Below are 70,002 nucleotides of genomic sequence, written 5' to 3'. Positions count from 1 at the left end.
GCTAGGCGGAGATCACATGACATCAGGAAACTGATTGGTTCAGCCAGCCCCTATAGGCACTGTTAATGGGAGGTCATTCACACACATTAATTCTTTCTGCCCTGTTCAGAGCAGGCAGGCGCTCCAGATCCCTGAAGGCACGCTTGACACGTTGGTCTCTCACAAGCATTCATCCATTCATTCCGTAGTGTAAACAGGAGGCAGGTGAAACAGCCCCCTTCAGGCGCTATTTATTAGATTCATTAGGCACTGTGAGTAAGGTGAACAGGCACAGCTGCCCATTCATTCTATACCACACACAGCAGGCAGCTGTCATTAACAGTGCCTTCTGGGGTCTGTAATGCCTGCCTGTATATAAAGCGCAGTTACCTCACTCCTGCCTGCTATGTACAGTACAGTTAGGTCACAACTGCCTGCTATGTACAGTGCAGTTAGGTCACAACTGCCTGCTATGTACAGTGCAGTTAGTTCACCTCTGCCTGCTATGAATAGTACAGTTAGTATACATCTGCCTGCTATGTACAGTACTGTTAAGTAACACCTGCTTGCTATGTGTAGTACAGTTAGTCACACCTGAATATGTACAGTACAGTTTAGTCACACCTGCCTGCTGTGTATAGTATAGTTAGTTGACACCTGCCTTCTATGTTAGTACAGTTAGTCACACCTGCCTGCTATGTATAGTACAGTTAGTTCACATCTGCCTGCTATGTGTAGTACAGTAAGTCAGACCTGCCTGCTATGTACAGTAGTTAGCTCACACCTGTTGGCTATGTTTGGTACAGCTAAGTCACACCTGCCTGTTATGTATAGTACAGTCACACCTGTCTGCTCTGTATAGTACAGTTAGTTCACATCTGCCTGCTATGTACAGTATAGATAGGTCACATCTGCCTGCTATGTACAGTAGCCTTACGTCACACCTGCCTGCTATGTATAGTACACCTAGTTCACACCTGCCTGCTATTTACAGTAGTTAGTTCACACCTGCCTGCTATGTATAGTACTGTTAGGTCACATCTGCCTGCTATGTGCAGTAGTTAGTTCACACCTGCCTGCTATGTATAGTACAGTTAGTACACACCTGCCTTCTATGTACAGTACAGTCAAGTCACACCTGCATGCTATGTTTAGTGCAGTTAGTCACACATGCCTGCTATGTACAGTAGTTAGTTCACACATGCCTGCCATGTACTGTAGTTACTTCACACCTGCCTGCTATGTACAGTACAGTCAAGTCACACCTGCCTGCTATGTACAGTAGTTAGTTCACACCTTCCTCCTATGTATAGTACAGTTAGTACACACCTGCGTGCTATGTACAGTACAGTTCACACCTGCATGCTATGTTTAATACAGTTAGTCACACCTGCCTGCTATGTACAGTACAGTTAGTTCACACCTGCCTGCTGTGTATAGTACAGTTAATTAACATCTGCCTGTTATGTACAGTAGTAAGCATCTGCCTTCTATGTATAGTACAGTTAAATCAGATCTGCCTGCTATGTATAGTACAGTTAGTCACATCTGCCTGCTATGTACTGTACAGTTAGTTCACACCTGCCTGCTACATACAGTACAGTTAGACACTGTAGGAGGCTGGCCTGGTTTGTAGTGGGTACCAAAGGTACTTACACCTTATACCAGGTCCAGTTATCCCTTATTAGTGAAATGTAGTCAGTGTCTAGAAGCCAGGCTGTCTAGAGGTATCTGTAGGCAGAGCAGCCAAGGCTGAACATTGTAACTTCAGCTCCTGCCAGGAACTGCAACAGTTTCCAAGGTGTGCATCCTCTGAGGACTGCCTGTCTTCAGCCTGCACCAGAAGAACTGAAGTAATCTCCTGAGGAGTGACAGAGTAATTTCCTTGCTTCAACAGTCACCTCTCTACAGCAATGACCAGTGGCGTGGGTCCCCTCTCCAGACGACGAACGTGGATCCAGCAACAAGGGTGGTGGACTAAAGTGACCCTGACAGTCCCAATGTCCAGCTGTCCAACTTTGGTGGAGGTAAGAGCTTGCTTCCCCACGCAAGGCAGTACCCCCGTGCACAGTGTGACTTGCAGTTGCCAAGGCTTGTGTGCGACCTTACAAGACGTTCTTCATGCACAGCACAGGTTAGTCCCCCAGCACTCTATCCTGCGACGCACAGCTTCCTGAGTGATTCTCTGGTAGCGTGGGATCCCTTTGTGTCATGCTGCATGGGCCTCCATTTGCACCTTCTTGTCCCCATGGTGTGGGACTCCTGTGTGCGCTGCCCGGTCTTCTGAGGGCTCTCTGAGTTTCTGAGAGCCTCCCTCTGTCTCCACCTCCTGGGTAGAGGCCACCAGGTCCCTCCTGGTCCCAGGCAGCCCCATTTTCCGCTAACTGCGATCTTTGCGTGTGCCAAGACTTCTTGGCAAAATCCAGCGACACAAACCAAACTGCATTCATCCATCCGGTGTGGGACATCATCTGCACCAACCAGAACCTGCATCTCTATTCTTTGGTGCAATACTGACTTTGTCTTCTCACCGGTGGTTCTTCTTTTGTACCTTCTTCCGGGTTAGCAGTGGCTCCTCTCCTCCCTGCACTCTTCAGTGCTTCTTGGACTTGGTCCCTTTCTTCCACAGGTCTTCAGGTCCAGGAATCCATCATTGGTGTCTTGCACCCAGAGGAGAGACCCTAAATAGCCCTGAGAGGGGGAATGGTCACCTAACCAGATAAGCACCTATCAGGAGAGGTCTCTGACGTCACCTGTTGGCACTGGCCACTCAGATGCTCCCTGAGTGCCCCACCACCTTGGAATCCAAGATCGCAAAACCCAGGGGCACTCTGGAGGAGCTGTGGGCACCACCCCTGGGGTGGAGACAGACAGGGGAGTGGTCACTCCCCTTTCCTTTGTCCAATTTCACACCAGAGCAGGGACTGGGGGTCCCTCAACCGGTGTAGACTGGATTATGCAAGGAGGACACCATCTGCATTTCTAGAGGCTCTGGGAGGATACCCCTCCCATGCCTGTAACACCTACTTCCAAAGGGACAGGGTGTAACACCCCTCTCCCAAAGGAAGTGCTGTGTTCTGCCTTCCTGGGATTGACCTGCTCAAGCCCCAGGAGGGCAGAAGCCTGTCTGTGAGGTGGCAGCAGCTGTAGCTGCCTGATAAACCGCAGAAGGCTGGTATGGCAGAACTGGGGGGTCCACTGTGGAGCCCCCAGAGTGCATGGTATTGGGCAGGGTACAATTCCCAGTTGTTGGACACCTTACATGGCCATATTCGGAGTTACCATTGTGAAGCTGGACATGGGTATTGACCTACATCCAGTGCACACTTAAAATGGCGTCCCTGCACTCACGAAGTCCGGCAAAATGGGCCTGGACGACGTGGGGACACCTGTGCTAGTGCAGGGGTGCTTTCACACACAGGTACTTTTGGCCCAGCCTTCATGGTCCAAAGGCTTGACATATAGGTGTCTTATAAGTGACCTGGTGCAGTGAAAATAGCTGTGAAATAGTGCATGCACTATTTCACACAGGCTGCAATGGCAGTCTTGTGGAAGCCTTTGCATGGGCTCCCTATGGGTGGCAAAAGAAATGCAGCAGCCCATAGGGATCCCCTGGAACCCCAACGCCCTGGGTGCCTTGGTACCATATACTAGGGACTTATAAGGGGTGGGTCCAGTATGCCAATTTGGAGTGAACTACTGAGTTACCAGTATGTAAAGACAAATCTGTGCAATCGTTATTGCACACCTACCTGCTATGTATAGTACAGTTAGTTCACACCTGCCTGCTATGTATAGTACAGTTAGTTCACACCTGCCTGCTATGTACTGTAGTTAGTCACACCTATCTGCCATGTATAGTACAGTTAGTTCACACCTGCCTGCTATGTATAGTACAGTTAGTTCACACCTGCCTGCTATGCACAGTAGTTAGTCACACCTGCCTGCCATGTATAGTACAGTTAGTTCACACCTGCCTGCTATGTATAGTACAGTTAGTTCACACCTGCCTTCTGTTAGTTCACACCTGCCTGCTATGTATAGTACAGTTAGTTCACACCTGCCTGCTATGTACTGTAGTTAGTCACACCTATCTGCCATGTATAGTACAGTTAGTTCACACCTGCCTGCTACGTATAGTACAGTTAGTTCACACCTGCCTGCTATGTACTGTAGTTAGTCACACCTATCTGCCATGTATAGTACAGTTAGTTCACACCTGCCTGCTATGTATAGTACAGTTAGTTCACACCTGCCTGCTATGCACAGTAGTTAGTCACACCTGCCTGCCATGTATAGTACAGTTAGTTCACACCTGCCTGCTATGTATAGTACAGTTAGTTCACACCTGCCTGCTATGTACTGTAGTTAGTCACACCTATCTGCCATCTGCCATGTATAGTACAGTTAGTTCACACCTGCCTGCTATGTATAGTACAGTTAGTTCACACCTGCCTGCTATGTACTGTAGTTAGTCACACCTATCTGCCATGTATAGTACAGTTAGTTCACACCTGCCTGCTATGTATAGTACAGTTAGTTCACACCTGCCTGCTATGTACTGTAGTTAGTCACACCTATGTGCTATGTATAGTACAGTTAGTTCACACCTGCCTGCTATATATAGTAGTTAGTTCACACTTGTCTGCTATGTACAGTAGTAAGTTCACACCTGTCTGCTGTGTACAGTAGACTTAGGTCACACCTGCCTGCTGTGTACAGTACAGTTATGTCACACCTGCCTGCTATGTACATTACACTTGTCACACCTGCCTGCTACGTACGGTACAGTTAAGTCACACCGGCCTGATATGTACAGTAGTTAGTCACACCTGCCTGCTATGTACAGTAGTTAGTCACACATGTCTGCTATGTACAGTACAGGTAGTTTACACTTGCCTGCTATGTATAGTAGTTAGTTCATATGCCTGTTATGTACAGTAGTTAGTTGACACCTGCCTGCTATGTATAGTACAGTTGGTTCACACCTGCCTGCTATGTACAGTAGTTAGTTGACACCTGCCTGCTATGTATAGTACAGTTGGTTCACACCTGCCTGCTATGTACAGTAGTTAGCTTACACCTGTCTTCTATGTATGGTAAAGTTAGTTCACTGCTGTTTGTTATGTAAAGTGGTAAGTTCACACCTACCTGCTATGTGCACTTTAAAACTGGTGAATAGGTGTGAATGACCGCCCACAGACAGCGCCCCCAGGCCCTTGAACACCTGTATACCTGGTGTCACCACACACAGAATGACTCCTTGGGTCGTTTATGGCTGACACGTCTCAACCCAAAGGTTGTAACAAAAAAATAATAGGATTGACAACAGGCTGGAGACATGAGGGCTGAGGCGAAAGCGGGGTGTCCAGAGGGTACAGTACATGCTGAGGCAGAAGGTGTGATGTGGTGTGCTTTGTGTCAGCTCCACACCTGAGCCCACCTCAGTTGTGACGAGTACACTTTTTTGTCAGTTCCACAGGTCACCCACCGCAGGTGTGTGCCTTGCTGTCAGTTTCACACCCGAGCACCTAATGTGTAATGTGCTGTGCCCTGGTGTCCCCTCCACACCTGAACATCCACTGTGTGATGTGGTGTGCTCTGATGTCATTTCCGCGTCTCAGCCCACCTCGGGTGTGATGTGGTGTGCAGTGATGTCAGTTCCACACCTGAGCATCTTATGCGTGATGTGGTGAGCAGTGATGTCAGTTCCACACCTGAGCATCTTATGTGTGATGTGGTGTGCTTTGATGTCAGTTCCACACCTGAGCACCTTATGCGTGATGTGCTCTGATGTCAGTTCCGCTCCTCACACCTCCCTCTCCTCTGGACATGGTTTCTCGGTTGTTGAAGTCTGCGCTGACCTCTCGTGCCCCCAGTAGTGTAACCCAAAATAATGCCCCCCGCAGAATGTCACGAGAGATCCATGAATACCGCATATCTCACAGATATCCATTGGCCTTCGGCTGAACGGAGCCCCCTTGACCGGTTGAGGGCCCCTCGAAGGGGTGGGTGTCCCCTGTACTGAAGGGGGCTCAGTTACGCCCGTTTGCCCCGTGACAGGTGTGCTGTGAACATCCACCCACTTGGTCCAGATTCTGTGACTGCTCTGAAACAGGACAAGGGGCCACACAACTCAAAATGCAAATAATAAACTAGGACTCGATTAGGTGACCATGACTTGGGTGAGTGGTTTGGACCTGGGATCTGGCCAGGCTCGCGCCCCATGTAACAACACAGACCGACATCACGAGGGGACGCCCCTCGTTTTACAGACAATAATCGGGGCTCTTTACAGGTTTCTTTCACCTTTAATGTTCTGACAAACCCCATCTGCACAAAGCGCCGATGGAAAGGCGGAACACTGAGCGCCAGGCTCTGGGCGTCTTGGCGCTAGGGTACGACAGCCCCCATTGGTGGGTCCCGCTGCCGGCGCCCCCGGAGAGCGGCGCTGTTTACGTTCCAGAGGCGGCATCGCTGATGCAACCCCCGGCTCTGGTTACGTGATGGGCCCCAGCTGTGGGTCCCCGGGGCACGGCGCTGTGTGAGCTTTGGCATCACCAGCGCAGCCCTATAGCGCTTTACATCATAAGCAGGGCCACAGGAATTTAGCGGCAAGTGAGGGCCAAATTATGCGGCAGGATTGAGAAAGTTATGCGGCAAGAAAAGGCAAATTATGGGGCATAATGAGGTACATTTTGTGATAGTATTACTTCCTTATTTGGTCATTTTAAACTTGGTAACACTGTCTGAACCTCGGTTGCACCTCATTAGAACCAGTTTAGCACTCAAATTTAGCAATAAGCAACAGAAAGGTGAACAGTCAACCTTTGCAAAGGACCTTCCACTCGGGACAACCATGTCTCTGCGTTTTTAATAACTTTTGTACCCTTTGAGCTAGAAACAATTTTTTTGTTAAAATCTGTAGATTATGCAGCAGGTGGTGGATTACGTAGCAAATGCAGCAAATATATATTTATGCGAAAATTGCCACAGCTGCAAATTTGCATAATTCCAGCGGCCCTGATTATAAAATATGTCCATGCTCAGCCACTTCCTAGACATGACCGTGGCGGCAAGGTGGTCTAGTGGTTCCTTTGTGGGCCCTGGAAGCTGGAGCTCTAACCAGGGACTTCCGGGGTCACCAATGACAGCATCTCCCTCTAGTTCATTCTGGACAAAAAACTCAAAATAAGAAGCCTAGAAAGAACTTAATTACTCCTATTCAAAATGAGATAAAATGGCCTTTCCTTGTCAGATCAGGCAGGGGTGGGACTGGTTTTGTTAAATCTTTATATTTTTTGCATTGCAGTTTTAATATAAAAAGTTATTACAGTAATAACGTAAACAATAGCTAGCAGCAAAAATAGGATTAACAAACGCCTATTAAATATATTATGTAACTAAAGACATAGCCGACAACCACCCCCATAGAAAGTCGGGGGATTAGAGTGTCCTTGGTGAAATCTATGGATGTACAATCTATACATTAAGGTTCCTTACTAAAACCTTTAATAAAAATGTGTTGTTTTGTGTCCATTGCTGGTGAAATGGAAGAGATGCACACACTTGTGCGTTTTCGTGTTGCATCCATGCGTCTCCTGCAGCGGAGGGCCTTGTGAAATTGGAAGGACTGAAGGGAAAAGACTTAGGGAACTGAAGTCTAATTATCGATTTGTGAGTTTATTCCCCATTCCAGAGAGAACAACTTGTATTAGATATGCAATATTGAATTATAATTCAAAATTAGCGCACCCCTGATGCTGGTAATTCCAGGGGTGGTATTGGAGATGTGGTTTCCGCTCGTCGTACGTCAGGATTGCCCTAGCCTTAACGTTTCACAGCTGGTTTACGCTAACTCCGCCTGAGGGCCTGTCCCCTCTTCATAGCTCCCACACGCAGACAGCGTCTGTTCAGAAAAGCCTTACAAGGGTGTGAGTACCGGCTCTGGGTCGGCACTTACTCAGCACGTGAATATGATGTAAAGGAGGCGAGACATACCACTGTGCCTGGAAGAGGCTACTCTGCTAGAGATACGCAGGGCTGTCCTACTCTAGCTACACTGGGGGCTATTCACATACTGCACTCTGTCTGTCTGGCTACTCGAACGCACTCCAGACAACCACACGGCCCTCAAGGATGCCACACGCAAACACCACCAACTCATCAGGCTAGCAAAAAGATCCTCCTTCAAGACCCGCCTAGAAAACAACGCCCACGACTGCAAAGAACTCTTCAGCATCGTAAAAGAACTCTCCAACCCAAACACCACCGTCAACGACATCACCCCCTCCCAAGAACTATGTGACGCTCTAGCAACCGCCTTCCACCGAAAAATCACAGACATCCACGACAGCTTCAACTCCCCTCACACTCCGGACGCTCCTACCCACCACGAACTCCACCCGCTGCAGCCGACTGACCTCCTGGACCACCATCAGCAACGACGAAACTCGCAAGACCATGAACTCCATCCACTCCGGATCACCATCAGACCACTGCCCACACCACATCTTTAACAAAGCAGACACAGCCATCGCACCACACCTACGGAAAGCCATCAACATCTCCTTCGAAACTGCAAGATTCCCGGAAAGCTGGAAACACTCCGATATCAACGCCCTTCTCAAGAAACTAAAGGTGGACCCCAAGGACCTGAAAAACTTCCGGCCCATCTCTCTGCTCCCTTTCCCGGCAAAGGTCATCGAGAAAATCGTCAACACTCAGCTCACCCGGTACCTCGAAGACAACAACATCCTCAACCCCTCCCAGTCCGGCTTCAGACGCAACCACAGCACCGAAACCGCCCTCCTCGCCGCCACAGACAACATCCGAAGCCACCTCGACAATGGAGAAACATCAGCCCTCATCCTCCTAGACCTATCAGCCGCCTTTGACACCGTCTGTCACCACACTCTTCAATCACGCCTCCACGCAGCAGGAATCCAGGACCAGGCCCTCGAATTGACCGCATCCTTCCTCGCCGGCAGAACCCAAAGAGTCCGCCTCCCCCGTACCAATCCAAAGCCTTCAACATCATCTGCGGCGTACACCAGGGCTCATCCCTCAGCCCGACGCTGTTCAACATCTACATGGCCCCCCTCGCACAAGTGGCCCGTCAGCACAACCTCAACATCATCTCCTACGCCAACAACACCCAACTCATCCTCTCCCTCACCAAGGACCTGCACACCGCCAAAAACCAACCTCCACGAGGGACTAAAAGCCATTGCCGACTGGATGAGAGACAGCCGGCTGAAACTGAACTCGGACAAAACGGAGGTCCTCATCCTTGGGCGCACCCCCTCCGCCTGGGACAACTCGTGGTGGCCGACCACACTGGGTCCCCCACCGACTCCCACAGACAGCTCACGGAACCTCGGCTTCACCCTCGACTCCTCGCTCTCCATGTCAAAGCAAGTCGGCGCCATCTCCTCCTCCTGCTACAACACCCTCTGCATGCTCCGCAGAGTTTACAAATGGATCCCAACAGAAACGAGAAAAACAGTAACCCAGGCCCTCGTCAGCAGCAGACTCGACTACGGCAACGCCCTCTACTCCGGTATCTCATCCAAACTCCTCCAACGCATCCAAAACGCCTCCGCCCGACTCATCCTCAACATCCCTCGCCACTGCCACATCACCCCACACCTAAGAGACCTTCACTGGCTCCCTGTCAACAAGAGGATCACCTTCAAGCTCCTCACCAACGCACACAAGGCACTCCACAACACCGGACCAACATACCTGAACAACAGACTCCGCTTCTACACCCCCACCCGGCAGCTCCGCTCTGCCAACCTCGCCCTCGCCCCCATCCCCCGCATCCGGCGCAAATCTTCCGGCGGCAGATCATTCTTGTACCTTGCCGAAAAGACCTTGAACACCCTCCCGTCTGATCTACGACAGACCCAGGACCTTCTTTCCTTCAGAAAACTCCTCAAGACTTGGCTCTTCGAGCATTAGCAGCACCCCACCCCAGCGCCTTGAAACCCTCACGGGTATGTAGCGCCCTTTACAAATTGATTGATTGATTGTCTAGTTCTTCACCTTCAAATAATCTAAAATGCAGCATCTCGATTAATTCGGGGGTCGAACAGACAGACATCAGTATCAGATGACCTCAGAGCAGTGCTTAATTTGAGCTGGTGGTTTCAGGTGCTCGTCACCAGCACTTAATTCTCAGCAGAAGCACTTATGACAGTCAGCCACATGGTGGCGCTGTCTGCCTTGTTTAAGTATGAGGTCAACAACAGCTGTTTATTGATTCAAAATATGTTAACAATGAATAATACCTGCTGTCCAAGGTCATTCTTGTAGGTTTGGGGCCTAGGATAGTGTGAACTGTCGCACTTGTAGGAGTGTAATGGTTAGTGGTTGTGCCGGTCCTGTCACTGGCAATGCTGGCAAGGGTACTGGATGGTCCAAGCTGCAGTGTCGTGCTGATGAGGGCACTGCCACCCATTTTTTTTATTTTACAAATTAAGCAATGCCTCAGAGCTAGGAATTGCCTACCTACTTCCAAAATGGTGAGCTTCAGAGGCCGGTAGGTTGGACACAAAATCATCTATCGTTGTCTGAGGTTCCTTACATGCAGAGTTTGCCATAACTGTCCAGGACCCATGTCAAGATCCTTGTCTCTGGTCCCTTTAACTGTTCCCAGAGAAAGATGTTGTAGTTAGGGCAGAAATTGTTCTGACCTGCTCCTTAATGTGTGGAATGAAGAAATAAAAAAGCCAATTATTTATTTAACCGTTTTATAGACCGCCCTGCCCTTAGTAATTTTTAAAGCACTTTACCTAGGCCATTAGGTTTAATGAATGAAAACAAACTAATGCCGTTCAGGAAATCCACTGAGGCAGTGACTTTTGAATCAGATGTAGAGGACTGTCATCCCTCGCTGACAGTGCTAGCCCACGTTTCTGTGGTATCATAGCACTATAGAAACTAGCGCCATTCGTTTATTCATTCATTCATTCAAATGCAGTTTGGGTTCTTGAAAACGTACTTCTTGTAAACGTATGGTTTTGTGTTGACGAAACCAGTCCTCTGCTAACCTGTTCTAGTCATTGTGAATGTGTTGAGGAAGAAATTCAAGTAAGAAATCTATAGAAGGAGACACATCAATGACTATAATAGTCTTCCAAATTTAAGAAACACTTCCAGGCTGGAACAAATAGTTTGAGAGGAAATAATCTCTTTTTTTCTCCTACATTCGGGGTATCCCAGAAGGATAAAATGCAGTATTAGGAGTTACTGAGTTGAAATAATAGTTGCACAGCTCACATTACAAAGAAGAACACATAACTCTAGCAAGGTTTGCTGGACTGAAGACACATTAAATGGCCATTGTGGACAATACGGAGTAAGGTTCAGGTGAATCAAGGCCTGGGCACCTTACGATATACACAAAGGTGAATGCCTTGCTACCCAAGGAGCCCCCACCCGACAGCCCTAGTACAAGTGCTGGTTTCTTTGTGGTAGGCCCTAACCACTTCACTTCTGCTTTCTGTGTCTGCTGGACTTGCCTTCTTACCGTGGTATAAACTCGTCGTAGACAGAAATAGACGACGGTGGTTACCACTGATGTCGGTCAGAGGGCTTCGTTTTTGCGAATTGGAGGAGTCATGTCCTAGAGATCACAGCATTCTATTCTACCTTGTCATCTTCAAACACCGTCCATTAGTTCATGTTTTGCTATTCTGCAGTAGTCAAATGTACTCTGGATTATTTTGTAAAATGGCAACTGTACCTCCGTTTGCTCTGAAAAACATTCTAAAATGATTTAGATGGCTCTCAAATAGTTTTAACTGACTTCTTCATTAGTTTGCGCTTTTAGGTTTATGTTTCAGAAGGTAAAATAACAGATTTTGTTCCTTTTCTCAATATTTTTTGATAGTCACCTGGCATCCCTAACCGCTGCCAACAACCTGCACTACAGGCCATCCCACCAGCTCAACCTCCTGGCATTACGCGCACCCCTGCGCAAGGTTCCGTACGTGTCCCTGTAAGAACTCTCCATGTACAGCCAACCCAGCCAGCCCAAACTAAAATGGCGGCCATTAGCTCCCACAAGGCAGAAGCACTATCATTTCACTGTCTCCTACTACAAAGAGCCTGTAACCCCCTTTATATGGTATAGAAAGACTGACTACACGTTACTTAGGAACAATGTGCCGGGTATTGCAGAATCACAGAAAGGTGTATTTCTACTTCAGACCCTGGTGCTCTCACCCTGGAACACCCACTCCACCAGTGCACTAAACCACCTCGGAGGTGTTTGTAATTTCCCTTGAAATCTATATATTTTAAGTCTTATGTTTGTGCAGGGAGAGACGCTGCAATATTGGCACTGTGCCAAACCGTCTTGAATAACCTTGGATAGCTAGATGTGTAAGAGGTGGAGGAATTAAAAACGAAAACCCACTGAAATCCGCTAGCTGTGGTTAGCGTCTCAATTCATGAGTCGTGTTAGAAATGGGGTCTCTAGTTGGCAGTCGGTTTGCACCCTGTCCAAGTAGGGACCCACACTCTAGTCAGGATAAGGGAGATACCCGCTCAGATAACCCCTGCTCACCCCCTTGGTAGCTTGACACAAGCAGTCAGGTGTATCTCAGAAGCAATGTGTAAAGCATTTGCACATAACACACAGTAATAAGTGAAAACACTACAAAAGGACACCACACCAGTCTTGGAAAAATAGGCAATATTTATCTATATAAAACAAGACCAAATACGATAAAAAAAATCCAAAATACAGTAATAAAAATATGAATACTGCAAGATGTACTTAACAATACAGTTCCTTGAAGTCGATAACTCCACCTGGGGCTGTCACGGCGTTGTGAACAACACAACCAAAAGTTCAGGCTGGCCTCGGCGTCGTGGGCCAGCTGCGGTGTCGGGAAGACCCACAAACAGTACCTTGGATTCGCAGGGTGTTGTGATCCTCGCGGTGAGCTCCGGAGAGCGGCGTCGCTGGCGTTGGTTCCGGAGTCGTTGCAGGAGTCGTCGGGCCCTTGAAGTCACACACCTCGGGGATCGAACTCCGGGCTGATGGAATCAGGTGCGATGGCGGGGATGGCGTCGGGGCTGCGGTGTGAAGCGGGACGATGCGACGTGCAATCCCCACAGGTCACATGGCAGGCAACGGCTCGGTGACAGCATCCAGCGGTGTCGGTGAGACCAGGGCTGCGGTGTGAAGCGGGGCAGTGCAAGGTGCGGTGTCCACAGGTCACGGTGCAGGCAGCGGCGCCATCGTCGCAGAAGCGCTGTCATTTGTAGGCACAAGCCAGCGGTGCGGGACGGGACGGTGCTTTGTGACCCTCACAAGCGGTGTCCACAGGCCACGGTGCAGGCAGTGGCGCCGGTGTCAGCAGGAGCATCGTCGTCAGGGATGCCCAGACTGCGGTGTGAGCAGGCGATGCCGGAGTGCGGGGCCCACAGGTCGCGGTGTGAGCAGCGGCTCAGTGAAGTCGTCCGATGACGGCGTCGGTGAGACCAGGGTCGCGGTGCAAAGCGGGGCAATGCAACTCCATGTGGCATTGGCAGGTCACGGTGCAGGCCAGCGGCGTCGTTGGCGGCGTCACAGTGGTTTCTCCTCTTGAACAGCACAAAACACACAGTTCCCAGTGCTGCAGGTAGAGGAAACTGAAGTCTTTGGTGTCCCTGAGACTTCCAACAGGAAGCAAGCTCTACTCCAAGCCCTTGGAGAATTTTCTCAAGCAGGAGACACAGCAAAGTTCACCCTTTTCTCTCTTTTCAGGCAGCAGCAGCAACTGCAGGCCAGTCCAGCAAAGCAACACAGCAAAGGGACAGTACTCCTCCTTCAGGTCTCCAGCTCTTCTCCCGGGCAGAGGTTCCTCTTGATTCCAGAAAGATTCTAAAAGTCTGGGGTTTTGGTTCTGCTTCCTATACCCAGTTCTGCCTTTGAAGTTTGCAAACTTCAAAGCAAAGTCTCCAGTGTTTGCAAGCTCCTTCCTTGTCCAGGCCAGGCCCCAGACACTCACCAGGGGGTTGGAGACGGCATTGTGTGAGGGCAGGCACAGTCCTTTCAGGTGTGAGTGACCACTCCTCCCCTCCCCTCCAGCACAGATGGCTAATCCAGATATGCAGGCTACACCCCGGCCTCCTTTGTGTCACTGTCTAGAGGAGAGGTGTGAACAGCCCAACTGTCAAACTGACCCAGACAGGGAATCCACAAACAGGCAGAGTCACAGAATGGATTAAGCAAGAAAATGCCTACTTTCTAAAAGTGGCATTTTCAAACGCACAATCTTAAAATCAACTTTACTAAAGGATGTATTTTTTAATTGTGAGCTCAAAGACCCCAAACTCCACATGTCCATCCACTCCCAAAGGGAATCTACACTTTAATCAGATTTAAAGTAGCCCCCATGTTAACCTAAGAGAGATAGGCCTTGCAACAGTGAAAAACGAATTTAGCAGTATTTCACTGTCAGGACATATAAAACACATTACTATATGTCCTACCTTAACCGTACACTGCACCCTGCCCTGGGAGCTACCTAGGGCCTACCTTAGGGGTGCCTTACATGTAAGAAAAGGGATGGTTTAGGCCTGACAAGTGGGTACACTTGCCAAGTCGAAGTTACAGTCAAAACTGCACACACATACACTGCAGTGGCAGGTCTGAGGCATGTTTACAGGGCTACTCATGTGGGTGGCACAACCAGTGCTGCAGGCCCACTAGTAGCATTCGATTTACAGGCCCTGGGCACCTCTAGTGCACTTTACTAGGGGCTTACCAGTAAATCAAATATGCCAATCATGGATAAATCAATCAACAGTACAATTTCTATAGGGAGCTGTTGCACTTTAGCACTGATTAGCAGTGGTAAAGTGCACAGAGACAATAAACCAGCACAAACAGACCTGAAAAAATAGGAGGAAGAAGGCAAAAGGTTTGGGGATAACCCTTCAAAAAGGGCCATTTCCAACAAGTCGCATAACTGCCACGCCGTGCTCACCCTTGAGTTGATGGAACGCAATTAGAAATCTCAGAAACAATTTTACAGATGAGATTACGGCCACAAAATCCTACACGCAGTGAAAGAGACAACTAGCAATATAATTTTATCTAGTAATTTAAGTATGTGTCGTTATTTAATTATATTGTGCTTTTAGGTGCTATGACTTATTGATAACAATATTGTGAGGTCATAAACATTGCCTTTGGCGTGTGAGTTATGGTTTGCATGACTGATGGGAGAGTTATGGATTGCAGAGATAACCATAATTTGCAAATCTCAGTGTTTTTCTGTTTTAACTATATATGTACCTTAACTGTTTTTTTAATATATCTTAGTTTTTTTCTACTTATTGTAAGGTGTTACAACCAAAGCTAGCCATAACTTCACTTTTATCCTTGTACTTTTTTTGTGAATTTCCGTTTTTTTTATCGTATATTACATATAGCTTACACAACACTATACGGTACTCTCCTGCACACAGCCTTCGGACTCCAGACCCAACATACCTGGTTCGGACCTTTGCAAATATTTGTGTTGCTTATTTCTCTTTTTGGGTGTTATACTAGTACTAATGAGGTGAAACCTTTGCCTCGACAGTATTACAATGTGTAAAGAACATCACAAAATAATGACGTAATTCTAGGAAAAAACGTGTTCATTATGCTGCATAATTTGCCTTTTCTAGCCGCATAATTTGGTGCTCTCTTGCCGCATAATTTGGTGCTCACCTGCCGCATAATTGCAGTGGGCCTGCCTGTAACTACGGTCGAACTGGTCTCGGTGGTGATTGTGAGTGGGCAAACAGTTTGGAAACCTGCCATTAATGACTGCGCTGACCTCTGACCTCTGCGTGTTCATCCGCGTCCAGTGCGCGTTAAAGAGTAACGCGGTGCACGTTATAATGAGTTTCACTCGTGACTCGGCCCTATGTGATGCTGATGGGGGTCCGAGCAGGTGAGCCATAAAACAGGACGAAGCGTGTCTGTGCTTGTTAAACACGTCTGAGGGACTGTTTTTATTTTTTTATTTTAAAGCAATGAACGTCCTGTTGTGGGCGAGGCAGCCGGTAGAGTACCAGACTATTTTTGGCTTTCACTTGCAATTTCAAAAACTAAAAAGTATGCGCTTCGAGGTAAGGATTCTCATACACAGCGCTATTGCTCAACGGCTATTTCAGTTCATGTTTTGTTTCTTAGTGTTTTGGTTCTCGCGGTTTTGTTATTTTATTCATAAATATAGTGACTGCAAACAATGTAATCAAAAAATGCAAAAAAACGTAGGCCTGGGAGAGCTGCTCGCATCCGACCGGAGAATTTCAGCTGATTAAATGATTGATGCTTAGAAAGTGAGCCTGCCAAGTTACATTTTATGAATCCACGGTCTGTGGCTGAACTTTCGCTCTTGGTTAAAATGTCCCCTAAAAAGTTGCTACCTAGTCCCCAGGTTGAACAAAATCTGTGTACACACAGAAACACACAGAAACACACATTTTTGACTCAAAAAGCATTGACGCTGCATGGCCAGAGACAAACTATGGGACAGTTCTGTTTGGTGATTATGCATGTTTATCAGGGTCGGCTTTAGTGCTGGTGGCGCCCTGTGCAACAGTATTTTTTGGCGCCCCCACGAACCTCCTCGGATTCACTCACTACCACCCGGCCAATGTGCCCCTCATCTCTCCTTAGCCCTTCTTTCAAATACATTCATTTGTTTTAAAGCGCTTGTAAAGGCTGGCTTTACTAATCTACTCAGCTATCCACATACAATACAGATCTGTTCTTTGCAGCAGGCGTATTAACCCTCTCTGTTACTTTATGGCGAGTTAAAGCTGTTGTTAGGCAAAACTCCCATCTCTCTCCCTAGCGGGAACATTAATCACAAGAGTAATCTTGACATTTGAATTGCTTCCTGAAGGCTGGAAGCACAATGAACTTTTTAGCAGATGCTTTTAAATCGATCGCAAGTTTCGTAAGTCATTGCTAAACACAGCGCCCCCCTGTGGTCACCCCCCCCCCTCCAATCCAGGTCAGCACCCTGTGCGGCCACACCACTCTAAAGCCGGCCCTGTATGTTATGTTATCTAGCGTTTGTAGAGCACGCAGTCATGGGCATCCGCGGCGGTGGCAAGTGGGGGGCTATCCCTCCTGGATTTAGGTACAGTCTGGTGTGCAGGCACACAGTGCAGCGTAACACTGCGGCCGCCGTAGTGCTACACTGCCTGCACTAGTACGGCCGGTGATGTTAAAATTATGGTCCCCCCCCCAAAAAAAAAATTTATACGGACGCCCTGCTGTCCCTGTGGCTTTCAGACTATGCAACGCAATCACTGGTGGTGTGGTATGTTTGGTCGAGTGTGCGTGGTACTAGCATGTTCAATGTGAGAAGAGTTGCGTGTGGTGTGCGGGGTCCTGACGTGTGGTGTGGTCATGTCGGTAACCTTGTCACTGCTGATGTGCCCATCCTTGTTTACAGGGCATCGGAGAAAGGATCAGGGGTGTAGCTTCGGGGGGGGGCCTATTTGGGTTGTTACGCCCCCAAAATAAATTTATTTTCGGATAAATGGTTGAGTACTGGTGCTTTCTGTCAGGTATTTGAGATGTCAGTCCGATTTCACCAGGAGTGTTTATACACACACACACACACACACACACAAAAACACGCACTCACCCTCTGTCCCTCTCTCTTTTGAAAGTCCTCAAAAAGCTGGTTATTTTAAAAAATATTATGTTTCCTCTCACTTAGTACTCCCACCAATCTGCATTCCTCCCTTTCCACTGCCCTTTAGGTCCCCCTCATGCACCCTGCTTGTTGTATTATGCATTTTAACATTATATGCCAGCCTGATTGTCTGAAAATCTTAAGATCGCCCCCACAATCTTACTGACCAAGCTGCATCCCTGGAAAGGATGGACCATCCTCCACTCCAAGAAGATTCAATGGCTTTCTGCTAAGTCCATTCAGATAGGTGCCTGTCGCAGAACCTCAGCCTAGGCTCAGCTGTTGTGTTGGTGGGCAGTTTACACATCAGGGAATTTCTGGTTTTTTTGGGATTGATTTTAAGGTGATCATCGATTATCCAGCCGTTGATGCCAAGTAAGCAAAATGTAAGCCTCAAAGATGTCAATGAGACTGTGAAATCTGAATGTAATCTGCACGTCATCTGCATAAATAGAAGAAGTAAAACAAAAAATGGATCACAAGTGAAAGCAGACTCAGTGGACCTCATCTCTTGGGCCAGAGGATGATTTTTTGATTTTTCCTAAGTATCTGAGCTGATCCTTATTGGAGTCAGTGAAAAGGCCAAGCCACAGCTGGTGCAAATGCGAACTTACTCCTGTAGAGCAGCAAGAGTCATACGACTAACTCCGCAGGGCACTACACAATGCAAAAGTAAAATGTCACCAACAATTGGGCTTTCAAGCACGTAGGCTCAGCCTCGTCACCGCCAGTTAGGCTGGTACACAGGGAGTTATGCAGGAAATGGCATCCTTCTTGGAAGTGCCTGAGTCCTGTTCACATTAAACATTCGTGGAGCGTAGAGTTAGTGAGATGTAGGTAAGAGTAGAGAAAGGGCCGCCAACCAAGGGTCAAAACTAATTCCGACACCATTGAAATCACAGAAATGATCACCAAGATGGAAAGAGCAGTCAGTGTCAACAGGGCAGTGAGCAGCAGCCATCCTGTACCTAACAGGCCTTGAGATCACCTGCGGCATGGACAGTGGAGTAACAAGTCAAAGGGGCTACTTACAGTGGTGCAAAATTCAATAACATGAAGTACACTGTGCAGAGAGTCCAGGGGATTCACAATCGGTTTTGCAGAGGCAAAAGTAGATGGGACTAATGATCTATTTGTGGTAGTGTGGGTGAGTGGTTAGGCTTATCAGAGGGTCGTGCTAAGCATTTGTTGTACTCATAGAGGCAAAAAATGAGACACACAGTCAAAGAATAAATACGAGACCAATGTAGAAAAATAACAATTCTTTTTTTTATATATGTTTCAAACCCAATAACTTCATAATCAAGTAAGTAGACTTTTGAGCAAAAATACTTTGTAGTTTCAAAAATCCACACAGTGCAATTTTCAGAGTTCTTCTCAATGTTATCCTATGGTGGGAAACAATGTTTAGCAAACACAGGGTTTACAAGTTATGAGATCGAACTCACAGAGCAAAGGTAAGTATTGGACACTGATCAGAACCACACCAACAGGTCACACCGGGCGGCACTGGGGCGGCCGGGTGCAGAGGTGCAGTCATGGCATCGGGTGCCCACTGGTTCTCTATGGGAGTTGGACCTCGTGACAAAGAGGCTGCAGGCTCTGGCTAGGAAGTCAGTCAGGGACAACAGCAGATAGGTAGTAGACTAGGGGTGCTCGGGGACATAAGTGCACCCTTGGTCCTCTTCATCTGTGCCCAGGGGTGTCTTTAGGCTTTGGGTTTTCACTTCCGGGAATCACGGTCACGGGGTCCTGTATGTTGAGGCTGCAGGCATGGACAGGGAGTGTAGCAGGGGTGGACCCAGGGTGGACCTGACCTCTTAGAAGCCCGGGGACGTCGTTGGCAGCAGTGACCCACCTCGGATGAGGTCTGGGGCGATGGGTGCAGTGGTTGCTGGAAGTGGTGGATTTTCTCTCACCACCAGGCTGTGGGAGAGGGGGCCTGCGTGCAGAGGCTGCAGGCGTCTTGGGCGAGTCCAAGATGGGTGAGACGACACTGGGTTTGGTCTCCGGACAGCTGGGGAACAGCATTGGCACCATTGGTTGGCTTCACCTCAAGTCGTGGACATAGAGTGCAGTGGTCACTTCAGGTGTCCGTTTTCTGAGGTTCCAGTAGCTGCAGAGTCTGTTCCTTGGAGTTTCTTGTTGCAGGGCAGGTCCGCTGCCCACGGGAGACTTGAGTCTTTATTGAAGGCTGAATGAGTTGGCTTCTTGTGCAGGGTCCTTTGAGGTCAGCAGACAGTCCGGCATGGTCAGCTGCTACTTCTTTTTCTCGTCTGTGGGTGAACTCTTCTTTGTCTGGGTCTTCTTAGGTTGTCGAAATCTGAGGTCTAGAGTTCAGGGGTGCCACCTAAATACTCAATTTAGGGGTGTTACAGGAAGAGCCAGGTGGTAGCAAATGGGCTGCCCACTTTTATGGTAACTACACCCTATCTATGACCACTTCCGCTGGGAAGTGGGCATAGCCCTGACCCTAGTGGCCTAATCCTTTCCAAACAAGATGGAGAAATTTAAAAAGTAGTGTCCACTTCAGCTCGTCCACCTTAGGGCTGGGACTGGCATGAAGTGAACACACCTCTTAATCTGCCTAATTTTCCCGCTTGTGCTACCACCAAAAGTGGGGTCAGGACAGGGGGGTCGGTCATCTCCACCATCAGGAGAGACCTTGGTCGCATTACAAAGGTGGCTAGGCCTTTGAAGCGCCCTACCCTAGAATGTCCATCCTGCCTGGATGAGGTGCTAACACACCCCCACCCTGTGCAGGCTTTTGCCTCTGGCCCTCAAAAGCGCTGGCTGTCACCTGGGAGGGGTAGGGGGAGGGTGGCAGAAATGCATCTGTGGTGCTTGAACTGGTCAGGACCTAATAGTAGCTGGAGGGTTTCCAGGGGGGCACTTCCAAGGTGCCCTCTGGGTGCAGTCATTAATAAATTCCTCACTGGCATCAGACAGGGTTTATTAATCTGAGACGTTTGATACCAAACATGCCTAAATTCAGAGAAGCCATCATGTAGCTGGGAAACTCATAGTAACCAGTGTCCAGCACGTACATTTCAAATGGCTTCCCTGTTCACGTACTATGTCGGAGAATCAACAAGGCTCTTTCTTACTGGAGCAGCATCTCCTTGATGCACCAGAGCTTTGGCTAAACGTTGTCCACTTTTCCCACACTTCTTTCTTTTCCTTTTCTTCTGGGGTCTACTTGCACTCATTGCAGGGTCAGCACTTCCAGAATAGTTGGAAGAAGACTGGCACTGGACCAGTTTCTCTTCTGGGCTCTGGCCAACTTCTGGGAGGTCATGTCCAAGAAGACAATCAAGGGGGAAGTCTGTACTGACTACCACTCTTCTATAGCTGAGGGGCCCAGTTATTTCTAGGGGCACTAAAGCCACAGGCCTATCAGTGACCTCCCTTGGGATAACCCTTACCCTAGCAGTCTCTCCTGGGATATACTGGTTTGAGAGTACCAGCCTGTCATGCACAACAGTGTGATTGGCACAGGTGTTTCTCAGTGGCTGGGATTCCATTCACCAGTAGGTGGTGGAAATGTCTACTACCCTCTGGAATCTCCAACTCGCCTTTGGCCCCACTCTCCAGTTAAAGGCTAAGAGGACCTCCTCTCATTACACTGGCAACCCCTGGGGGTTCACTAGAGGGTTTGTGTTTAGGACAAGAAGTGTTCTTGGTGCTTAAATAATCAAATGTTAAAATACATCACCATGAGAGTAAATCCCACGCACCACGACCGGGGAACCCTTTGACGGCCAAGACAGGAAACCATACATGAGATCAAACATTTCCAGGGCAGCGCTGCCGCTCCACAAGTGAGTTCCTGTCTTAGCGCAAAGTCTCCCTGTCTTTTATACTTTAAATAAGCTAGGAGGGCATTCTAAAACACCCTCCCCTCTTTTACGAGATCAAACGCTGGCTGTACTTGGTCTGTGTCAAAAACACTCAAAAGAACTGGCCGGACCACAACGTGCATTCCAGAAACAGAGCTGCACCTTTCTCTGATCAAAACATTCCCAGGCTGGCACTCTCTTATCTTGTTTGCGTCCCCCATAATATGTTCTAACACGGTATGACCCTGTTCTGTTGAAAAAAACAAAAACACGTTCTGGGTGCAAAACAAGCTCTGTGTGGAAAAACCCTGCTCCGCCACTGTGACGGCGATTGAAGATGAGCACACAATGGAGTCAATAGGTAAGATGGAGTCGCTGGTTAAATACAGATAGCATTACGCTCCACCCTTTGACCAGTGACTTCCATAACATACTGGTCTGAAAGTAACCCTTTTTGGTCTACACATAGTCGGCACATTAGGTATTATTATAATACAAATTACTGTAAGTATTCCACTTAAAATAGAATGAAGCTGACCAAAATCTGAGAGCCACTTGAAGAGCCAGTCCCACCACCCTTTATCTACATCTGGCTTCACTCCCTTCACCAACTCATGCAAGGCTCCAAGGTGAGACTGGATAGATTTAGACAGATCTGACAGGTTAAAACAACACATTCCTTCATATTCTGACCATCCATGATCGTGCTTCAAAAGCAAGTAGTCAATAGCTGCTCTGTTCTGCAAAGCAGCTTTTCTAGTGCCTTGTATATCTAGTAATAGTTCTGTCAAAGCAATATATGTATGATTTAGATTTTTAACCATCAAACATGTTAGTTTGTTAATAACTCAAGTTTATAGACAGCTAATCTTGGAACTCCTATTATAGAAAGACCTAAGCCTACATATTCTGATTTAGATACTAACTGAACTTCAGAATCACAATTTCCACTTAGTTGAATTGTTTCCCTCGTGTTTCGAGTATGTAATACAATGTGTAATGGGAATATCAAAAGTCCCAACCTTGTGAAAGCACGCAGTCTTCCAGTTATATTTGCAGGAACGTAAGTATATGTGATATTTCCACAAGAAAATAACGACCCAACAGCTAACTTGACATGCGTAATGTGACTAGCAGCAGACACTATATTTTGCAAGACATGCTATTATTTAAATTTTTACAACTTTTATCGCTTCTTCAATGACATAGTTCTTGTTGTTCCAGTGGGATCTCTTGGGGAGATCCAGTGGTTGCTTCAAGGCGCATTTGAGCGCATTTTCCAGTTTTGTAAGTGTTACATGTTAGGTTGCATCAGACATCACCGGCAGTAACATTGTAAGTGATCACCTGTGTTAGATTGTCCCGGTTATCCTCTGTCATTTCTTGGCAAAGCCGGCAATACTCATAGGGGGTGAAATGAGTCAGTGCATCGCAATCTTCCACCGCTCCATCAGCGCTGGTGCCATTGAGTATTTGTAGCAGAACACTGGCGGGAGTTGGGATAGCGACTAAGCCAGGGGCGGCTCCTCCATTAGGACGCAGGAGCGTCGCCCCCGCCAGCAGCAGAAGCTGCAACCCATTCACCACAAAGGGATCATAAACTAGGTTTATTACATAAACTAGGTTTATTATCCCTTTGTGGTGAAAGGGGCGGGACACTCTGCACTCCCCTCAGAGCGCATGTGTTTTTGGCCGGCCATCCCAGCACTGTGTTGCCGGGCTGAAGAGAGCCTGCACAAGCTCCCGGTCTGCCTGGGGTCGCCCTAGCTGGGTGCTCCCAGCCAATCCTGATGCTGTTTTGAGGAGCGTCAGGATTGGCCGCAGGGCAGGCTGGGAGCCTGTGCCTGACTGCAGCGAGACGGAGGAGAGGAGCAGCATGGCACGGTGCGGCGAGGAGCAAGGTTTGTTTGTTAATTTTATTTTGTAATAAATTTTTAGACGCACTCCCCCCGCATGCGGCCCCGCCCCCTCCTTATTAGCAAAGCGAGCCGCGACTGGACTAAGCATGTGGAAATGACGTCAACGGTGCTTTTCACATTTGTCATGCAGAAGCCTGACCTGTTCAAAAGGGTCTGAACTAAGTAAATCCAAACGTTCTCGGACTGGTGCAGCAAGGGTGTTGATCGGCATGGTCGGTCGATTACTTCGGAGTTGGGGCCTTTTGGTCCCTCCCAACCCCATTCAAATCCACCTGAACATGCTCCATGAAGCACAGTTAGCACAAAGACACCTCAAAGTGTGATCTGTAAAAGAGACAAGTATGATCATTCTCACAAATAACATTTATTAGTGGGTACATATTCAAATTTTTCTTGTCCTGGTTTCATGACTAATAGAATATTGTCTTCTCCCTTTGTTATGATTTCTGCTGGTTCAGGAGGATGATTTGGGGGTTCTGTCCACACAGTAGCATCAGGATCTTTGTCAGTTGAGTCAAAGCCTCCCTCCCCACGAACTGTAAGAAGGGCTGCAGTCCCCTTTTTAATTATTCTTCCATACACAGGAAAGATGACAATCTGAGCAATTCTGTCTCCAGGTTGTATTATCAAATCAGCGTCTCCACTGTTCAACAAAATCATTTTAATTTCACCTTGGTAGTCTGCATCGATCAATCTCATCAAGAGCTGAATACCCTTGAGTACCAGCCCAAATCGAGGATCGATTGATCCGAAATGCTCTGGGGGAATTTGTATCCCCACACCTGTTTTGTTTCTATGAGCATTATGGGGGTCATTCTAACCCTGGCGGCCGGTGACCGCCAGGGTCACCGACCACGGGAGCACCGCCAACAGGCTGGCGGTGCTCCCGAGGGCATTCTGACCGCGGCGGTTCAGCCGCGGTCAGAAAGGGTAAACCGGCGGTCTCCCGCCGGTTTACCACTGCCCGTTGGAATCCTCCATGGCGGCGGAGCGCGCTCCGCCGCCATGGGGATTCAGACACCACCTACCGCCATCCTGTTCATGGCGGGAAACCCGCCATGAACAGGATGGCGGTAGGGGGTGCCGCGGGGCCCCCGTAAGAGGGCCCCGCAAAGTATTTCAGTGTCTGCTTTGCAGACACTGAAATACGTGACGGGTGCAACTGCACCCGTCGCACCCCTGCAACTACGCCGGCTCAATTCTGAGCCGGCGTCCTCGTTGCAGGGGCATTTCTGCTGGGCCGGCGGGCGCTCTTTTGGAGAGCGCCCGCCGGCCCAGCGGAAATGTCTGAATGGCCGGTGCGGTCATTCGGCGGCGGAACCTTGGCGGACGGCGGATCAGGCCCTATGTCTCTTGGTTTCAGTCTGTACATGTTTAAAGCATGCAAATCAAGACCTGCAGATTCTAGTGTTGCTCGGTACGGAGCTAAAGCTCCTATCTTTATCTCCCAATACATAATAGTATAAGTTGCTCCATGAGGTTGTATCTCTAAATCTGGAGTCGGCATTCGCATTAAAGGAGTTTCTGCATTTGCCAAAGGTCTATTATTCAGGATCTGAAGGGCTTAATTTAAATGATCTCTCCAGTTTCTCAATGTATCATCGTCTAGTTTGCGTAATTGGGATTTCAGCAATCCATTCATTCTCTCAATAAGTCCTGCAGCTTGTAGGTAATATGGAATATGATAAATCCACTCTATATTGTGTTGTGAACAGTAGTTTTGCACCAACTTAACTTTAAAATGTGACCCATTGTCACTCTGTACTTGGAGTAGAACTCCGTAGTACAACATCAACAAGTCTAGTGTCTTAATTGTATTAAACCGAGTAGCATGTTTACATGGAAACACAATTAAATATCCAGAATAAGTATCCACCACCGTGCAAGTATTGACACCCACAACTGTTTGGCAGTGGCCTGATATAATCAACCTGCCATATCTGCCCTGGCAACTTTTCTCTCTCTAACTGACCTCTGACAGTCTGCGGAACAGATCTCTGTTGTGTGTGTTGACAAATATAACATTGAATAATAACTGTTTTGATCATATCTAGTGGAATATGCATCCCTCTAATCTCTGCCCACCTGTTGGTGGCCTTCTCTCCCAGGTGTCCGCATTTTTGATGTGCCCACTTAGCCATCCCCACCAAGTCAGAATCCTGTGTCGCCACTTCTGCCTCTGAGATTTTGGCTTTGCCGCCTGCAAAGGAATTAAACCAACGTTCTAGTGAGTCGGTGGGACAGTGGGCATCTACATGATATACAGTAAAGGTACTTTGCTCTAGCATTCTCAAATTGCTCGCCACAATTCTTTGTCCCACACCTCCTCAGAATGTATTTGTCAGGTGTGTGCATGCCGTGTGGGAAGCCAGGTGGCTAGCCCATTGGCAGTAGACCAAGAATCAGTATAAATGTGACATTTCCCAGATAATTCTTGTTTTAGAGTTTGAAATGCAGTGTACAATTCTGTGCATTGACTACTCTTCCCTTCTCCTGTAGTGGAGAGCAGCTTCTTGGTTACAGTATCATGTGACTCTGCCTTCCAATGTCTCTTGACCCCCACAGACTTTGCTGAACCATCAGTGAACCATACATGCTTTATATCCTCGGGGGACAAGGACTCAAATGGCACACCCCACCTCACAGGTGACTCTTTTACCTCTGGCACCTCCTGTAACACGTCTTCATCCTAGACGGGGGCCTGGGCCACCTTTTCATGCAGGGCCTCGGTTCCTGCTGGTCCCACTCGGGCGCTGACCTGTATGTACCATTTCCACTTAATGACACTTGCTTCCTGTGCATGCCCTTTTGAGTGAGTTTTGGGTGAACTCCTCACCCTCTGCATTATCAGGATCTCGGGTCTCAGAATCACATTATGCCCTACTGTCATCTGCTCAGTATCCACTGGAGCCAAATAACACGCCAGTAACTGCTTTTCAAATGGAGTATACCGCTCTCCAGAGTCTGGTAACTTTTTAGTCCAGAAACCTAAGGGCACACTCTTTTTTTGCCACATACTCCAATTTGCATATGGCCCCTCAATGGTCACACGTAACTCAATGTCTCCCTCCTGTAACTGGCCATAAGTCTAACGCCTGCTGAATCGCCTCCTTTGCCAAGTCAAATGCATGCCGCTGCTGCTCTCCCTATTCAAACTCATGTTTCTTTCAAGTCACTCAAGTGAGGGATGTGCTGTTTCCAAAACCCAAACTATCAAATGAATCATTGACTTTCCTGCTGATTACGGGATGGGGCAAATTCTAGTATATTTTGTCTCACCTATGGCAACACCTCCCTATGTCCCTGGTTCCACTGAATTCCTAGAAACTTCACATTTTGAGAGGGTCCTTGCATCTTATCTGGATTCATCATCCACCCTTTGCTTTGCAAATGGCCCACAACCCTGTAAAACTGAGTCTGCACCTGTTCTTGTGTTTCTCTCTGAATCATCATGTCATCAACATAATGAGATAGCTGCACCCCTGGAATGACAGCTACTTCATCCAGGTGTTCTGCCACTAGCCGGTGACAGATGGTGGGGCTGTGTATATACCCCATAGTCAATCTTAACGGCTTAAATTGTCTTCCGAGCCATGAGAAAGCAATTTGCTCCTGATTCTCAGGAGTCAATGTCATAGAAAAGAAAGCATTAGCAATATCAGTGGTCACATACCAGGACCCTGTGTGTTTTTGTATCCTTTCAATCACAGTGATGGTCACCCACACAAGTCCGCCAGCCCAAAGATCAGAGATAAACTGGCGATAGCAAAACCCACACCATAACGCCAACAGGAATACGCCCACAGTATCACGACCCACAAATCACTGCGGCGGTCTTTCAACCGCGGTAAACCATTGGCGGTACACACCGCCACGCTCAAAATACACACTCATTTACAAAACACCACAAGATTGGACAATTCAAACTACACACACCTGACACATACACACACCACACACTCACACCACTATAAAACACACACCCACATTACCCACAACCCTTTACGAGAAAAAAAAGATTGCCAACAGAGAGAGACACAAGCCAGGAGCACCCACTGAATCTGAGCCACAGAACACCATCACCCATACACCATCCATGCACCTCACAGCACCCCACACATCACCCCACACATCCTCACACATCGCTCACCACATCCATGGCACCCCAAAGACACCCAAGGTTTTCAGAGGAGGAGCTAAGGGTCATGGTGGAGGAAATCATCCGGGTAGAGCCACAGCTATTCGGATCACAGGTGCAGCAGACGTCCATTGCAAGGAAGATGGAGCTATGGCGAAGGATCGTGGACAGGGTCAATGCCGTGGGACAGCATCCAAGAACAAGGGCTGACATCAGGAAGAGGTGGAACGACCTACGGGGGAAGGTGCGTTCAGTGGTTGCAAGACACCAGGTAGCCATACAGAGGACTAGCGGTGGACCCCCACCTCTTCCCCCACAACTAACAACATGGGAGGAGCAAGTCTTGGCGATAATGCATCATGAGGGCCTCGCAGGAGTAGCAGGAGGACTGGACTCTGGTAAGTCAAACCTTTACTACTTTATCCCCCACACCCTACCTGCATGCCATCACAAACTCCTGCCCCTACCCTTACCCCATCACTCTACCACCTCACACATACCCCATCACAACCCACTCATCCCAATACCAAGCCCTGCATGTACCACCAATGCATGGACCCCCATCACAGACCTGCATGGACACCCATCACCACAGCATGCCCAGTAGAGAGACTCACCCAGCCCACAAAATCACCACTCACACAAGGCCAGACTGACAGGGAAATCACAATCAGACAGGGAAACACACCCATGCACAAGATGGCACACGCAGATACAATAACACTGCATTTGCATCCCCACATGACCCATACTCAACGTCACCGGAGAGGAGGTGCCAGCTACATCCAGTTCCCCCCCCGAAGAGGCCCACAGTGACGACAACAGCTCTGCACGCCTGGATCAGGATGACCAACCTGGCCCATCCGGGACCTCTGGACAGTCGGTTCCCCTGCCACAGTCCCAACCCACGACCGAGCCTCCCCCTCAGGAAACACCAGCACAGCACCCACCCAGCCGGCCCATGCCACTGTCCCCAGGACACGTCAATCAGCAGTGTGTCCACCACTACAGGGACTCCAGGCAACCCCACAAACCCAGGACAATCAGGGACCTGGGGTCAGTGGCAGTGGGCACACGGTTCAGGAGACAGAGGCACAGGACTACAGGGAAGCTGGGAGGACTGCTGTGCAATGGGGGGAGGACAGGCCGAGGGAACCCACTCTCCAGGAGGCACTCGCCAACATCCTGGGAGCGTACCACCATTCCCAGGAGACGATGGGCCAGATACTTGCCAAGTTGAATGAGATCCAGCGGCTGCAGGAGGGACAGTACCTGGGGATCAGGGAGGACCTCAAACACATCTACACCACCTTGGCCACCATTGCAGGGGTGCTGGGCGACATGGCCAACATCATGAGGGAGGCAGTGGCACACCAACGGGCCCCTGACACTAGCCAAACAGATGAATAGCCTTCCACCTCCGCCGGTTAGTGGACAGGAGACCCCGCCACAGGACCAACAGGCCACCAGAACCCCACTCCCTGCAGAAGGAGAGCCACCCTGCATATGGTCCCTGTGATCCAGGCAGAAGCCAGAGAACATTGCCAAGACCCCGCAAGGAAATAGGACTCTCCTGATAGTCACCCTTCTGTCCCACTCTGTTACCCTGTCCACCTTGAACTGCCATTGCTCCCCTTCCTATGCCCCCTTGGACAATGCACCTGTGATACCAAGAAACTGGACTCTACCCTGGACTTTCCTCCACCATCAGCCCAGCCCATTGCACATCCCCCTCTACTTATCAGCATGTAAATAAACACCCTTGGAACAAATACTAATCTGGAGTCTGTCAAATGATTCAAATATGTATTAGTTCAACATAATCAAAGCATTGCAAGTCAAATGTATAGTCAAATATACTTTGAAATGACCTTTGGTGGGTAGCAGTACAGATAGCAGAAGCCAGAGTGGGCCACAGAGATCTGAAAATAGAGATGCCAAGGGGTACAGTAAGTGGCCATAGACATAGGGAAATCAGGCTGAAAAATACAAAGTCCAACAGATAACTGATAAGTTAAGTTACAGTGTCTTACCTGTGTGTCACTGGAAGTACTGCTGTATTATGTTGCTTCTGTTGTCAACATCTTCTTCCTCTGCCTCCTCTTCCTCACTGTCCACAGGCTCCACCGCTGCCACACACCAATCTCCAGCCTCATCCTCCTACAGAAAAGGCACCTGGCATCTCAAGGCCAGGTTTTGTAACATGCAACATGCAACGATCATCTGTCAAATGGAGGCACCGGAACCTGGCCTTCAGGAGGCCGAAGGTCCTTTCAACAATCCTCCTTGTACGCCCATGTGCCTCATTGTAACATTCCTCTGCCCTTGTCCTGGCATTCCTCACTGGGGCCAGTAGCCATGAGAGGTTGGGGTAACCAGAGTCATCTGCAAATATCGAGGGACAACTGTTAGACACATACTAACCCTTAGGGACAACCCCAGACCCAAACACCAACTTATACTGTGTGGGGACCTTGGGCTCACCTATTAGCCACACCCGGTGCCTCTGGAGTTGGCCCATCACATATGGGATGCTGCTATTCCTAAAGATAAAGGTGTCATGCACAGAGCCAGGGTATTTGGCATTCACTTAGGAGATGTACTGGTCCACCAAACACACCATCTGCACATTCATAGAGTGATAGCTTTTTATATTCCTGAACACTTGTTCATTTCTCCAGGTGGGGGGGGAGACAAGTGCCACATGTGTACAATCAATGGCACCAATGATGTTGGGGATATGTCCCAGGGCATAAAAGTCAGCTTTCACTGTGGCCAAATCCTCTACCTGGGGGAATACGCTGTAGCTGCGCATGTGTTTCATCAGGGCAGACAACACTGTGGTCAACACTTTGGAGAACATTGGCTGAGACATCCCTGATGCCATGGCCACTGTTGTTTGGAAGGAACCACTTGCCAGGAAATGGAGCACTGACAGCACCTGCACTAGAGGGGGATACCTGTGGGCTAACGGATAGCTGACATCAGGTCTGGCTCCAATTGGGCGCACAGTTCTTGGATTGTGGCACGATCAAGTCTGTAGGTTATTTTAATGTGACTGTTCTCCATTGTCGCAAGGTCCACCAGGGGTCTGTACACCGGAAGATGCCGCCATCTCATATTCAGCCTCAGCGGTTGAAGCCTATGGAAGAAAACAGTGAGCAGAGGGTCATAGTCACAGATCTATTGCACTAATGATGAATTTCTTCCTTTACAGAACCAGTATGTGAATCAGACAATCAGTTTCTGTGACAATGTCTGCTGTGACGCAGTTAGGTGCCATGGCCTGTGCCCATATGAAATGGAGGCTGCCAGACCTGTGAGGAGGGACAAGTGAAAATGAGGTCATTTCGCTGGCGTGCGCCGTCGCGGTAGGCGGTCGATGACCGCCGCGCAACATCGCATTAGTTATCATTAGGCCCTATGGGTTCCAGGAGCCAATGGCGATGTACGCCGGCGGTGACAGTGCGCACCGCCGCAGACGTCACCGCCATTTTCTCTCTGTTCACTCACTTGCTACCTGACCGTCAACAGGAGAGGACCTACACTGCAAGTGCTGCTGTGACCTGTGTCTGGAAGCGACAATGGCTCATGTGTCTGGGGAAAGGGCCCCTGCCTTCACCGCGGAGGAGTTGGAGAGACTGGTGAATGGGGTCCTACCCCAGTGTACGTTACTCTACAGTCTTCAGGACAAACAGGTGAGTACACTGTGAGCATGATGCGGGGCCATGAATGTATGGAGTGATGCGTGTGTAAGCCACATGTTGGGGGGGGCAGAGGCAACCTGGCCAGAGTGCAGCATGTAAGGTGGTCAATATATGTGCGTCAGGGGATGGGAGGGATCTGGTGGGCCATGAGTCTGACGGTCCGGACGGTTTACTAATTCCCTTTTCTGCTGTCTTTTCCATGCAGGTCAGGGCCCATCAGAAAAAGGGTACTTGACGTGCCACCGCCAAGGAGGTGCGGACCCTGGGGGTCTTTGACAGGTGGAGCACCCACTGCCGCAAAAGGTGGGAGGACCTGTGCCGCTGGGCAAAGAAGACAGCGGAGGCCCAGCTGGGGCTGGCCTCCCAACGAGGAAGGGGTGCCCATTGTACCATGACCCCTCTGATGTTCTGCATCCTGGCGGTGGCCTATCCTGAGTTGATGGGCGCTTCAGGGCATCACAGCAGCCACAAGGGGGTGAGTACAGATTCTTAATCCAGATTTTGCGCACATTAAGAGTTACCTGGGTGGGGGATGTGGTCTATGGGTGCCCCTAGGCCAGGGTGAAGATGGCAGGGTAGGTCCCTTGTTGGGCAGGCTCTGAAGCACTCCTACCCCAATAGTGTTAGTGGGCATCTACTACTGGACAGGGTCCTGTGTGTTTCAGGTGTGCAGCTAATGGCATTAGGCATTGCAACCCATGGTCTGGTGACTATCTTAGTAACTGGTAGTGCATGGCCTAGTGCATAGGGCTGATCCCTGTGTGTTGTGTACGCCAACGGTAGTGTTGTTGCTGGCATTGACCATGTGTATCCTCTGTCCCTCCCCCCTTTTTGTTTTGTCACCCTGTCCTTGTATGCATTAGCATCATCTGGTGGAGGAGCAGAGGCACCGGCAGCAGAGGGAGCTGCATCCCACATGGGCCTGGAGGCCGAATCCACCGATGGTGAGGGTGCCAGTGGGACGGAGGGCGAGAGGACCACCACGACAGGGACAGGAGGGGAGACCACAGACAGCGACTCCTCCGATGGAAGCTACCTGGTGGTGGTGGACACCTCTGTGCCCACCCCAACAACAGGTACGTCTGCCACCCCCCTACCAGCACCGCCCTCACAGCAGCCCCTCAGCGTGTTTCCCGTGCCCGCTCACCCAGGAGGGTGGGCATCTCCTTCGCCCCAGGCACCTCAAGCCCTGCCCCAGTCAGACCTGCTGCCTCAGTGAGGAAGCTATTGACCTCCTGAGATACCTCTCTGTTGGGCAGTCAACAATACTGAATGCCATCCAGGGTGTCAGGAGGCATTTGCAACAAACAAATGCATACCTGGAGGGCATTCACTCTGGCGTGGTGGCCCAACTTAGAGCATTTCAGGCTCTGGCCTCCACACTAATGGCAGCCATTGTCCCTGTCTCTAGCCCACCCCCTCCAACTTCCTCTACCCAGTCCCAATCCCCTCAACCCCAGCCTATCCCAAGCACACCTTCAGACAGGCATTCACCCAAATCAACACACAAAAGTGGCTCAGGCAAACACAAGCACCACACTTCATCTCACGGGCACTCACACAAGCTCCATACCCATGTAGACACACCAACATCCACTGCCTCCACTGTGCCCCCCTTCTCCTCCTCGTCTTCCACCTCCCTCCCAGTAGCATCTTCACTCACACCTGCATGCACTACATCCTCATCCACTACCTCCATCACCAGCACGCCCATCACAACACACCCCTCACGAGCAGTCACCACCCCACAGCCATGCACAAATCCCCTGTGTCCTCTCCCAGTGTGTCTGTGACCCCTCCTCCCAAAGTACACAAACGCGAGCACCCACCCAACAGCCATCCACCTCACAACAGCATCCAGCTCATGCACCTGCACCCAAACTCAGCAGACAGACACCTCCTACAACCATTCCCTTTCTCCACTCCCAAACCCTCTCCCTCTTCCCACCCGTGTCTCTAAGAAGATTTTCCTGTCAAACATTGACCTCTTCCCTACCCAGAACCCAGGCCAGCACCTCAGCCACCAAGTCGCCGTCTGCTGTGGTACCTGCAACTCACAGAAGCTCATAGGGGCACCCGTCAGCCCAGCCAGTGTGCCACCAACCCCTGAAAAGGACAAAAGCATTCTGCCACCTGCCAAGGTGAAGAAGGTGCCAGCATGCAGAAAGGGCACGAATCCCGAATCACCCAGCAAGGCCTCCTCAAACCCTCCAACTGCCAGAGCCAAGGTCACACCACCATCTGCCAAGGTGAGGAAGGGGCAGAAAACAGCAGGCAAGGCACTTCAGCCGTCGGAGGCCGCAGGTGAAGGCCTGGTGGCTACCAGCACAACCGCCAGCCCTGCCACCTGCACCGCAGCCAGAACCGCCAGCAGCCCTGCCGCAAGCACCACCACAAGCACCACTGCTAGCACCACTACTGTCAGCAGCAGCAGCCCCAGTGGGCAGCCATCCGAGGCTGCAGGAGAAGGGCTGGAGCCTCCCTCCACCACTGGTAGCACCAGCACCTGCACCACGGCCAGCACTGCCATATGCACTGCCGCCAGCACCGCCGCAGGCCCCTCCGCACGCACCGCCACCTGCCCCGCTGACAGTAGGAACACTACCAGCAGCCCCAGTGGGCAGCCATCCGAGGCTGCAGGAGAAGGCCTGGGGCCTGCCACCACCGCTGGCAGCCCCGACACCAGCACCGGCACTACCACCAGTTTGCAGCTCTAGCCACTGCAGGATGGAGTCTAGCCCTGCCTCTAAGGACTATCATGCCACCTGTTCCATGCAAATCTCGTGCCTCAGACACCCAGGTGAGGGAATGTGAACTGCCACACCCCAAGTGTTTCTTCACTGGGCACAATGCCCCCTCCAGAACCAGTGGAGAAAGGCATCCACTAACCAAATCCTTGGCAGGATGAAGCACACTGGGCACAATGCCCCCTCCACCCAATCCTTAACAGGATGAAGCACACTGGGCACAAGGTCCCCTCCAGAACCAGTGGAGAAAGGCATCCACTCACCCAATCCTTGGCAGGATGAAGCACACTGAGCACAAGACCTCCTCCAGACCAGTGGAGAAGGCATCCACTAGAGAGACTGTGGCTTTGCACTCCCCAGGAGTAAGCAGTGGGCAAACCACCCACGACAGTGACTTGAGAGACTGTGGCTTTGCACTCCACAGGACCAAGCAGTGGGCAAACCACCCACTTGAGAGACTTGTGAAACTGTGGCTTTGCACTCCCCAGGACATCTCTGTGGGCATGGAGCCCCCTCTAGGAGCAGTGGCGTTATTCCATCTTCAGGCTGAGGTGCCCCTCCCTTCCTCGTCCCCCTGAGGTGCCTGTGTGTTTACGACCTGATGCCCCTGCAGTGTTCTTTCCGGATTGAGGCAGGAGTCAAGTGTGGGCTTGGGCCATAATTTTTGGCCCAGTGGCCCACAGACATTTTGCATGGACAATGTACGGCCTCATGTACATATTGGATATTTTTGTAAATACTGTTTTTCTATTTATTACGTATATCTGCCTATTTCTAAAATATCAACGATTTTACTCAATTCCTTTTGTCCTTGCGTACTTCCAGGAGGGTACGGGGTGTAAATATAATGTTGATGCATGTGTGTGTATGGTGTTGGGGGTGAGGGTGGGGGTTTTGCGTGTATGTGTCACTCTCTTTTTCCTCCCCCCCTCCCCTATGTGCTAGGTGCAGCACTCACCATGGTCGTTGCCGCCCCCTTTTGTTTTCCTGGTAGAGGAGGAGGTAGACCAGCATGGGCAGGACCTGTAGCTCCGGCTCCATGGCGTTCTGGTTCTTCGTTGAGTGTCGAGAGGTGAGTGGTTTCCCTTCTAAGTCCTGGTCCGCCGTGCTTTTGATGGCGTTGGTACCACCCCAGAAAAGGTGGCAGATAGGCGGGTTGTGTTGTGCTGGGCGGTACATTGTCTTCCACATGGCTGTTGGCGGTTACCGCCGCGGTGTTTGTTGCTACCGCCGTGGTGGTCAGACTGTTAAAGTGGCTGGCTGTGTTGGCGGTTTCCGCCGTGGTCGTGATCCTATTTATTTTACCGGCGGCCTGTTGGCGGTATTACCGCCGCTTTAACACTGACTGCCATGGTTGTAATGAGGGTAGTGTATTCTCTTTTTGGCGTTCTCCCTATTTTCATTTGAATATTAGTCTGCTGAGCAGGGGTTTTCTTTCCACCCAAACCTGTGATGCTGTAGTGCTGACCTGTTAACGGTGTCCACCAGGGCCCTGACCACCTGGACATTTCTATTTTTCCAGTGAATTTCTAAATCAAAATGAGGTCTATTATCCTTGCAAGCCCATCCCTGTACCAGAGTTTGGCCTTTTTCCTAATCTGATGTAAACCTGTTGACATTTGACAAAGTCAGGTCTGGATATGTGCTCTCATATCTGTGAGGAGATTCCTCTCCTTCCCTGTTCTCAGCGGGCAACCAATCAGTGTTCAAATTTTCCTCTTCCTTCACCCCTGAGCAAACATTTTTCTCCCTCTCTTTTTCTTCCTCTGGCATCTCGAACCTGCCGAGACACACCTGTTTGTTATTCTGCTTATTCACTTTTCTGATCCCCTCCTTTCTGCCCAGCCCTCGCTTGTAATACACCTCCCACAGGCTCTTGGTAACTATCCCATCTATCTGTTCTTTGTTGACCCCATCCTTCAGCAATGCCATAAACATATCTCTTCTAGAGACCCTGTTATTGTCATTACGACCCTCAGACTGAAAGGCTCTTTCAGGTTTTCTCCACTCTCCCAACTCACGGACTCCCTCAAGTATCTTTCAATAAGTGTCCTGTCATGTTAATTAGTAGAATCATTATCACTTGCTTGTATGCTGGAGGAGCTGGCCAAATTATTTTGTTTCGCACTGACACCGTCAGTGCTGCATCCAGCAAATTATGAGCCTCATTAAAAAGGACAGCAGTTTTCATACTTTCTTCCTTAATTCTCTACATAGCATCTCTCAGTGTATACCAGGGCTTATCCTTTAGTGGCCAGTCTGACTCTGTATGATATTTGTGATTACACCCTATAACTACTAATAGCAACAAATTAGTCGCTCTGTCATCCTCATAACCCCTAAATTGTTCCTGTATAATGGGGTCAGTGCTAAGGGTACAAAACGTTCTTGCATCTACAACATCCAACGCCACTCCAGAAGCTCCTGTGTCAATCAATCGCACCAGCCAGGTAAGAAACGCTTCCCCAGGTTTTTGACAAAACCTATCCATAATATCATTAATCTCCTGTTGCGAGTAATCTTCTGGGGAATGCATTTCAACCCCCCGTTTTTTGTGGGGTGCCCTGTATTTTCCATCAAAATATAGGCTGTGTGCGAGCCACTTTTTGTTTGTTTGCCTCACCCTGACCACCACTGTTTTGTGAAGACTCTTCACCAGAGTTAGAAAAGTCAGAGGAATCCCAAATATTAGCATCCCATTTGTCAAGATTCTAGTCTAGCCCTGATTTAGCAATGGCTAAATGAACCTTCTTTTTGTTAACCCTCCCTGTTGCTTCTTGTATTTATATTGAGCTACACGCACTGCAGCCCACTCAGCGACGGTCTTGCAAGTATCAACTTTATCTTGTAGTAATTTATTCTGACATGATAACATTGTTGAGATATGTTTGGTTTCCACTAGCTGCCTTTCTAATTGTTCACGTTCCTGTTTTAACTGAACACATTTCTCATGCATTTTCTGATAGGCACATAAAAGGATCCAGCTCCTTCTGCCTAAGAGAGATAATTATCTTCTTTTTTCTGCTGGAACTTTTTGCAAACAAGCATACTTTTGCTGGTTCAGCATCTGCCATACACGTATCCCAATCCTGACTCAATCCAGCACCACAAGCCCACTCGTTCGCAAGTACATCATAAGGAACTTTTTCCCAACCCGGTATTTCACTTCGCATCTGGGAAACTGACTTTGGTATTTTGCCAAACATTTTTCACATTTTAATCTTTTACTTCGAATCCTGCAAGTGGCACCAATTTGTATTGCTCTGGCTTAAACTAAGAGGAAACAATGCTAAAGAATGCAGCCCTCTTAGTCTGAGTAATGAATTTATGAAGGCACTTCCCAGATATCAAATAAAAGCACACAAATATATGAAAATAAGCATTTAACTCAAATGAAGTAAAACGTGTTTAGACAAGAAGAATCATAGCAGTTAAACAATCACAGACAGGGATGTGCAATGCATCAACAGTGAATATATATGCTAAACAATCAAAAGTTAAAATGTATCACCATGAGGGGTAAATCTGTCACCCTAGCCAGCACCACGACTGGGGAACCCTTTGACGCCCAAGTCAGGAGACCACACATGGGATTAAAATGTTCCTGGGCAGCACGTCCGCTCCACAGGAGAGATCCTGTCTTAGCACAAAGTCTCTCCGTCTTTTATACTTTAAACAAGCTAGGAGAGCAATCTAGAACACCCTCCCCTCTGTTACGAGATCAAATGTCGGGTGTGCTTGGTTTGTGTCCAAAACACGCGAAAGAACTGGCCGGACCACAATGCGCATTCCAGAGACCGAGCTGCACCTTTCTCTGATCAAAATGTTCCCAGCCTGGTACCCTCCTATCTTGTCCGCATCCCCCACAATATGTTCCAACACGGTATGACCCTGTTCTGGTGAGAAAAGCAAAAACATGTTCTGGGTGGAAAACAAGCTGTGTGTGGAAAAACCCTGTGCTGCCATTGTGACGGCAATTGAAGATGAGCACAAAATGGAGTCAATGGCCAAGATGGAGTAGGTGGTCAAATACACATAGCATTAGAGGTGCTTCCCTGACCCTTTCTTTTGGGCACCCCTCCATGTCTTGTCTTGGACACCATAGTTCTAACCCAGTGATCAGCCTTCCTCCCCAGCTCTTGGGGAGAGACTAGCCCAGGTCCATTAGGTATTGATGCAACTTTTCAGAAGTACAGTTACTTAATAAGTGTTCCTTCATAATCAAACTATAAAGCCCATCATAATCTTGCACCTGACTTCTCTTTAGCCAACCACCTAGTGTTTTCATTGAAATGTCCACAAAATCAACCCAGGACGGTCTTGGGGTTTCGTGAGTCTCCCTGAACCTGATTCTGTTTTCTTCAGTGGTAAGTCCAAAGCCATCAAACAGGGTGTCCTTCATGAGGTCATAGGACCTAGCATCTGCCTCATTCAGTGTCAGGAGTCTGTCCCTGCCCTTTCCGGAGAACATTTCCCAAAGGAAAGACACCCAATGTTTTTTGTCAAGTTTTCTGACAACACAGGCCCTCTCATAGGCTGTGAACAATTTGGTGATATCATTACTGTTGGACCTGGCCCTTTTTGCAGGGTCATCTCCAAACTTTTTTCCCCTCCTATTTTTCTGGCCTCTTCTTGTTGGCTGTAGGAATTGGGGTACTTTATCACTACTGATTGGGGATTTTAGGGTCAAAGTGCTCTACTGTGTCCCTAGTTATAAAAGTGTTGCCACCATTCATTGGTGCTAAACCCATTTCTTTCCTTTCCTTCTGTATTGCCAGGATCTTGTCTTCCAGGGCAATTCTCGTAGCTAGGCTCTGTAAAAGAATCTTGTGTTCAGAGAGCCTTTCTCTGAACCTTGAGGAACCGGATTCATCCTCACTAGAGGGGAGGTGTCCTAGACACTTGGGGTACAGGTTCACTCTTTCAAGTGATTGAGGGTCAAGTACCTCCTCACTTGCACTGCCCTGACCTACAGGGTCAGTAGTGTCATCAGTAGGATGGGCTTACTCATACTCTGCCAGGAGCTCTTGGAGCCTTACACTGGTAGGGTTTGAGCCAGTTTTTATTTTGTAACCTTTACAGAGGGCCCTTACCTGCTTGTGAGAAGCTTCATGTAAGGGGTGAGGTCAAGCTCCACAATTCTATCTTCTGAGGTACTCATTAATTTACAAAAGTTGGGACCTTTTTTGAACTAGCGCAAAATTATCTTAACACAGGTTTTTGCAGTCCTAACTAAAGTAAGTTTTTAATGCTTTTACTGTTAAGGTGCAGGGATCTAACCAGAGTGCTAACAGCACTTTTCAGAATTCGGAAATACCCCTTTCAAAAAATGCAATTTAACGGAAGGCAATTTATGGATTTACTTGTGTAGTCACTTATTGAACAAGTGGTCTCATCAAATGTAAAGTCGCAGATCCCACCGTTGCCACCAATGTAGGAAGCTGGCTCTCTGTATGCTGCACTAAAATGAAGTACAATGTGCAGAGAGTCCAGTGGATCCCCAATTGGTTTCGCAGAGGCAAAAGTAGATAGGACTAAAGCTCTATTTTGTGGTAGTGTGGGTGAGCATTTAGGCTTATCAGAGGGTAGGCTAATCATTTGTTGTACTCACAGAGGCAATAAATGAGACACACACTCAAAGAATAAATCCAAGACCAATTTAGTAAAATAACAATTATTTTTATATATGTTTAAAACCCAAGAACTTTGTAATCAGGTAAGTAGACGTTTAAGCAAAAATACTTTGCAGCTTCAAAAATCAACAGTACAATTTTCAGAGTTCTTCTCAATGTTATCCTATCAAGAAAAACAATGTTCAGCAAACACAGAGTTAACTAGTAGTCGAGCTCAGGGAGAAAAGGTAAGTATTGGGCACTAATCATAACCACATCAACAAGTCACACCAGGCGGCACTAGGGCAGCAGGGTGCAGAGGTGGCGAATGGTTCTCTATGGGAGTTGCACCTTGTGACAATCAGGCTGCAGACTCTGGCTAGGAAGCCAGTCCGGGACAACAAGCAGGTAGATAGTAGATTTGGAGTGCTCGAGGACATAGGTGCACCTTTGGTCCTCTTCTCCTGTGCCCAGGGGAAACGGATGCAGGGGGGTCTTTAGGTGTTGGGTGTTCATGGCCGGGAACACTCGTGGTCAGGGGGTCCTGTATGGTGAGGCTGCAGGCAGTGTCGGGGAGTCTGGCAGGGGTAGACCCATGGTGGTCTCAAGCTCTTACAAGCTGGGTGATGTCATTGGCACCAGTGACCCACCTCAGTGTCGTCAGGAGCAACGGGTGCAATGGTTGCTGGAGGTGTTGGATTTTCTCTCACCCCCAGACTGTGGGAGAGGGGGCCTGCATGCAGAGGCTGCAGGCATCTCGAATGAGTCCAAGATGGGTGATGCCACGCTGGACTCGGTCTCTAGACAGCTTGTGAGGGAAAGTTATGTCAAATTACACTCATGTACAAAAGCAGGGAGTAAGTCGAGATTTTCACACAAAATTCTGACTTGCACTGAACTTTGTGATTTTTCAATATTTTTAATAGTTTTTGCAAGAAGTATGCAAAAATTGATAGAAAAAAATAGCTTGAACCTTTGCACCTCTCCACTCAAGAAACATTGCTTTGAGCTCATGCATTATACTAGTCATAGAGACGCCTTCCTAGAAGTGACAAGTTTGTGGTCTAAGAACTTTAGGGAACCATGGTTTGCATATCGGAGGCAGTTTATTGCTGTCTTAAGGTCAGGGACACAGGAATTATGCAATTTTGCTACCGGGGATTTTACCACATAATTGCGGATTTGCTACATGTGCCAGATAATCCTTCAACTGCGGCATAATCTGTAGATTTTAACAAAAACACATTTTGTGCCTGATTATGACCTTGGTGGAGGGGATTACGCCATCACAAATGTGACAGATATGTGATAATGTTTTACAAGTTCCATAGGATAAAATGGAACTTGTACTACGGCGGATGGATTTCCATCACGTTTGTGAGGGAGTAATCCCCTCCACCAAGGTCGTAATCAGGCCGCTTGTTTCGAATGAATCAAAATTTACTACAAATGCAGCAATAGGTGTTGCCGCGCAGTGGAAGGCCTTTACCAAAGTTTGGCTGGTTACCTATCTGACGCTGTGTATGCGGGGTTAAATTGGGGTGAAACCTTTGTCCAGACACTAAGGTGGTCATTATGACCCTGGAGGTCTCCTGACCGACAGGTCAAGGGTGGCGGTTTCACCGTCAACAGGCTGGCAGTGAAGACCGCCACATCTCCACTCATACCGCCAGGATGATCGGAACCGCTGGGCTGGAGATGAGTATCTTTGACCCGGCCGTCCACAGAAGACCGCCGGCGGTATTAGTAGCTGACTTTCCACCAGGGGTTCCGCTGCGGTAGCACCACCACGAAAAGCCTGGCGGAAAGGCTACCGTTTACAGGCAATTTCTTCCCTGTCATTGGTAGACGACTCCCCCCCTCCCCCGAGAAAGCACAAAACCTCCCCAACCCTATCCCCCACCCCCCTCCAGGTACAGCACCCCCCACCCCGCCTCCAGGTACCCAACTCCCTGCATACATGTACACGCACACAGACACCCACTCGCACCACGCATATACTCATTCACTTACACTTACATACACGCATCCACTCACACGCATTCATATTTGCGTCCACCTCAGCACTCTTACACGCATTCAACCACGCATGCACACATCCATTCATACACGCATACTCACAGCCATTCATACATGCATACTCACACCCATCCAAACATGCCTACTCACATCCATACCAACTGCCCATGTGCCTCTGCCTGCCAGCACGACTACAGCTGGATTTCCACCCAAGGTGTGGCGGAAATCCAGCAGTACCCGTGATATGGCGGGTGGAAGGCCACCAGCACTGGCGGTCTCCTGGTGCCCGTGGCTTTGGCGGTCTTCAAGGAAGACCCCCAAATTCACAATGACCACCTAAATAATGAAATAAAACTATCATGAAATGAGCCTCGTTATTTGCCCTCTCGTGCCGCATAATTTAGTCAACAGGTTGCATACTTAGGTGCTCCGGGGGCCCTTGTTTGGTGGATGAATGCATCATGGACGCTTCCGGGAGCCAGTTTAAAACACCTCACTAGTGTATTTCGGGGAGCCCTCTAGAGTTCTTCTGAGTCCGGCCTAGGGCTGCTCTGGTGTTCTGCACTCAGTTATTCATTGAACAGTGAATGAGATGCAGACTCCTGGGCTGATTCAGGTCTCTGCCTCAACACCCATTTTTTGTTTTACATCCGTCCCCTCCACCCCCCTTGCTGTTGTTACCCCACCCTATGGTAAGATGCCTCCACTCCTCTGCGCTGGCTTTTGAATGAGACGCCTTTGCCCTCTCTGTGCTGAGTTCCTCGTTACCAGACACAGATGCCCTCAAGTGCGTTAAAGTGGGTTAATATTCGAATAACAAAAATGCTGATTTAAAATGCACCTGTTGCTGCACCGGGCAATGGAGCTAAGCCCCCCCCCCCCCCCCCTTTCTTGCTTTCAGTTTCCCTTGTGCTGCTGAGAGGCTGAGCCCCTGCACCCCTGAAGCCCCCACCGCCTGCTCCCACATTCCAGAGAACAAAAGTGCCGTGGGGGAGGCGGTAATCCCCCTCAGAGGGTCACATGGGCACGGCCGGTTACCAGGAGGCAGGGCATCTTCCCGGGGGAGGACGGAGCCGCCGCCCGCTCTCCAGTGCACGGTCTCCCCCACAAAGGATGCGGACCCGGAGGTGTCCACCCGGCGCAGAGATTGAAGGGCAGTCCTGGCCAGTCCAAGGAGGAGGGCTCTGAAATCAGGACACCGAGTCAAAAGTAAACTTGGACGGCCTCTGAAATCAAAACACGGAGCACAATGTAAGTGGCGGCTGTCTGAAATCAGGACACGGAGTACAAAGTAAATGGTGGCTGTCTCAGGAATCAAGACACGGAGCACAAAGTAACTGGCGGCGGTCTCTGAAATCAGGATACGGAGATAAAAGTGAACTGGGATGGCCTCTGGAATCAGGACACGGAGTACAAAGTAAATGGTGGCTGTCTCAGGAATCAGGCCACGGAGCACAAAGTAACTGGCGGCTGTCTGAAATCAGGACACGGAGTTAAAAGTAAACTGGGACGGCCTCTGAAATCAGAACACAGAGCACAAAGTAAGTGGCGGCTGTCTGAAATCATGCCATGGAGTACAAAATAGATGGTGGCTGTCTCAGGAATCAGGACACGGAGTACAAAGTAACTGGCCGCGGTCTCTGAAATCAGGATACGGAGATAAAAGTAAACTGGGACGGATTCTGGAATCAAGACACGGAGTACAATGCAACTGGCGGCTGTCTGAAATCAGGACACGGAGTTAAAAGCAACTGGCGCCTATCTCGGAAATCAGGACAGGGTGTATAAAATAACTGGCGGTTGGCCTCTGAGATCAGGATACGGAGATAAAAGTAACCTGCGGCGGCTTGTGGAATCAGGACACTGAGTTAAAATTAACCACCTGCGTTGCTCCGAGGATCGCGAACTTGGAACGAGGAAGCAATACATTTTGCGAACTTTTCGTGCGCGCGAGCGGATGTTCGCGAAATTTTCCTATCTCTTCCCGAACTGTGAGTCGCATATATTTGATGCGCAAATTTTGTGTTTTTTCGGTGGTCATAATGCGTTCGTAAGTGCCAGGGCACACCGTTTTTGGGAGACTGAACCCTAAAGCTGAAAAGACGTGCTGCTGCGGGGGTTCCTTACATGTTCCCAAAAGACACCCCAGGTCCGGCAGATGGCCGCAGGAGTTTTCCCGCGCCCCGTGCTTTGTTACGCGTCCAGGCTGTGAGTGGACACTCGCCATCAAGTGAGGGACCACGGGGCCTGCATCTGACAGAGTACATGCTGAGACCTCTCATCTCTTAGGGACTGGCACCTGTCCGACTGCGCAGGACTGACCCATTCTGCAAAGGATTCGCACCCCGATTTCTGAAAAACTTTCTAGAACTAGCTATTGTGTATTTTTCCAAATCTGCGGGGATCGGTGACAGACAAGAGTTTTGCATTTGCCTGTCGGACGGAGTGTTGCCCTCAGTGCTGTGCGTCCCAGGCCTCCCAGTGACACCCCCACCGGCCCCAGCATGCCCTCGATGTACAGCCAGCGCTCTCTGACCGTGCTGGTCCTGCTGGGGGTCCTGGCCGCCATCATGTCGGTGCTGGCCGCCACCCTGGTCTTCCAGGTCCAGTCCCAGCAGGGGGCGGTGAAGGAGGCGCCCCCGCTGCCCCCCGGGGTGCTGCTGCCCGCCTGCACGGGGCTGGCCGCCCTCTGCCTGACCCTCAACGCCTGCTGTGTCATCGTCTGCCTGCTGCATGCCTACTTCAGCACCGAGGTGTGCCGGGAGCAGGGCCCCGGGCCCGAGAGGTGACCCCGACTGCTGCACTCATGGGGGGCCGGGGGGCTGCGCCACCCGGGGTGACAGTGTACTGACCTCCTGGTGGGGCTCAGTGCCTGCTCTGGGTTGTAACATAGGTGGGGGTGACAGGCGTAGATGAGATTACAACATAGTACATGTGTGCAGTTACACTGACAACATAGCACAGGCGTGCGGTTACACAGGAGGTGGTGACAGGCGTAGATGAGATTACAACATAGCACAGGCGTGTGCTTACACAGGAGGTGGTGACAGGCATAGATGAGATTGCAACATAGTACAGGCATGCGGTTATATAGGAGGTGGTGACAGGCGTAGATGAGATTGCAACATAGCACAGGCGTGCAGTTACAATGACAACATAGCACAGGCGTGCGGTTACACAGAAGGTGGTGACAGGCATAGATGAGATTGCAACATAGTACAGGCGTGTGCTTACACAGGAGGTGGTGACAGGCATAGATGAGATTGCAACATAGCACAGGCGTACAGTTACACTGACAACATAGCACAGGCGTGCGGTTACACAGGAGGTGGTGACAGGCGTAGATGAGATTACAACATAGCACAGGCGTGTGCTTACACAGGAGGTGGTGACAGGCATAGATGAGATTGCAACATAGTACAGGCATGCGGTTATATAGGAGGTGGTGACAGGCATAGATGAGATTGCAACATAGTACAGGCATGCGGTTATATAGGAGGTGGTGACAGGCGTAGATGAGATTGCAACATAGCACAGGCGTGCAGTTACACTGACAACATAGCACAGGCGTGCGGTTACACAGGAGGTGGTGACAGGCGTAGATGAGATTACAACATAGCACAGGCGTGTGCTTACACAGGAGGTGGTGACAGGCATAGATGAGATTGCAACATAGTACAGGCATGCGGTTATATAGGAGGTGGTGACAGGCGTAGATGAGATTGCAACATAGCACAGGCGTGCAGTTACAATGACAACATAGCACAGGCGTGCGGTTACACAGAAGGTGGTGACAGGCGTAGATGAGAATTGCAACATAGCACAGGCGTGCAGTTACAATGACAACATAGCACAGGCGTGCGGTTACACAGGAGGTGGTGATAGGTGTAGATGAGGTTACAACATAGCACAGGCGTGCAGTTACACAGGAGGTAGTGACAGGCATAGAGATTACAACATAGCACAGGCGTGCAGTTACACAGGAGGTAGTGACAGGCATAGAGATTACAACATAGCACAGGCGTGCGGTTGCACAGGAGGTGGTGACAGGCGTAGATGAGATAATAACATAGTACATGTGCGGTTACATAGGAGGTGGTGACAGGCGTAGATGAGGTTACAACATAGCACAGGCGTGCGGTTACACAGGAGGTGATGACAGGCGTAGGTGAGGTTACAACATAGCAGGGGCGTGCAGTTACACCGGAAGTGGTGACAGGCGTAGATGAGATTACAACATAGTACAGGCGTGTGGTTACACAGGAGGTGGTGACAGGCGTAGATGAGATTGCAACATAGCACAGGCGTGCGGTTATACAGGAGGTGGTGACAGGCGTAGATGAGGTTACAACATAGCACGGGCGTGCGGTTACACAGGAGGTGGTGACAGGCGTAGATGAGGTTACAACATAGCACGGGCGTGCGGTTACACAGGTGGTGGTGACAGGCGTAGATGAGATTGCAATATAGTACAGGCATGCGGTTATATAGGAGGTGGTGACAGGCGTAGATGAGATTGCAACATAGCACAGGCGTGCAGTTACAATGACAACATAGCACAGGCGTGCTGTTACACAGAAGGTGGTGACAGGCATAGATGAGATTGCAACATAGTACATGCATGCGGTTATATAGGAGGTGGGGACAGGCGTAGATGAGATTGCAACATAGCACAGGCGTGCAGTTACAATGACAACATAGCACAGGCGTGCGGTTACACAGGAGGTGGTGATAGGTGTAGATGAGGTTACAACATAGTACAGGCGTGCAGTTACACAGGAGGTAGTGACAGGCATAGAGATTACAACATAGCACAGGCGTGCAGTTACACAGGAGGTAGTGACAGGCATAGAGATTACAACATAGCACAGGCGTGCGGTTGCACAGGAGGTGGTGACAGGCGTAGATGAGATAATAACATAGTACATGTGCGGTTACATAGGAGGTGGTGACAGGCGTAGATGAGGTTACAACATAGCACAGGCGTGCGGTTACACAGGAGGTGATGACAGGCGTAGGTGAGGTTACAACATAGCAGGGGCGTGCAGTTACACCGGAAGTGGTGACAGGCGTAGATGAGATTACAACATAGTACAGGCGTGTGGTTACACAGGAGGTGGTGACAGGCGTAGATGAGATTGCAACATAGCACAGGCGTGCGGTTATACAGGAGGTGGTGACAGGCGTAGATGAGGTTACAACATAGCACGGGCGTGCGGTTACACAGGAGGTGGTGACAGGCGTAGATGAGGTTACAACATAGCACGGGCGTGCGGTTACACAGGTGGTGGTGACAGGCGTAGATGAGATTGCAATATAGTACAGGCATGCGGTTATATAGGAGGTGGTGACAGGCGTAGATGAGATTGCAACATAGCACAGGCGTGCAGTTACAATGACAACATAGCACAGGCGTGCTGTTACACAGAAGGTGGTGACAGGCATAGATGAGATTGCAACATAGTACATGCATGCGGTTATATAGGAGGTGGGGACAGGCGTAGATGAGATTGCAACATAGCACAGGCGTGCGGTTACACAGGAGGTGGTGATAGGTGTAGATGAGGTTACAACATAGCACAGGCGTGCAGTTACACAGGAGGTAGTGACAGGCATAGAGATTACAACATAGCACAGGTGTGCGGTTGCACAGGAGGTGGTGACAGGCGTAGATGAGATAACAACATAGTACATGTATGGTTACATAGGAGGTGGCGACAGGCGTAGATGAGGTTACAACATAGCACAGGCGTGCGGTTACACAGGAGGTGATGACAGGCGAAGGTGAGGTTACAACATAGCAGGGGCGTGCAGTTACACCGGAAGTGGTGACAGGTGTAGATGAGATTACAACATAGTACAGGCGTGTGGTTACACAGGAGGTGGTGACAGGCGTAGATGAGATTGCAACATAGCACAGGCGTGCGGTTATACAGGAGGTGGTGACAGGCGTATATGAGGTTACAACATAGCACGGGCGTGCGGTTACACAGGAGGTGGTGACAGGCGTAGATGAGATTACAACATAGCACAGGCATGCGGTTACAAAGGAGGTGGTGACAGGCGTAGATGAGGTTACAACATAGCACGGGCGTGCGGTTACACAGGTGGTGGTGACAGGCGTAGATGAGATTACAACATAGTACATGTGCGGTTACATAGGAGGTGGTGACAGGCGTAGATGAGGTTACAACATAGCACGGGCGTGTGGTTACACAGGAGGTGGTGATAGGCGTAGATGAGATTACAACATAGCACATGTGTGCGGTTACACAGGAGGTGATGACCGGCGTAGGTGAGGTTACAACATTGCACAGGCGTGCGGTTACACAGGAGGTGGTGACAGGCGTAGATGATGTTACAACATAGTACAGGCGTGCGGTTACACAGGAGGTGATGACAGGCGTAGGTGAGGTTACAACATAATACAGGCGTGCGGTTACACAGGAGGTGGTGACAGGCGTAGATGATGTTACAACATAGTACAGGCGTGCGGTTACACAGGAGGTGATGACAGGCGTAGGTGAGGTTACAACATAGTACAGGCGTGCGGTTACACAGGAGGTGATGACAGGCATAGGTGAGGTTACAACATAGTACAGGCGTGCGGTTACACAGGAGGTGATGACAGGCGTAGGCGAGGTTACAATATAGCATGGGCGTGCAGTTACACCGGAAGTGGTGACAGGCGTAGATGAGGTTACAACATTACAACATAGCACAGGCGTAGATGAGATTACAACATAGTACATGTGCGGTTACGTAGAAGGTGGTGACAGGCGTAGATGAGGTTACAACATAGCACAGGCGTGCGGTTACACAGGAGGTGGTGACAGGCATAGAGATTACAACATAGCACAGGCGTGCGGTTGCACAGGAGGTGGTGACAGGCATAGATGAGGTTACAACATAGTACATGTGCGGTTACATAGGAGGTGGTGACAAGCGTAGATGAGATTACAACATAGTACATGTGCGGTTACATAGGAGGTGGTGACAGGCGTAGATGAGGTTACAACATAGCACAGGCGTGCGGTTACACAGGAGGTAGTGACAGGCATAGATGAGATTACAACATAGTACAGGCGTGTGGTTACACAGGAGGTGGTGACAGGCGTAGGTGAGATTACAACATAGTACAGGCGTATGGTTACACAGGAGATGGTGACAGGCGTAGATGAGATTACACCATAGAACAGGCGTGCGTTACACAGGTGGTGGTGACAGGCATAGATGAGATTACAACATAGTACAGGCATGCAGTTACACGGGAGGTGGTGACAGGCGTAGGTGAGATTACAACATAGCACAGGCGTGCGTTTACACAGGAGGTGGTGACAGGCATAGATGAGATTACAACATAGCACAGGCGGGCGGTTACACAGCTGGTGGTGACAGGCATAGATGAGATTACAACATAGTACAGGCGTGCGGTTACACAGGAGGTGGTGACAGGCATAGGTGAGATTACAACATAGCACAGGAGTGCGGTTACACAGGAGGTGGTGACAGGCATAGATGAGATTACAACATAGTACAGGCGTGCGGTTACACAGGAGGTGGTGACAGGCATAGGTGAGATTACAACATAGCACAGGAGTGCGGTTACACAGGAGGTGGTGACAGGCATAGATGAGATTACAACATAGCACAGGCGTGCGGTTACAAAGGAGGTGGTGACAGGCGTAGATGAGGTTACAACATAGCATGGGCGTGCGGTTACATAGGTGGTGGTGACAGGCGTAGATGAGATTACAACATAGTACATGTGCGGTTACATAGGAAGTGGTGACAGGCGTAGATGAGGTTACAACATAGCACAGGCGTGTGGTTACACAGGAGGTGGTGATAGGCGTAGATGAGATTACAACATAGCACAGGTGTGCGGTTACACAGGAGGTGATGACCGGCGTAGGTGAGGTTACAACATAGCACAGGTGTGCGGTTACACAGGAGGTGATGACCGGCGTAGGTGAGGTTACAACATAATACAGGCGTGCGGTTACACAGGAGGTGGTGACAGGCGTAGATGATGTTACAACATAGTACAGGCGTGCGGTTACACAGGAGGTGATGACAGGCGTAGGTGAGGTTACAACATAGTACAGGCGTGCGGTTACACAGGAGGTGATGACAGGCATAGGTGAGGTTACAACATAGTACAGGCGTGCGGTTACACAGGAGGTGATGACAGGCGTAGGCGAGGTTACAATATAGCATGGGCGTGCAGTTACACCGGAAGTGGTGACAGGCGTAGATGAGGTTACAACATTACAACATAGCACAGGCGTAGATGAGATTACAACATAGTACATGTGCGGTTACGTAGAAGGTGGTGACAGGCGTAGATGAGGTTACAACATAGCACAGGCGTGCGGTTACACAGGAGGTGGTGACAGGCATAGAGATTACAACATAGCACAGGCGTGCGGTTGCACAGGAGGTGGTGACAGGCATAGATGAGGTTACAACATAGTACATGTGCGGTTACATAGGAGGTGGTGACAAGCGTAGATGAGATTACAACATAGTACATGTGCGGTTACATAGGAGGTGGTGACAGGCGTAGATGAGGTTACAACATAGCACAGGCGTGCGGTTACACAGGAGGTAGTGACAGGCATAGATGAGATTACAACATAGTACAGGCGTGTGGTTACACAGGAGGTGGTGACAGGCGTAGGTGAGATTACAACATAGTACAGGCGTATGGTTACACAGGAGATGGTGACAGGCGTAGATGAGATTACACCATAGAACAGGCGTGCGTTACACAGGTGGTGGTGACAGGCATAGATGAGATTACAACATAGTACAGGCATGCAGTTACACGGGAGGTGGTGACAGGCGTAGGTGAGATTACAACATAGCACAGGCGTGCGTTTACACAGGAGGTGGTGACAGGCATAGATGAGATTACAACATAGCACAGGCGGGCGGTTACACAGCTGGTGGTGACAGGCATAGATGAGATTACAACATAGTACAGGCGTGCGGTTACACAGGAGGTGGTGACAGGCATAGGTGAGATTACAACATAGCACAGGAGTGCGGTTACACAGGAGGTGGTGACAGGCATAGATGAGATTACAACATAGCACAGGCGTGCGGTTACAAAGGAGGTGGTGACAGGCGTAGATGAGGTTACAACATAGCATGGGCGTGCGGTTACATAGGTGGTGGTGACAGGCGTAGATGAGATTACAACATAGTACATGTGCGGTTACATAGGAAGTGGTGACAGGCGTAGATGAGGTTACAACATAGCACAGGCGTGTGGTTACACAGGAGGTGGTGATAGGCGTAGATGAGATTACAACATAGCACAGGTGTGCGGTTACACAGGAGGTGATGACCGGCATAGGTGAGGTTACAACATAGTACAGGTGTGCGGTTACACAGGAGGTGATGACAGGTGTAGGTGAGGTTACAACATAGCATGGGCGTGCAGTTACACCGGAAGTGGTGACAGGCGTAGATGAGGTTACAACATTACAACATAGCACAGGCGTAGATGAGATTACAACATAGCACGGGCGTGCAGTTACACAGGAGGTGGTGACAGACGTAGATGAGATTACAACATAGTACATGTGCGGTTACGTAGGAGGTGATGACAGGCGTAAATGAGGTTACAACATAGCACGGCGTGCTGTTACATAGGTGGTGATGACAGGCGTAGATGAGATTACAACATAGTACATGTGCGGTTAAATAGGAGGTGGTGACAGGCGTAGATGAGGTTACAACATAGCACAGGCGTGAGGTTACACAGGAGGTGGTGATAGTCGTAGATGAGATTACAACATAGCACAGGTGTGCGGTTACACAGGAGGTGATTACAAGCGTAGGTGAGGTTACAACATTGCACAGGCGTGCGGTTACACAGGTGGTGGTGACAGGTGTAGATGATGTTACAACATAGTACAGGCGTGCGGTTACACAGGAGGTGATGATAGGCGTAGGTGAGGTTACAACATAGTACAGGCGTGCGGTTAGACAGGAGGTGGTGACAGGCGTAGATGAGATTACAACATAGCACAGGCGTGCGGTTACAAAGGAGTTGGTGACAGGCGTAGATGAGGTTACAACATAGCACGGGCGTGCGGTTACACAGGTGGTGGTGACAGGCGTAGATGAGATTACAACATAGTACATGTGCGGTTACATAGGAGGTGGTGACAGGCGTAGATGAGGTTACAACATAGCACGGGCGTGTGGTTACACAGGAGGTGGCGATAGGCGTAGATGAGATTACAACATAGCACAGGTGTGCGTTTACACAGGAGGTGATGACAGGTGTAGGTGAGGTTACAACATTGCACAGGCGTGCGGTTACACAGGAGGTGGTGACAGGCGTAGATGATGTTACAACATAGTACAGGTGTGCGGTTACACAGGAGGTGATGACAGGCATAGGTGAGGTTACAACATAGCATGGGCGTGCAGTTACACCGGAAGTGGTGACAGGCGTAGATGAGGTTACAACATTACAACATAGCACAGGCGTAGATGAGGTTACAACATAGCACGGGCGTGCAGTTACACAGGAGGTGGTGATAGGGGTAGATGAGATTACAACATAGTACATGTGCGGTTACGTAGGAGGTGGTGACAGGCGTAGATGAGGTTACAACATAGCACAGGCATACGGTTACACAGGAGGTGGTGACAGGCATAGAGATTACAACATAGCACAGGCGTGCGGTTGCACAGGAGGTGGTGACAGGCATAGATGAGGTTACAACATAGTACATGTGCGGTTACATAGGAGGTGGTGACAGGCGTAGATGAGATTACACCATAGTACATGTGCGGTTACATAGGAGGTGGTGACAGGCGTAGATGAGGTTACAACATAGCACAGGCGTGCGGTTACACAGGAGGTAGTGACAGGCATAGATGAGATTACAACATAGTACAGGCGTGTGGTTACACAGGAGGTGGTGACAGGCGTAGGTGAGATTACAACATAGTAGAGGCGTATGGTTACACAGGAGATGGTGACAGGCATAGATGAGATTACAACATAGCACAGGCATGCGGTTACACAGGTGGTGGTGACAGGCATAGATGAGATTACAACATAGTACAGGCATGCGGTTACACGGGAGGTGGTGACAGGCGTAGGTGAGATTACAACATAGCACAGGCGTGCGTTTACACAGGAGGTGGTGACAGGCATAAATGAGATTACAACATAGCACAGGCGTGCGGTTACACAGCTGGTGGTGACAGGCATAGATGAGATTACAACATAGTACAGGCGTGTGGTTACACAGGAGGTGATGACAGGCATAGGTGAGGTTACAACATAGTACAGGCGTGCGGTTACACAGGAGGTGATGACAGGCGTAGATGAGGTTACAATATAGCATGGGCGTGCAGTTACACCGGAAGTGGTGACAGGCGTAGATGAGATTACAACATAGTACAGGCATGCGGTTACACGGGAGGTGGTGACAGGCGTAGGTGAGATTACAACATAGCACAGGCGTGCGTTTACACAGGAGGTGGTGACAGGCATAAATGAGATTACAACATAGCACAGGCGTGCGGTTACACAGCTGGTGGTGACAGGCATAGATGAGATTACAACATAGTACAGGCGTGCGGTTACACAGGAAGTGGTGTCAGGCATAGGTGAGATTACAACATAGTACAGGCATGCGGTTACACAGGAGGTGGTGACAGGTATAGATGAGATTACAACATAGCACAGGCGTGCGGTTACACAGGTGGTGGTGACAGGCGTAGATGAGATTACAACATAGCACGGGCGTGCGGTTACACAGGAGGTGGTGACAGGAGTAGGTGAGATTACAACATAGTACAGGCATGCGGTTACACAGGAGGTGGTGACAGGTATAGATGAGATTACAACATAGCACAGGCGTGCGGTTACACAGGTGGTGGTGACAGGCGTAGATGAGATTACAACATAGCACAGGCGTGCGGTTACAAAGGAGGTGGTGACAGGCGTAGATGAGGTGACAACATAGCACGGGCGTGCGGTTACATAGGTGGTGGTGACAGGCGTAGATGAGATTACAACATAGTACATGTGCGGTTACATAGGAGGTGGTGACAGGCGTAGATGAGGTTACAACATAGCACAGGCGTGTGGTTAAACAGGAGGTGGTGATAGGCGTAGATGAGATTACAACATAGCACAGGTGTGCGGTTACACAGGAGGTGATGACAGGCGTAGGTGAGGTTACAACATTGCACAGGCGTGCGGTTACACAGGTGGTGGTGACAGGCGTAGATGATGTTACAACATAGTACAGGCGTGCGGTTACACAGGAAGTGATGACAGGCGTAGGTGAGGTTACAACATAGTACAGGCGTGCGGTTACACAGGAGGTGATGACAGGCATAGGTGAGGTTACAACATAGTACAGGCGTGCAGTTACACAGGAGGTGATGACAGGCATAGGTGAGGTTACAACATAGCATGGGCGTGCAGTTACACCGGAAGTGGTGACAGGCGTAGATGAGGTTACAACATTACAACATATCACAGGCGTAGATGAGGTTACAACATAGCACGGGCGTGTAGTTACACAGGAGGTGGTGACAGGCGTAGATGAGATTACAACATAGTACATGTGCGGTTACGTAGGAGGTGATGACAGGCGTAGGTGAGATTACAACATAGCACAGGCGTGCAGTTACACAGGAGGTGGTGACAGGCATAGATGAGATTACAACATAGCATGGGCGTGCGGTTACACAGGAGGTGGTGACAGGCGTAGATGAGATTACAACATAGCACAGGCATGCGGTCACACAGGAGGTGGTGACAGGCGTAGATGAGATTACAACATAGCACAGGTGTGCGGTTACACAGGAGGTGATGACAGGCGTAGGTGAGGTTACAACATAGCACAGGTGTGCGGTTACACAGGAGGTGATGACAGGTGTAGGTGAGGTTACAACTTAGCATGGGCGTGCAGTTACACCGGAAGTGGTGACAGGCGTAGATGAGGTTACAACATTACAACATAGCACAGGCGTAGATGAGATTACAACATAGCACGGGCGTGCAGTTACACAGGAGGTGGTGACAGACGTAGATGAGATTACAACATAGTACATGTGCGGTTACGTAGGAGGTGATGACAGGCGTAAATGAGGTTACAACATAGCACGGGCGTGCTGTTACATAGGTGGTGGTGACAGGCGTAGATGAGATTACAACATAGTACATGTGCGGTTAAATAGGAGGTGGTGACAGGCGTAGATGAGGTTACAACATAGCACAGGCGTGAGGTTACACAGGAGGTGGTGATAGGCGTAGATGAGATTACAACATAGCACAGGTGTGCGGTTACACAGGAGGTGATTACAAGCGTAGGTGAGGTTACAACATTGCACAGGCGTGCGGTTACACAGGTGGTGGTGACAGGTGTAGATGATGTTACAACATAGTACAGGGGTGCGGTTACACAGGAGGTGATGATAGGCGTAGGTGAGGTTACAACATAGTACAGGCGTGCGGTTACACAGGAGGTGGTGACAGGCGTAGATGAGATTACAACATAGCACAGGCGTGCGGTTACAAAGGAGTTGGTGACAGGCGTAGATGAGGTTACAACATAGCACGGGCGTGCGGTTACACAGGTGGTGGTGACAGGCGTAGATGAGATTACAACATAGTACATGTGCGGTTACATAGGAGGTGGTGACAGGCGTAGATGAGGTTACAACATAGCACGGGCGTGTGGTTACACAGGAGGTGGCGATAGGCGTAGATGAGATTACAACATAGCACAGGTGTGCGTTTACACAGGAGGTGATGACAGGTGTAGGTGAGGTTACAACATTGCACAGGCGTGCAGTTACACAGGAGGTGGTGACAGGCGTAGATGATGTTACAACATAGTACAGGTGTGCGGTTACACAGGAGGTGATGACAGGCGTAGGTGAGGTTACAACATAGTACAGGCGTGCGGTTACATAGGAGGTGATGACAGGCGTAGGTGAGGTTACAACATAGCATGGGCGTGCAGTTACACCGGAAGTGGTGACAGGCGTAGATGAGGTTACAACATTACAACATAGGACAGGCGTAGATGAGGTTACAACATAGCACGGGCGTGCAGTTACACAGGAGGTGGTGACAGGCGTAGATGAGATTACAACATAGTACATGTGCGGTTACGTAGGAGGTGGTGACAGGCGTAGATGAGGTTACAACATAGCACAGGCATACGGTTACACAGGAGGTGGTGACAGGCATAGAGATTACAACGTAGCACAGGCGTGCGGTTGCACAGGAGGTGGTGACAGGCATAGATGAGGTTACAACATAGTACATGTGCGGTTACATAGGAGGTGGTGACAGGCGTAGATGAGATTACACCATAGTACATGTGCGGTTACATAGGAGGTGGTGACAGGCGTAGATGAGGTTACAACATAGCACAGGCGTGCGGTTACACAGGAGGTAGTGACAGGCATAGATGAGATTACAACATAGTACAGGCGTGTGGTTACACAGGAGGTGGTGACAGGCGTAGGTGAGATTACAACATAGTAGAGGCGTATGGTTACACAGGAGATGGTGACAGGCATAGATGAGATTACAACATAGCACAGGCATGCGGTTACACAGGTGGTGGTGACAGGCATAGATGAGATTACAACATAGTACAGGCATGCGGTTACACGGGAGGTGGTGACAGGCGTAGGTGAGATTACAACATAGCACAGGCGTGCGTTTACACAGGAGGTGGTGACAGGCATAAATGAGATTACAACATAGCACAGGCGTGCGGTTACACAGCTGGTGGTGACAGGCATAGATGAGATTACAACATAGTACAGGCGTGCGGTTACACAGGAGGTGGTGTCAGGCATAGGTGAGATTACAACATAGTACAGGCATGCGGTTACACAGGAGGTGGTGACAGGTATAGATGAGATTACAACATAGCACAGGCGTGCGGTTACACAGGTGGTGGTGACAGGCGTAGATGAGATTACAACATAGCACGGGCGTGCGGTTACACAGGAGGTGGTGACAGGAGTAGGTGAGATTACAACATAGTACAGGCATGCGGTTACACAGGAGGTGGTGACAGGTATAGATGAGATTACAACATAGCACAGGCGTGCAGTTACACAGGTGGTGGTGACAGGCGTAGATGAGATTACAACATAGCACAGGCGTGCGGTTACAAAGGAGGTGGTGACAGGCGTAGATGAGGTGACAACATAGCACGGGCGTGCGGTTACATAGGTGGTGGTGACAGGCGTAGATGAGATTACAACATAGTACATGTGCGGTTACATAGGAGGTGGTGACAGGCGTAGATGAGGTTACAACATAGCACAGGCGTGTGGTTACACAGGAGGTGGTGATAGGCGTAGATGAGATTACAACATAGCACAGGTGTGTGGTTACACAGGAGGTGATGACAGGCGTAGGTGAGGTTACAACATTGCACAGGCGTGCGGTTACACAGGTGGTGGTGACAGGCGTAGATGATGTTACAACATAGTACAGGCGTGCGGTTACACAGGAAGTGATGACAGGCGTAGGTGAGGTTACAACATAGTACAGGCGTGCAGTTACACAGGAGGTGATGACAGGCATAGGTGAGGTTACAACATAGTACAGGCGTGCAGTTACACAGGAGGTGATGACAGGCATAGGTGAGGTTACAACATAGCATTGGCGTGCAGTTACACCGGAAGTGGTGACAGGCGTAGATGAGGTTACAACATTACAACATAGCACAGGCGTAGATGAGGTTACAACATAGCACGGGCGTGCAGTTACACAGGAGGTGGTGACAGGCGTAGATGAGATTACAACATAGTACATGTGCGGTTACGTAGGAGGTGACGACAGGCGTAGGTGAGATTACAACATAGCACAGGCGTGCAGTTACACAGGAGGTGGTGACAGGCATAGATGAGATTACAACATAGCATGGGCGTGAGGTTACACAGGAGGTGGTGACAGGCGTAGATGAGATTACAACATAGCACAGGCATGCGGTCACACAGGAGGTGGTGACAGGCATAGGTGAGATTACAACATAGCACAGGCGTGCGGTTACACAGGAGGTGGTGACAGGCATAGATGAGATTACAACATAGCATAGGCGTGCGGTTACACAGGAGGTGGTGACAGGCATAGGTGAGATTACAACATAGTACATGTGCGGTTACACAGGAGGTGGTGACAGGCCTAGGTGAGATTACCACATAGCACAGGCGCGCGGTTACACAGGAGGTGGTGACAGGCATAGGTGAGATTACAACATAGTACATGTGCGGTTACACAGGAGGTGGTGACAGGCCTAGGTGAGATTACAACATAGTACATGTGCGGTTACACAGGAGGTGGTGACAGGCCTAGGTGAGATTACAACATAGCACAGGCGTGCGGTTACACAGGAGGTGGTGACAGGCATAGATAAGATTACAACATAGCATAGGCGTGCGGTTACACAGGAGGTGGTGACAGGCATAGGTGAGATTACAACATAGTACATGTGCGGTTACACAGGAGGTGGTGACAGGCCTAGGTGAGATTACCACATAGCACAGGCGCGTGGTTACACAGTAGGTGGTGACAGGCCTAGGTGAGATTACATCATAGTAAAGGCGTGCAGTTACACAGGAGGTCGTGACAGGTATAGATGAGATTACAACATAGCACAGGTGTACAGTTACACAGGTGGAGGTGAAACACATTGGTAGTAAAGTCACACTACAACATAGTAGACATGGGGTATAAATATCATACTTCAACATGTTAGTAAATCCCAGTGCAGAATTTTACTGTAGGCCACCCAGGTGTGCAATTGCATAGGTAGAGTAAATTGTATCCTTCTATATATAGTAGAGTCCACAACATAGTCAGATTTGAAGTTTGTATAGGTATATATATAGAGGGGCCTGTGGTGACTCTGTACTCTATGTATAGGGTGGCTTTGGGTCCGAGGTACTCCCTATATATAGGGAGGCTTGGGTGACTGCCGTACTTCCCCTTTAGAGGGCGGCTTGAGGTACCGCTGTACTCTGTATACATAGAGGGGCTTGGGGTACCGCTGTACTCTCTATATATGGGGTGGCTTGGGGTATCGCTGTACTCTTCTTATATAGGGCGGCTCGGGGTACAACTGTACTCATTATATTTAGAGGGGTTTGAGGTACCGCTGTAATCCCTATATATAGGGCGGCATTGGTTACCACTGTATTCCTTATATGTAGGGCGGCTTGAGGGTACCAGTGTACTCCCTATAGAGAGGTGTCTTTGGATACCAATGTACTCACTATATATAGAATTTCTTCGGGTTCCGCTGTACTCCTTATATATAGGGCAGCTTGAGGGTACCAGTGTAGTCTATGTATATAGGGTGGCTTTGGGTACTGCGGTACTCCCTACATATAGGGTAGCTCAGGGTACCACTTTACTCCCTATATATAGGGCGGCTTGAGGTACCGCTGTACTCCCTATAAATAGGGTGGCTTGAGGTACCGCTGTACTTCCTATATATAGGGCGGCTTTGGGTACAGCTGTACTCCCTATATATAGGGCGGCTTGGGGTACAGCTGCATTAGGTGTATATAAAGGGGCTTGGTGTACCGCCATACTCCCTACATATAGGGGGGCTTAGGGTACCACTGTACTCCCTATAGATGGGTGGCTTGGAGTACTGCCGTACTCCCTATAGATAGGGCTGCTTGGGGTACCACCATACTCTCTATACATAGGACCGCTTGGGGCACTGCTGTGCTCCCTATATATGTATTGGTGGGCTTGGAGTACCGCTGTTCTCTCTCTCTTAAATAGGTCAGCTTGGGGTACAACTGTACTCCCAATATTTAGAGGGGATTGGAGTACCACTGTACTCCCTACACATAGGGCGGCTTGGGGTACAACTGTACTCCCTATATTTAGAGGGCTTGGGGTACCGCTGTACTCCTCCCTACACATAGGGCGGCTTGGGGTACCTCTGTACTCCCTATATTTAGAGAGCTTGGGGTACCGCTGTACTCCTCCCTACACATAGGGCGGCTTGGGGTACAACTGTACTCCTTATATTTAGAGAGGCCTGGGGTACCGCTCTACTCCCTACATATAGGGCGGCTTGGGGTACCGCTATACTCCCTACATATAGGGCGGCTTAGGGTACAACTGTACTCCCTATATTTAGAGGGGCTTGGGGTACCGCAGTACTTCCTGTATGTAGGGCAGCTTGTGGTAGAAAGTTACTATAAACACCCCAGCCTTTCAATGATGAACAGACATTTTGGTTGATCCTGAAGGTGGATTTTGGGGGGGAAGAGGCGGTGAGTTTGATGTGATCTGGGCATCCCAGATGTGTCCCAGAGGGGGGTGGATCAGAGGAGGTCCCTCCTCCTGGGGTGAAAGGGTCTTCAAGCGGCCTTAGAAATAGTTGATCGTTTCATGTTCATCAATTGGTTATCTGCTGTAGGTATCCGAGATAAAGCGCTATATTGCAATGTCTCATACAGGCTAGCGCTTGTAGGGAAGTGTAGGATTGTTGTTTGAATGGTTTAATGTGTATGACGTAGTGCTCAAGAAGGGGTGATCATGGGGATACCTGTGAGATCTGTCCAGTCCAGGGGTCCTGGCTAGGCTTGGGAGTAATTTTAATAACGCCAGAGTAATCAAAGTAATTTCTTTAATTCTGCATTAGTCTTTGACATGGAATTACAGATAATATTGTAAATATGACCAACTGTGTAATGAAGACCAATTTGGGGGACAAACCTTACCACAAAAGCACTAAGTGCTGGGAGTAAGTTCGGGGGATAACCCTACTCAAGTGCACATTTAGCGAGCGCGAGCAGCTGCTCCTGTTCAAGTTCAGCTGCGTTTAGCGCTATATCTTAGTGCAAAATGCATCCTCGCGTCCAGTTTGGACACAGGGAGACATTTTTGCACTAACAAAATAGTGGTAAATGCAGAATTACTCTTCTCGCGTAATTCCAGATAATCTTGTGGCACTTTTATTTATTTACGCATGGTTACGCTACTCGGAATTCTGAGAAGTACACGGTTTACGCCCCTATGCCTCGCCCTGGTGCGGGGGGACAGCAGAGGATGAAGTGAATGCTGAGGTGAGGATGCTGGGCGAGGGGTGCTACCTGATGTCTTCGGGTACAGGCGGCTGAGGAGTGCCTCTGGAGTGGTAACGATACTCTTCAAGACTGGAGCCCACATTACCTCACAGCCGGCACCAATGCTAAGGGCGCACTTGTTCTTGAGCCGGCGGGGGGGGAGGGGAGGAGGGAGGCCTGTTTGATGTGACGTAACACAGCATGCTTGAAGCACTGGTTACTTAGCTACAGTACACATTCCAAAGCTGTGATGCGCACTGACGCCCCACTTGACACTGATAAACTCCTAGACCTGGAGGCGTGACAGGCGGGCCTGTGTGGTGTGACGTCACACTGCTTGTTTGAGGGCCAGGCACCAGGCTCTTGACTATACAATATGCTTGGCAAAGAGGTTCAGCCGAGATTCTCAGCTCCAGGGGTGTGTCAGGCAAACAGACATGTTGAGCATTCACGTGCCCTCAACAGGGGTGTGCGAAGATGGAGCCTCTAGGCGCTTTCCTGCAGGGCCAGCAGTCGCTGCATGGTTCAAGAGTACATGTATTTTGTTACGTTCATAGAGTTTGGATGCTAACTCAGCCTGCTCTTGGGTTGCCAGTGGTGGCGAAGTTGCCTGGCTCTCAGTTAGGTGCCAGGTCAGGCAGGGATGTGTGAGGGCACACTCATGGGTGAGCAGATCAGAGCCAGGGACCCACTCTTTCCTTTCCAGTATCTGGAAGAGCTTTTAGGAGCCGACCCAATCCTCTTAAAGGGGTACCCGGTGTACTGTTTACACAGCCCTGCATCCCTGACAATCACCACCAATAGGCATTCTAGAATGTTACTCTGTGCAATGACGTCTGCTTTGGTTTGAGACTGTGCTGACATCATTCACCACATGGGCTGTCCAAAAGTTAATATCATCTATTTTTTGGTTTTCACCAATACCTTTCCCATCGTTTGGTTGGTTGCAGCAGCACACGTCAGGTTTAAAAGCTAAGTATATATGTTGTGATGTTATGTCACTGTCGTTTGTATAGCGCATACTGTGCCATAAGAATGGCTTTAGTGAGCTATGGTAAGTCCAGAGAGATTGCATTCAGTCTTCTCATTTCGAGCATTTGTTACTCATTCCTTTCATAAGTTGGGCGTATGTTTGTTGCATTGCCTCCATAAGAGAGTTTTTGTTTCCCACCCTGAGGTGTCCTGGACAGTTTTGGAGGGATTGGCCCTTCCTGTTTCACGCATTATTTCCCCGTTTCCACAATGTGGCAGAAACTGCACTCGCACCAAGGACGAGCCAGAGGTTGGCTTTGGGCTGGGCATGCTTTCTGAAGATTTCTTCTCAGGTGTTTTATGTACGCACATTATGTGCATGCAAGCACCTGCAGTTTACCAGCACAACTGTTAAAAAAAAAATATATATATGTATATAAAAAACATGGTGAAACACTGACTTTAGAAGCACCAGGAGAGAAGCCTCCCCCACTCTCTCATTCAAAGGGCCATGAATGGGCCTGTCAGCGACAAGTGACTGCCCATAAATCTGCATACATTACCCTTCTGCTCCATTGTGTCGGCCATGTTTGAGTGGTGTGTTTCTGGAGAGGCCTGCTCTCGCGGGCTCATTAGCCTATCTGCTCACGTCGCCCCTGTCTTTCCCACGTCTCCTGTCTGTCACACTGAATTACTGGCCTACATTTCTGCTGCTTTGGTGAATCTACTGGGTAGAGAGTGGCACAAAAGCTGATCGCTGTGCGATTGTGTGACACCACAACAATGCAAGCTGCCTTTGCGCCGCGCTGGGCACCTGTGCCAGAAACAACAGCCATTGCACAAGGGTTTCAGGAGTCCCAACAGTGTATTCAATTGGAAACCTCTCCACACACAGGTGTTAGTAAAAATATTCTGTGTACAATATTTTCATAAGACTTTTTCCTCTTCGTCTAATGTTGACCCCTTTCATGCAGCTCAGAACTGAAGAAAAAGAAGTGTTTTTTTTGGTAGAACCATGTGGAGAGTGCTGAAGAGAACTGGTTTGGGGATAGGTGACAGACCATCCTCTTGAGTAGTCCTGGGTTAAGGATACATGCACCAATTTCCATTGTGAGATGGTGCAAACCTTTTTTAAAAAGCAAGCGTGGAGTCTGGCCACCCTGAGAAGAGAATACTTTTAAGAGCCCAGATATTTTCCGCACCGCAGTTACTTCCAAACATATCTCATGTAAAGAACAGGATTTCGAGATAGGTTTCAGTCCCCTGGAGCCCAGGTGAGGCAAAGTTACCTTAGATACAAGTGATGGATCTTTGGTGCATGGGGGTGTCGGATGATTTATATATATATATATATATATATATTATTGGATGCAGCGGGTTCACTCACATATTGTGGCATGCTTCATCATTCATTTCATCATTCATTTCATCATTCATCATTGGCTACCTCACCCCCACCCTGGTAAGATGGACACCAGGGCAGGCACAACCTCCCCTGTGAGGGAGTTCTTCAATATAGTCACATCCTGGATATTGCAGGGCTCCAGATCAAAGAGATAAAATTACCTTAGGGTAAACCACAAGTAATTTCCTTTAATGAGTGGTACCTTTGTTATGCTTAAAAACTAGTAGTTATGGGTGGTCAATGGGTATAGTGGCCCAGTCATTCTTAAAAGTGCTGACATGTTTCTGCCCACTCCTCCGCTAAAAATATAGTCAGGGGCGTTCATCAGGGCTGTGTGTGGATCCCTAATTCATATGGTCATATATGTACAAGCATACACCTGGTAAGACAGGTATTTCCGAACATCACCTTGGGTTTTTAGAGCCAACCTAAAAACCATCAGAAACAGTTTTTGTCAAATCACAAAAACATTTTCACTGCACAATGTGAGACACATGCACTCTTGACAGCAACTGTCGGAAGGACGTCACCGCATACGAGACCCAAACAACATGCAACATTAGTGCACAATGAGGCCATAACCATGCAATTCCACACATGTTGGTATGCCTACCCAGAGTAAGGTTGTAAAGTATTGTGTGGTCTGACCTAGGGTGGCGACTCCGGTAGTCCCACACTTCTTTATAAAAGAGAAAGTTATAATTCATACACATATTACATGTTTATCTCAACATTCATTAGATTCCTAATTTTTATGATGTGCTATGGTCTGGGTTTTGTAACAAAAGACCCTACCGAACCCAGTTCTTACTGAGTATTATAAAATATCCTCACCAAGTAAGGTCCATGATGTGCTTATCAAAGTGCTGCATTTCTCAGTATCAGCACTTTACAGTTTGAAACCTATTGTGACTATATGAATTAGGGATTTACACACAGCCCTGAGGAATGCCCCAGACTAGGTTATGGGCACAGGAGTGGGCAGAAACATGTCGGCACTTTTAAGGATGACTAGACCATTTTACCTTTAGACCATCCATAACCATTAGTTTTTAATCATGCTGAAGGGACCACTCATTAAAGAGAATTCCTTGTGGTTTACCCTGCGGTAATTTTAACAGTTTGATCTGGATTCCTGCAATATCAAGGATTCCACTATATTTGAGAACTCCCTCACGGGTGAGGCTGCATCCACCCTGGTAGCACCATCTTACCAGAGTGGGGTTAGGTGGCCAATGATGAAGCATGCCACATTACGTAAGTGAGGCCACCTCTTCCAATAATATATATATATATTTTTTTAACCCCTGGTAGGTAGTCATTAGGTCGTGTATGGGGAATCCATCGTACCTTTTGTGTGTTCATACTGTATGTTAGGCGGCAGTGCAGTGGTATATTGCTCCTTTTTCTTGCCTTATGTAATTTCATTCTCTAATCTCTGCCTTGTTAGTTATTCCTTCATCCTGAAGAGAGTGCGGTCTCTACCAGATCGCTATCCGCTCTCGCCCTGAAGGTTGAGGGGCAGATCAACGACACTGTCCTTGGCACCAGCCTGCAGACTCCACGAAAGCTTCTGCTGGGTAGATGTTGGCCAAGAAATAGGTTTATAATCCTACAGTCAGACATATACCTGCCGTACCCATCCAATAGGGGGCGCTGTACTCATTTATGCTATTAGAGTGAAGAACTGACATTTGTGAAACAGCATCCTGCCACAAAGCTGCAAAGTCCATCCGCACCACCTCTGCAGGGCTATCAGTGCCATGTTTATGCCACAAACCACTTGGCTTTCAGCTCCATCATTAAATCCAAGAAGGGAAACAAAACCCATAACAACAAAGTAATCATGCTTTTTCCCTTTGTTTCGATGTTTTAGGGGTGACTGGTTCCTTTTGGACACGCGTATCATTCGACACGTAGCTGTTGGCCTCTTCTGCTTTGGCGTGGCTGTGTATTTGGCAGGTAAATGTGTGGTCATTTTAAATACAGTATCCTGTTGTATCATTTACAAATCAAACAAGAGAGGTCCGAGTGGCAGGATAAGAGTGTTACTGGGCAGGAAGAAAGAGATCTCCACATTTAACGCCAGAGAAAAACAAACACTTAATACTATAACTAACTTTGCCAATGCAAACCTATCTGTGAAGCTTACTTCCATGTTCACCAGACTACTCAAGGTATACAATGTTCCCTCCGTAAATCAAAGGCAATGACTTTTCCTGCAAAGGCAATTTCAGCGGGCTTATGGTATTTTTTACTGATCTTGTAAAATTTATCACACAATGACTAAATATATAGGAATTTCCTCCAGTAAAAAAAAAAAAAAAAAATTCTTCAAATGTTTTTATCCACTATATCTTACATATAAAGTTTTCAACAAACTCTCTTTGATTTCTGTAGGAATACTGGGTCATTTCACAGCATACACAGTCCACATCCCACTTGGCTATACCATGTATTCCCTGTCATTACTATGTCTTAATTCCCTCTGGCGTTTCATTATAAGACATCCCCTTCTGCTGAGAAGCAAAATTCACAAAATTTGTGTCCTGTTTCCATGATGATGAAGCGCAACATCTTGAAGCTGTTGGAGTTGTATATTTTCCTGCCAGGTATTTGCAGGATAATACAGTACAATAAAGTGGGATTTGCACATGTTTCTCAGCCAGATATTTACTTAATTGTTCAAACAGTTTTTTCCATAATCTCTAATCAATGTTCTCAACCACGATAATAAAAAAATTACAGTTTTGGGAACAGTTTATTAATTTTAATTGTTTTTTAATTGAACAGCACCCACTTATTTTTAACTCCTTATTGACTTAGAAAAGGGTGGGTATTACAAAAGTCCATAAACATTTTTTTATACATTTTAAAGCTGCTATGATTGATATTCATGAAATATTTTCATTTTTCTTAAAAGAACACTAATAAAATATTTTTAGCATGAAAGTTTTCTACAAACTTTCAACTTAAAGTTGGAGTTACGTAGTAGTTACCAGGCAAATTGGCACAGCTTATCTCTTGAGAAATATCTTGGAGGACATATTTTGAAGGGAGCAAAACTGTGGCAGTCCATTCATTATTTGCAGAGTTTGTGTTGAGTCAAACTTTTAGGCTGAGAAACATAAACCAGGGGCAAGATGCTCTGTGAAAGTGGCCCCATAAAGAGATTGCAAATTGTGGACCGACCTTTGTAGCCACTGTTCACATAATAAGAACTTCCAGGGGGGTCACAGCACAACCTGCCTCATTAATATTCATTACAGAGGTCACCATTTGAGGCCCCTTGTATTTGGCTACAATTAGAGGGATGGTGTCCTGCAAAGGACAGCAGAACACCACCCGTGCAATTCAATTCCCTTAAGGAGCCATTTTTGGCAAACATCAGTGAGGGCAGGCAGTGGTCCTCTGGCCCATCCGCTGTACCCCTTGAAGGTGTTATCCAGATTGCAAAGGAGAAGAGATGCAAAGAGATGATCTTCCCTTTCCAAACCAGTTACCAGACTGTAATTACCGCCACAAACCATTAATGCATTGGTTACTGATTAGCAATCTGGAAGGATGGCACTAACACACATTTCAAATTGCAATGCAGTAATTAGTTATAAACACATTTTGAGATTCGAAAAAAAACTTTTCTGAATCACTCTCCATCCATTGATGCCAATGGCTCTACTGGTAGTGCACGTGGCTCCAGTGATTGATATTGTCTGTTAATGTGCCCGAAGCCCCTCCTACTGACGCTCCACGTATCCAAAGCTCCTCCCCCTGCCTGTGCATGTGCGACAAGCTCACCCAAGCTCCTAACAGTGTTTGTCCAGAGGCAACGACTTCCTACGCTGCCTGTCCATGAGCCCAAGCCTGCATTCTGCCTGCTGATGTCTCAAGCCCTCACACTTCCAGGACATGTGCCCTAAGCCCTCACACTGCCTGTCCATGTGGCCCAAGCCCTCACACTGCCTGTCCATCTGCCCCAAGCCCTCACACTGCCTGTCCACGTGCCACAAACTTTCACACTGCCAGTCCACATGTCACAAGCCCTCACACTGCCTGTCCATGTGTCACAAACTTTCACACTGCCTGTTCATGTGGCCCAAGCCCTCACACTGCCTGTTCATGTGCCCCAAGCCCTCACACTTCCAGGACATGTGCCCTAAGCCATTGCACTTCCTGTCCATGTGTCACAAACTTTCTCATTGCCTGTTCATGTGGCCCAAGCCCCCACACTACCATTCCATGTGTCACAAACCTTCTCACTGCCTGTCCATGTGGCCCTTGCCCTCACACTGCCTCTCCATGTGTCACAAAATTTCACACTGCCTGCCACATGTCAGAAGCCCTCACACTCCCAGGACATGTGCCCTAAGCCATTGCACTTCCTGTCCATGTGGCCCAAGCCCTCACACTGCCTGTCCCTGTGCCCCAAGCCCTCACACTCCCAGGACATGTGCCCTAAGCCATTGCACTTCCTCTTCATGTGGCCCAAGCCCTCACACTGCCTGTCCATGTGTCACAAACTTTATCATTGCCTGTCCATGTGGCCCAAGCCCTCACACTGCCTTTCCATGTGTCACAAACGTTCACACTGCCTGCCACATGTCACAATACCTCGCACTCCCAGGACATGTGCCCTAAGCCATTGCACTTCCTGCCCATGTGCCCCAAGCCCTCACACTGCCTGTCTATGTGTCACAAGCACTCACACTGCTTGTATGTGACCCAATCCCTCACGCTTCCTGTACATGCGCCCAAAGCACTTGACACTGCCTGTCCATGTGCCCTAAGCAGTCACATTACCTTCACATGTGCCACAATCTCTCAGACTATATCCATGTGTCACAAACCCTCAAAATTCATATGTGACATAAGCCTTCACACTGCCTGCCCAGATGATCCAAGCCCTCACACTGCCTGCCCATGTGATCCAAGCCCTCACACTGCTTCCCAATGTGTCTCACGTGCTTGTCATTGCCTGTCAGGTGCCAGAAGCTATTCCCATGACCTGTGAATGTTATGGATGCATGTAAAACTAGTAATGACTGTGTTCAGCCATGTTATGCAGGACATAAAACATGCCCACTTGGAGCAGAGGACTGATGTTCTCTTTCTTATCTTTCAGCCCTGTCTATGTACATGTTACTTCTCTTCGAGATGGAGACTGGTGTCACCAGCGCCTGCATTCTGTCCTCCGGGATCCTTGTCCTCGTGCTCACGGTCACCCATGCCATCTTTAAGGCTTCCCAGGCTCGCCGCGGCAGCCATGCTGAACTGGCCAGCACTATGTATGAAAACGACTCTGCACACGGAAGCGAGACCCCTGCCAACGGCCTCAACAACATCAAGGAGACCCCAAAGCCGAGACCTCGCCCGGAGATCCACAGAGAGTTCTCCTACCCACCATACGTTGAAAAGGCCCAGCCCACCTCACCAGTGCTCAGTGACGTCACATCGGCAGGTAGCCACATGACAGGACCTCGCCACGAGAGCAGCATGACTGAGAAAGATGGCTACACCATCCCACGCATGCACCGCACATTGTCAGCCGAGTCAGGGCTGCTGCAGCCCCACGGCAGGCCCTGGAATGGGATCACCCAAGAGATGAGGACCATGGTAGGGCGGAAACAGGGCGCCACAGCCAAGGACTCTACCTTGGTCTAACAAGTATCACCTGGTTGAAGGACCAGCGCAGAGGACTGGAGCCTGAAGGAGGACTCTATATACTCTTAAGTGGCAAATAGAAGTAGGCCACCCTACAAGTGCAAAATTATTTGATGCTTGCATTCAGTACAAGTGTACATTTAGTTCACAGACTTGTAAGACTTCCGGCTTAATCAAGCTGTATAAAATATCCTATAAGTTCATGGACATGTTCATCTGCCATGATTGTTACAGACGTACAAAATACCACTACTAGAATGCACATGAGCGAAACTGATTTCTTGTACATATATGTGCAAAACACCCTTTCAGAACAGAGATGAGCAAAACTGCCAACTTGTACATACAGGTGCAAACACCCTGTAAGGGCATGGAAGTGTGAAACTGCTTGCTTCTACAAAAACTTGATAAAAACATCCTATTAGTACATAGATGAGCAAAACCGCCTCATTATACCTAGGTGTGTAAAACTCCCTATTAGAACTTAGATGAGCCAAACTGTCCACCTGAATACAGGAATGCAGAACAGGCTGTTACTACATAGATGAATTCAACTACCTGCTGCCATGTAACCTGTTAAACAATATGTGAGTAAATACAATCTAATGCTATAGTTAATACTTTGAAATCCACTCCCTCTACAGCTGGACTGATGTGTAAAGCTCACTCTTAATACACAGACTTGAGAGCATTTTAAAGTACACAGACTTGCAAAACAGCCTGCTTGAATCCTGATGGCCAAGGCCATATTAGATCATTTAAATGTGGTGAACCATGGATGTCTGCGGCAGAAGCAGATTCCAGGAGGCTGTACGCTCACGCTCCAGGCAGCCTGGACCAGTGCTTTCAGATTATGGCAGTAAAAAAAATCTTGAGGTACTGCACCGGTGATTGAAATTGGTTGAGTCGCGTAGCAGAAATCTTTCAATAAACAGGTTTTATCCTAATATTCTGTTCATGAAATTTGTCGGAGGTGGCCTTCTGGAAAACAAAGTAATTTGGATCATTTTAGAAAACTTAAATGAATTGCATAGGAAAAAAACAATAATTGTTGACATAAATATTGGCAATCTGATCGCTTTCTTAACACATTAATTATAGTACTGTGAGTAGGACAGGGTAATAACTTTTTTTTAGGAACGCAGTAATCAAGTTACTTTGAATGCAGTAATCAGGTTTCTTT

At 48.8% G+C, this 70,002-nt stretch overlaps 1 protein-coding gene across 1 annotated transcript; it reads left to right on the top strand.

The window, feature by feature from the left end:
* The first annotated feature begins 42,570 nt into the window (after window positions 1–42,570).
* TMEM221 (transmembrane protein 221) lies at window positions 42,571–69,766 on the top strand. The gene is made up of 3 exons (XM_069216801.1): window positions 42,571–44,456; window positions 65,035–65,120; window positions 68,281–69,766. The coding sequence occupies exons 1-3, from the start codon at window positions 44,176–44,178 to the stop codon at window positions 68,817–68,819; spliced, it is 906 nt and encodes a 301-aa protein (XP_069072902.1). The 5' UTR covers window positions 42,571–44,175; the 3' UTR covers window positions 68,820–69,766.
* Window positions 69,767–70,002: the final 236 nt, after the last annotated feature.

This window comes from Pleurodeles waltl, chromosome 12, assembly GCF_031143425.1.
Source record: "Pleurodeles waltl isolate 20211129_DDA chromosome 12, aPleWal1.hap1.20221129, whole genome shotgun sequence".
NCBI classification, from domain to species: Eukaryota; Metazoa; Chordata; class Amphibia; order Caudata; family Salamandridae; genus Pleurodeles; species Pleurodeles waltl.
The sequence above is the reverse complement of the archived record's forward strand: the minus strand, read 5'-3'. Positions and strand labels throughout refer to the sequence as shown.

Excerpts from the sequence above, each read along its gene's own strand:
- TMEM221 (XM_069216801.1), top strand. The coding sequence starts at position 44,176 with ATGCCCTCGATGTACAGCCAGCGCTCTCTGACCGTGCTGGTCCTGCTG. Across the intron at positions 44,457-65,034 it reads CAGGGCCCCGGGCCCGAGAG|GGGTGACTGGTTCCTTTTGG; the intron begins GTGACCCCGACT and ends TCGATGTTTTAG. Across the intron at positions 65,121-68,280 it reads CGTGGCTGTGTATTTGGCAG|CCCTGTCTATGTACATGTTA; the intron begins GTAAATGTGTGG and ends CTTATCTTTCAG.